The following is a 72,089-nucleotide window of genomic DNA, read 5'->3' on the forward strand; positions in this document are numbered from 1 at the left end:
TCCAGAGCTGACTTGAGTTTGGGATTACTCCCACTCCACTTTGAGTTAGTTCTAAGGAGAGTAATGCTCAAGCATTGCTGCTGCTTCTTCTTCTTCTTCTTCTTCTTCTTCTTCTTCTTCTTCTTCTTCTTCTTCTTCTTCTTCTTCTTCTTCTTCTTCTTCTTCTTCTTCTTCTTCTTCTTCTTCTTCTTCTTCTTCTTCTTCTTCTTCTTCTTCCTCTCCTCCTCCTCCTTCTCCTCCACCTCATCTTTCTCTATACGTAACTGTTATAAACTTCTTAATTCTATTTTGTAGTCCTAGAAACTTTGCTTTTCAAAATTTCATATCCCCAGCCTTCTTGTTCTTTAATGTAGAAGCCATTAGGCCCTGTGTAATATTGACTATGGCTCTATGATATTTGAATTGTTTCCTGCCTATCTGCTTTTAGTACTTTTTTACTTTGCATTGAAATTTTGAAATTTGGGTCTAATAGTCCTGAGGTATTTTATTTTAGAAGGTCTTTCAGGAAGTGATAAATGGGAATCCTCCCATTTTTTATTTTCCCCTCTAATTCAAGAATATCTGGGCACTTGTCTTTCATGATTTCTTGTAATATGATGTCCCAGTTTTTTATATTTTTTTAACTATGGATTTCAGGTTTTTTTTTATGATTCTTATATTAACTTTCTTCAGTCTATTTTCTTTGTCAGTTGGTTTCCCAGTGAGGTATTTTAGATTTTCTTCTAATTTTTTCTTTACAAATTTTGCCTTATTTTTCCTAAAGCCTTATTTATTCATTGGATTCTATATGTTCAATTCTAATTTTGTTTTCTTCTTTTTGTTTTTGTGTTTTTTTTTTCCCTTTTGGTCAATCCTACTTTTTAAACAGTTGTTTCCTTTGTTTGTTTTTTTTTCCCAACTGTTATAGGTATTCTAACTCCATTGTCCTCTTACTTCAGGTTTGATGATGAGACAAACTGAGAGATTCACATGTCAATGAAAAAAGTTTACTTCATTATTTTTTCAAAATTACATATTGTTATAATTTTTAATTATTATTTTCTGGCATTTTGTGATATATATTCTCTTCTTCAACCTCGTTTTTCCCCACCATTCCCAAGTTGGCAGGCAATGTGATATAGATTATATTTGTGCTCTTATGTAAGTTAGCAAAGTGGATTGAGAACCAGACTGAGATGTGAGGTCCTGTGTTTTACTCTGGCCTCAGATACTTCCTAGCTGTAAGACTTTGGCCAAGTCACTTAACCCCCATTCTATAGTCCTTTTCTCTCTTATGCCCTGGAAGCAATAAACAGTACTGATTCTAAAACAGAAAGTCAGGGATTTTTAAAATAAGGTTGTATATATAGGGGAAGAAAGTTAGAGAACTGTGGGAAAATGCTTAATCTATCACCTCTCAATCTTTTGCCTTGCACTGAGACTCAGTTTCTTCCTGACACCCTTTCTGGTGGCAGTTTTATTCTTACTCATACCTGATCTCACTAGTAATAATGATAGAGTTGAAATATTATTTTATCTCCACTGTCACTTCCGTATTTTTCATCTGACAGCATCTCTTAGCAATCTATTCTCCTTTTCAAACTTTAATCATTTAATTTCCCAATCCAATAGACTCTTTTCTCAATCTGTTTTCCTTGATCACTCTACGGCATCATGTATAGTTTCTCACACACTCCTATATATCTCCTCTTTAGATTTTTATGGCAATATTCTCTCTTAGTTCAATTCCTCTGATATCTTTACTAAATCATCATTGATGCAACATCTTTTTGATTATGAATGTATATTAAAGTTCCTTCCTGGGCATTTATCTCTCTTAAATCTCCATCTTGGTAAGATCCCATGAATTAAATTACCATATCACCTACTTGAAAACTTTTGACAAATAAATACATAGAGATTTAACCAAAGTAATAATCAAAATCATTTCAAAAGAACTTAAATTCACATTTATATATTAAAATTCTTAAGACCTCTTATAAAATCTCCCACTTTCTTCATTTACACCATAAAAATAAAATACTTTCCTTCTATTATGCTTTTATTGTATTGTAAATAGATATAATGTAGTGGGGAAGTATTATATATGAAATCAAAGGCAATGAGTTCAAAATTTGAAAATAAGTGACTTTGGAACAGTTTCTTAACTTATGTTGTTCATAGTGTCCTCATTACTAGAATTATCTGGCCATACTAAATAAGTCTAAGATACTTTACAGCTTTAATTTGTTTTTACCTGTAACTAGTAGCACTGCATATGTCAAGAACATAATGAATCTCTACTATTTTCAATTTCTCAGTTCAGTAGTGGTTGTAAATGGTAATATCATAAGTTTAGTTATAAAGACTAGAGGGAGATCATAAGAAAGTTGTATTATCAAATTTCTTTGAACGAGTGTTATATAAGAGATTTTTAAAATAACTTTGTACTGGAATATTTTTGTCAGGAATTGCATTATTGTCTTAGCTCACACCTTCAAAAATACATTTTATAATGATTTCTAGGAAGAATAGAGCAAGTCACCAGTTGCCAGTTTCCAACCAGACCACCATAGAGCAAGTGACAATAAATCCCCCAAATTATGGTTATTTTCCTTCATTTCTTAGAGGGGGAAGAAGCAACCAAAGTAATTTGTTAGGAACACTCAGTGTCATTATAAGGAATGATCCAATTGGGAATTTGGAGTATGACATGATTCACTTAGATTATGGTATAGTTTTTCAGGTATGCTGAACCAAGCAGAAAGACAGCAGGAGAGAATTTTTCATGAACAAATATGACTGGTTCTCCAGGAGTTTGCTGATTCTCCTTGGAGAATTGCATCATAAAAAGAATAAAAAAAATAAAATTGAAAAGAAAACAAACTATACATCAATACAGAAATCTACAAAACTTAGACATACAATTATGACTTGGAATTCTGATCAATGGCATTGTTCAAAGTATCCATTTCAGCAATGAAATAGAGAGTTCCTTCACATGAGAGAGCAAATATTATAAAATTGATTTTATTTTTGAAATTGTATTGATACCTTAAATTTTTTCTCTAATTTTTCTTTTAATTCTAAATATTATATTTTTTGAAATTTTGAGTACAAAAATCACCTCCCACAGAGCCTCTCCACCATCCATTGAGAAGGCAAGAAATGTGATGTGGATTGCGCATGTATAGTTATATAAAGCATATTTCCATATTAGCCATCTTACAAAAAATGTAATATACTTCATTCTGCTCTTAAAGTCCATCAGTTCTCTTTCTAGACATAAACATTTTTCTTGACATTTTTTCTGAAACAGTCCCCTTCATTATTCTTTAAAACAAAAGATTATTGTATCACAGTCATATATCACTAGTCTTTAAGTCATAATCCAGTTGATAGGCATCATCTCCAATTCCACATCTTTAACAGTATAAAAAGAACTGATATAACTGTTTATTCAAATATGTCCTTTTCATTTTTTATCTATTTGGACTACAGAACTAATATCAGTATTGCTAGGTCAAGAGGTAGGCAGTCATGTGTTTTTGTGCATAGTTCCAACTTGACCCCTAGAATAGTTAGAAAACTTCACAATTCCATCAACAATATATTAGTAGATTTATTTTTCCCATGTACTCTCAAAAAATTGTCATTTTCCTTTTCTGCCATCTTAGATAATTTGACAGTTGTGAGGTTATGCCTCAGAGTTGTATTAATTTGTATTTCTCTAGTTATTTGTAATTTAGTTCATTTATTTTATTTCTATGATCACTTTAATTTCTTCTGACAGCAACATATTAATCTCCTTTGATAATTTATCAATTAGGAAACGATTCTTTTAAAAATAAATTTGACTCATTTTCTTATATTTGATAAAGGAAACTTTTTTTTCCTGTTACACATTATTTTATTTGGTCACTTCCAAACATTATTCCTTGGGGAAAAAAGAACATTTTCTTTCCCTCCCTCCCTCCCATAATGCCTCCCATAGCCGATACACAATTGCACTGGGTATCACATGTGTCCTTGATTCGAACCCATTTCCATGTTGTTGGTATTTGCATTAGGGTGTTCATTTAGAGTCTCTCCTCATTCATGTAGGAGACACTCTAAATGAACCTGTACTACCTTGACTACCCCTGCAGTCAAGCAGTTGCTTTTCTTTGGTGTTTTTACTCCCACAATTTGTCCTCTGCTTGTGGATCATGTTTTCTTTTTTTCTTCTAGATCCCTGCAGAATGTTCAGGGACATTATATTGGCATTAATGGAGAAGTCCATTACATCCAATTGTACCACAGTGTATCATTCTCTGTGTACAATGTTTTCCTGTTTCAGCTCTTTTTGCTCTACATCACTTCCTGGAGGTTGTTCCAGTCTCAATGGAATTCCTCTATTTTGTTATTCCTTTTAGCACAATAGTTTTCCGTCACCATAATATATCACAGTTTGGTCAGCCATTCTCCAATTGAAGGGCATTCCTCATTTTCCAATTTTTGGCCACCAATAAGTGTAGAACTATGAATATTCTTGTACAAGGCTTGTACCCTATTATCTCTTTGGGGTACAAACCAAGCGGTGCTCTGGCGGGATCAAAGGGCACACAGTCTTCTATAGTCCTTTGGGCATAGTTCCAAATTGCCCTCCAGAATGGTTGGATCAATTCACAACTCCACCAGCAATGAATTAATGTCCCAATGTTGCCATAGCACCACCTGCATTCATTACTTTCCTTTCCTGTCATGTTAGCCAATCTGCTAGGTGTGAGGTGATATCTCAGAGGTTTTTGATTTGCACCTCTCTGATTATAAGAGATTTAGAGTACTTTGTCATGTGCTTATTAATAATTTTGATTTCTTTGGCTGAAAACTGCCTGTTCATGTCCCTTGCCCATTTATCAATTAGAGAATGGGTTGATTTTTGATACAATTGATTTAGCTCTTTGTAAATTTGAGTAATTAGACCTTTGTCAGAGGTTTTTGTTATAAAAATTATTTCCCAATTTGTTGCTTCACTTCTAATTTTGGTTTCATTGGTTTTGTTTGTACAAAAACTTTTTAATTTGATGTAATTAAAATTGTTTATTTTACACTTTGTTACTCTTTCTATGTCTTGCTTGGTTTTAAAGTCTTTCCCTTCTGAAAGATCTGACTTGTATACTACTCTGTGTTTACACAATTCACTTATAGTTTCCTTCTCTATGCTCAAGTCATTCACCCATTCTGAGTTTATTTTGGGGTAGGGTGAGAGGTGTTGATCCAAACCTAATCTCTCCCACACTGTCTTCCAGTTTTCCCAGCAGTTTTTGTCAAATAGTGGGTTTTTGTCCCAGAAGCTGGAGATTTTGGGTTTGTCATATACTGTCCTGCTGAGGTCACTTACTCCAAGACTATTCCACTGATCCTCCTTTCTGTCTCTTAGCCAGAACCAAATTGTTTTGAAGAATGCTGCTTTATAATATAGCTTGAGATCAGGGACTGCAAGGCCACCTTCTTTATATTTTTTTTCATTATTTCCCTGGATATCCTTGTTCCATTGTTCTTCCAAATGAACTTTGTTGTGTTTTTTTTTTTTCTAAATCAGTGAAAAAAAATTTTGGAAGATAAATGGGTATGACACTAAATAGATAAATAAGTTTGGGTAGGATGTGCATTTTTATTAATATTGGCTTGTCCTACCCATGAGCAATTAATGTTTTTCCAGTTGCTCAAGTCTAGTTTTAGTTGTGTAGAGAGTGTTTTGTAGTTGTGTTCGTATAGTTCCTGTGTTTGTTTCGGGAGATAGATTCCTAAGTATATTATTTTGTCTAAGGTGATTTTGAATGGGATTTCTCTTTCTAGTTCTTTCTGCTGAGCTGTGTTGGAAATATATAGAAATGCTAATGACTTATGTGGGTTTATTTTGTATCCTGCAACTTTGCTAAAATTGTTGATTATTTCGATTAGATTTTTGGTTGAATCTCTAGGATTCTTTAAGTAGACCATCATGTCATCCACAAAGAGTGATAACTTGGTCTCCTCTCCTATTTTAATGCCTTCAGTTTCTTTTTTCTTCTCTAATTGCTACTGCTTGTGTTTCTAGTACTATGTCAAATAGTAGAGGTGATAATGGGCATACTTGTTTCACTCCTGATCTTATTGGGAATGCATCTAGTTTATCCCCATTGCAGATGATATTAGCTGTTGGTTTTAGATATATACTGTTTATTATTTTTAGGAATGACCCTTCTATTCCTATGCTTTCTAGTGTTTTTAATAGGAATGGGTGTTATATTTTATCAAAGGCCTTTTCTGCATCTACTAAAATAATCATATGATTTTTGTTGGTTTGCTTGTTGATATGGTCAAATATGAGGATGGTTTTCTTAATATTGAATTAGCCCTGCATCCTTGGTATAAATCCTACTTGATCATGGTGGATGACCCTTCTGATCACTTGCTGGAGTCTTTTTGCTAGTATCCTATTTAAGATTTTTGCATCTATATTCATTAGGGAGATTGGTCTATAATTTTCATTCTCTGTTTTTGACCTGCCTGGTTTTGGAATCAGTACCATATTTGTGTCATAAAAGGAGTTTGGTAGAACTCCCTCTTTGCTTATTATGTCAAATAGTTTGTATAATATTTGGATTAACTATTCTTTGAATGTTTGATAGAATTCACTTGGGAATCCATCAGGCCCTGGCTATTTTTTCTTACAGAGTTCTTTGATGGCCTGCTGGATTTCATTTTCTGATATGGGATTATTTAAGAATTCTATTTCTTCTTCTGTGAGTCTCGGTAGTTTATATTTTTGTATATATTCATCCATATCAGCTAGATTGGTATATTTATTGCCATATAATTGGGCAAGGTAATTTTTAATGATTGCCTTAATTTCCTCTTCATTGGAGGTGAGGTCCCCCTTTTCATGTTTGAGACTATTAATTTGCTTTTCTTCTTTCCTGTTTTTAATTATATTGACCAGTTCTTTGTCTATTTTGTTTGTTTTTTCAAAGTACCAGCTTTTAGTCTTATTTATTCATTTAATAGTTCTATCACTTTTGATTTTATTAATTTCTCCCTTAATTTTTAGGATTTCTATTTTGGTTTTCTTTTGGGGGTTTTTCATTTGTTCACTTTCAAGTTTTTTTTTTTATTTGCAGTTCCAATTCATTGACCTCTGCACTCCCTAGTTTATTAATATATGCACTCAGGGATATGAATTTACCTCTGATTACTGCTTTGGCTGTATCTCAAAAAGTTTGAAAGGATGTCTCACCATTGTCATTTTCTTTGATGAAATTATTAATTTTTTCTATGATTTGTTCTCTAACTAACCGATTATGGAGCATCATATTATTTAATTTCCAATTGATTTTTGATTTTGCTCTCCATGTACCATTACTGATGATTATTTTTATTGCCTTGTGATCTGAAAAGGCTGCATTTATTTTTTCTGCTCTTCTGCATTTGTATGCCATGATTCTGTGACCTAGTGTATGGTCAAGCTTTGTGAATGTGCCATGTGGTGCTGAGAAGAAGGTGTATTCCTTTTTCTTCCTATTTATTTTTCTCCATATGTCTATTAACTTTAATTTTTCTAAGATTTCATTAACTTATTTTACTTTTTTCTTATTTATTTTTGGATTTGATTCATCTAAATTTGATAGTGGTTCATTCAAATATCCTTCTAATATAGCTTTACTGTCTTTTTCTTTCTTTAATTCTTCTAGTTTCTCCATTAGAAATTTGGGTGCTATACTATTTGGTGCATACATGATGATTAGTGATATTTCCTCATTATCTAAAGTCCCTTTTAACAAAATATATTTACCTTCCCAATCCCTTTTAATCAGGTCTATTTTTGGTTTGGCTTTGTCAGATATCATGATTGCAACTCCTGCCTTCTTTCTATCAGTTGAGGCCCAGAATGTCTTACTCCATCCTTTAATTCTGACCTTGTGAGTGTGTACCCTCCTCATGTGTGTTTCTTGAAGACAACATATGGTAGGGTTTTGGATTCTAATCCATTCTGCTAATCGTCTACATTTTATGTGTGAGTTCATCCCATTCAGTATCAAAGTTATGATTGTCACTTGTGGACTCCCTGACATTTTGATATCCTCACCTAATTCTGACCTTTCTTCTTTAGCTATAACCTTTTAAGCCAGTGATTTATTTTAAATCAGTCACCCTAGTCCCTGCCCTTGATAGGTTTCCCTTTCTAGTCCCTCCCTTTTTATTCCCTCCCCCTCCCCCCTCTCCTTCCCTCCTTTTTTTGTGTTCTCTACCCCTTAGGCCCCTTGGTTTTCCCTTCTCCCTTACCCTGTTGTATAAGAAAGGATTCAAGATCCCAATTGATCTGGATGCTCTTCCCTCTCAGAGTTGATTTCCCTGAGAGTAAGGTTTAAGTAAAAACTCTCTTCCTCTCCTTCTTATAGGAGTTTTCTTTCCCTCCCCTTCCTATGTGTATCTTTGTGTGAGAAAGATTATTCGAGTCCCCCATCATTTCATGGAGTATATCTTAATACCATCAACAATTCCCCCCTCCCTTTTTCTTTCTTCCCCCCTTTTTCCATAACATCTTGATGCCCCAAATGTACCCTATGCTTGATTCTTCTTACTACTCTAATGATGCATAAAGTTTTTGAGAGTTACACATTACATTTCCTCCACATATTAATATATATGAATTTATATAAATGTAGTTCTTATACAAGAGAGTTTGAATAAAAGAAAAAGATAACACTTTTCTCCTTTTCCCTTTCCTTCATATTTACCTTTTTAGGTATTCCATGCTCTTCGTTTTTCGATATCGAACTTTCCACAGAGCTCTGGTCTTTTCTTTGCAAAAACTTGGAAATCTTCTATTTTGTTGAATGTCCATACTTTCCCCTGGAAATATATAGTCAGTTTTGATGGATAGCTGATTCTTGGTTGAACACCCAGCTCTCTTGCCTTTCTGAAAATCATGATCCATGCCTTATGGTCATTCAGAGTGGAACTTGCAAGGTTTTGTGTGACCCTGATTGGCATTCCTTTATATCTAAATTGTCTTTTTCTCACTTCTTATAAGAATTTTTCTTTTGCTTGAAAGCTTTGGAAATAGGCAATTACATTCCTGGGAGTTGTCTTTTGGGGGTTTAGTGTACAGGGTGTTCTGTGAGCTCTTTCAATGCCTGTATTACCCCCTTGTTCTAGAATCTCTGAGCAGTTTTCTTTGATGATAATTTGTATTATGAGGTAGAGATTATTATTTATTTCTGGCTTTTCTGGTAGGTCAATTATTCTCAAATTGTCTCTCCTTCCTCTATTTTCCAGGTCTATTACATTTTCAGTGACATATTTTATGTTCTCTTCTAATTTCTTGGTCTTTTGCCTTTGCTTTATTAATTCTTGCTCTTTTGCAATATCATTGTCTTCCAGTTGCCTGATTCTCACCTTTAAAGCCTTATTTTCCTTTTCAGTTTGGTCACACTGTTTCTGTAGTTGCGTTTTTTTGTGTTTCAGATTGTTGATTTCCTTTTGCATTATTTCCCACTTTTTCTGCCAAAAGGCTTCCATCTTTTTGGTCATTTCTGATTTAAATTCTTCAAGAGTTTCTGGAGAGTTTCCATTTTATTTGGTGGATTTCGGAGCATTTGCTTGTGTTTCCTCTTCTATTTCCTCTGTATTTTGTATTTTTGCTCCATAAAATGAGTCCAAAGTCACCCCCTTCTTCTTGCTTCTCTTGGTGTTTGGAGGCTTTTGTACTTCTGTATTGTTTGCCATCTCTATCTGAGTGAGGAGGACTGGCTCTTCGTGTATCTGTGTGGGGTTTTCCTTAATGGACTTCCCTGACCAGCAGGGTCCCACAAGGGAAGGGGCTCACCTTTGTGAGGGGACTCGAGGAGAGGTAGGTACCGAGATCCAGGGTGGAAATGAAAGACATGGACAAGTCAGTGGTTGGATAGGGCAGGCAATCCCTATGATACTCCCTTTGATAGGAAAGTATGAGTACAAAGGAACACAAGGTGGAGGAGGAGATTAAGGTAGGAAATGCAGGCCAAGATGGTTACAGCCTAGGGGAAAGAGAAGGTCAAGAGGAGAGAGACATAGTCATTGAGGAGCCCAGTGGAGCTCCATGAAAGGGAGAAAGGCCAAGAGGAAGTTCATGGGTTTGCCTCTGAATTTATTCCTGTCCTACCTGGGCGGTACTCCCAAGGATGTAGTACCCACATCACAAAGTATAGGCACTTAAGATTGGGTGGCAAGGTAGAGGGAACACCTTTGGGCGTGTAGATTGCAAACCTTGGTGCTTTCCCGGGGAATTGAGTCCGAGCATGTTAATGAGTTTGTCTTAGCCAAGGGCCGCATGGCCAGTTCAAGGTTACATTCACAAACCTCATTGGTATAACCTTATGCTTGGAGACACAGTAGCCATACAGTCATTTATATTTCATAGATGTGAATATGCTTGGGATGCTACATATCTGTCTGATGGTCCTAGACTTTAGCCCAAGGCAGATTGTCCTTTCTCCAAAGCTCTTCTGTCTTCCTGGGGAAGCCCAGAGCCTGCCCTCCCCTGCCTGCCAGTGGTGCGGTTGTTACTGCTCTCAGTTCCCACCAGTTGCTTCTCTGCTGCCTTACTTCCACTCTCTGAGCCTGGCACAGCACTGTCTGCAAGGTACCTCAGGGCCTTTGGCGGCCCTGAGGTTTCTATTCTTTCAGAAGACCATGCACTCTAAGGGGGGAGGGGGAGGGGCCTCCCTGAGCTCTGAGGGCTCCTGATGGGATTAAGTTCAGCTGGGTTGGGCTGAATGAGCCTGAAGCAAAGGAAACCTCCTCTGCAGTCTTTGTTAGATGCCTTGAGTTTGGCCCAGGTTACTTTTAAGGTAAGCCCTTTGCCCTTCAGTGCAACTCCTTTGCCTGCCCTGAGGTTTCTGTTCTTTCAGAAGCTCTGAGGGCTCCTGATGGGATTAGGTTCAGCTGGATTGGACTTAATGTGCTCTGAAACAGGAATCTGCTCAGATGGAAATAGGAACCAACTCAGATGGAAGGACCCAGCCAGGGGGGCTACAGTCTCCCCCCTTCTCTCTTTGTTTCCCTGCCTTCTGTGTTGGGGGGCCCCGAGACTGACCCAGGTTGCTTTCAAGGTGTATCCTTCAGAATAGCCAGCCCTGAGGTCGTTTTGCCAGCCCTGGGATCCCTGAGGATCCCACTGCTGCTGTGGTTCAGCACTCTGGGTTGGGGAGAGGGGTCCTGGGATGTTCCTTCTCCCTTCCACTTAGATCCAAGTGATCTAGGATTCTGGTTTTCAGGAGGCGTACATTTTGATCTGAGTCCAGAAGGAGGGTTCCCTGGGTCTGTCCTGTTGTTCAGTTTGAATTTTGGTGCCCTAGGAGCATTCAGTTTGTGATCAGTAAGGAAGGGTTTTCAGAGGTCTGAACTTTTGCTGCCTCTAAGCTGCCGTCTCGACCAGAATGCTTCAAAGGAAACTTTTGAAGAGAAAATTGTCGCATTTTCTCCAACTTCACATTTTTATTATAATTTTGGTTTTATTGCTTTTGTTTGTATAAAAATTTTAATTTCATATCACAAAAATTATATATTTTACTTTCAATGCTCCAACTCTATCCCTTGTTTATTCAAAAACTCTTCCCACATCCACAGATTCGACAGGAAAGGTTTTTTCTATGCTTCCCCTATTTTAATTATGATATTACCCTTCATTTATGCCTCAATCATGTCCTCATTTTAACCATGTTTTAGTATATGTTGTAAGATGTTGTCCTTTGCCTAACTTCTATCATATTGTATTCCAATTTTTCTCGAAATTTTCCCAATCTTCAAAAAGTGAGTTCTTGCCCCTAAAGCCTATATCATTGGGTTTATCAACCAATAGAATATGATAGTCATTTAATTAAATTCTATGTATTCTGTATATAATCCATTCTACTGATTATCACATCTATTTTTTATTGAACATCAGATTACTTTGATGATTACTTCTATATAGTAGTTTTAAATTTTTATTGATCTTTTATTCTACTTATTCTCATTGAAATCTGCTTTGTAACAAAAAAAATTACCATAGCCAATTAACAGGTATTGAGCTTGTCAGAAGAAAATATTTATACCTTGCATCATGTCTGTACTTGTGTCTTCCCTCTGCACTAGGTTTGAATCAGTAATTAATTTGTGAACTAATAGAATAATATAGGCATCCCCAGTAATTTTGGTACTTGTCAGGAATGACTACAATGATAGTGGAAAGTGAGGCTGCAATAATACTTTAATAAGACACAGAGAGTATAACATAAACCCAAATAAACAGTTGAAAACTATTCTGCTTTCATCTGCATTCTTAATCCAACAGTTCTTTTTCTGAAGGTACATAACATTCTTTGTCATAAATCCCTCAGCATTGTCCTTCATCCTTGCATTGCTCAAAGTAGCCTGGCCTATCACAGTTGATAATTCCACAACATTGCTGTTACAGTTTACAATGTTCTCCTAGTTTAGCTTATTTTACTCAGCATCTGTCCATGAAGATTTTTCCAGTTCTTTCTGAAAGCATTCTGTTCATCATTCCTTACAACATAATGGTATTGAATCATCATCATATACCACAATTTGTTCAACAATTCCCAATTGTTGGACATCCCTTAAATTTCCAATTCTTTGCCACAACAAAAAGAAACACTTTAAATATCTTTGGGCAAATAGATATTTTCCCTTTAAAATAAACTCTCTATGCTACACAGACCTCTTAGTGGTATTTCTAGATCAAAGGGTATACATTGTTTTATAGCCCTTTGGGCACAGCTCCAAATTGCTCTCCAAAGTATTTGGATCAGTTGGAGAGCATTTTGGAATGATGCCCAAAGGGCTATAAATCATGCATATACTTTGACTATGCACTACCAGAGTAGGTTTGTATCCCAAAGAAATAAAAACAAAAAGGAAAAGGGCTTATGTGTACAAAAATGTTGAGAGAAGCCCTTTTATAGTGGTAAGGATTTTGAAATCGAATAGATACTCATCAATTGGGAAATAGTTGAATAAGTTATATTATGTGATTGGTATGAACTACTACTAAAGAATGAAAAGAATGCTCTTAGAAAAACCTGGAAAGATTTACATGAATTGAATTGAAGTGGGTAGAATCAGAATGCCATACAAAGTGAAAAGCAATAATGTAATAAGATCATTTATAAAAAATTAACCTGTGTTCAGTAATACAATGTTCCTTGACAGTTCTAAAGGATTTATAATGAAAAATGCTCTTCACCTCCAAAGAAAGATTTAATGTAGATCAAATCATTCATTTTTAGACTTCTTTTTGTTTGTTTGTTCATTTGTCATTGGTCTGCAATTTCCTTCAGTATTCTATTAAAATAATTCAGAATACAATAAATCATATGGGTTTCTTCATATTAAGTTTGCAATGTCCATTTTGGATAACTTAGAAAGCAGAAATTATGTTTGCATTAAAAACTACCATGTGGATGAGAGAGAATAACAATTTTAGGAGTTTAGTAGATTTAACAGATGACTTCTATATTCATTAAGCAATGAAGAGTTCATGAAGTAGGTAGCAGTTCAGCTGGACTTTAAAAGACAATGAAGACTTAGAAAGATATGGAAGTTAAGGGACAAAATCAGGAAAAAGGATAGGACAAAAGTATAGGATCCTAGAAACATAATTCCTTGCTGAGGCAGAGAGAATATAGTAAACTCCTTTGGATGTTGTAAATAGTTTCTAAAAGAGAAAAATGACACAAGGCTCTAATGTAGTACTAGATGAAGGCATTTTTTATTTTAACTGATGAGCAATGAAAAATACTATAAACTACTAATGTTAGTGCATGTCACTGAACCAAAATGGAAACTCCTTTGAAATGCCATTCTGATACTTGCATGTGGCCATTCAGTTCTAACAATTTCATTTTACTTGAAAGCTTTTTCATGCTTGCCAACTGGAAAGCATTTTAATGTTTTATATAGAATGACACTGCATTGACTGGACTACTGCCATCATAGTGCTGAGACTTTCTCTTTAGTTAAAGGTTAAATTATTATATGCAAGTCAGTGTGATTTGTGTTATCCTTGGCCTGTTAAATTATATTCACAGTTTGGGCAAAGCAATGGATGCCTGATATGAAATGTTGTCTCCATCTTAGAGAAATGTAGCAAAATTAATACATTGCTAGATATCAAGGTAATGGAAACTCAGTGACAAACATTTTTAAGGGTGATAATTTTATTTAATTATTTTTGAAAAAATGTTTCAGTTTGGTAGAAAGTATAACCATCATTTAAAATGTTTAAGTATTTCTGATTCATTTACACCATGAAGATCATTTGAGAATTATCAAGAAAATTGTGTTAATAACAATAGGTCTACATTTACTGAGTATCCACTATTTTCAGAGTACAAACATATATGTTGTTAAGTACAAGTAGTTTAAAGGTTTACCCTTATGTTGTAATGACCACATAACCTATTTGAGAAGAAAAGCATAAATTGCACTACACCATGTTTAAATAACAATTTAAAAAGGAGTAATGATAACAAAGTTACTCTCTAACAAAGTACTGATTTTCAGTGCTTTATCTCTGGGAAATTTCTCTCAGATCAAGTGAAGTTAATCTGTGATACAAGTAGAAAACTAATTCAGCACATGCTAAGATGCACTATCAACTAGAGACAGATGGACTATACTAATTAAGCATATATGTAGATATTCAATTTTAGCTAGCCTGGTTGACTGGATGACTATAGAAGGAAGATCTTTTTTGTTTTTAATATGTTATTGCTGTCAACAGTCTGTATAGTCAAACCACAACTCATCAAACTCAAATCTCAATGGTTAACTCTAATTATTAAAATATATTTGTAAATATTTAAAACTACTCTGAACTATTTAAAAAAAATTAAAGTAAAAACTGGAAAATGAACAACATTCAACATTGGCATTTCCTATAACAATAGTAATCAGAAGTTAAACTAATATATGTTATTGCCTCAAATGGACCAAGATAATCCATAAAGTTCTTTAGTCTTAAAATATTGCATTTATTCATCAGAGAGAGATGGTGGCTAAAAACAGTATGGAATCAAAATATAAACATTTATATAATTATATGAAGATGATGGACCATGATCAACAGTAATGGATCATGAAGCAGAGAGAAGCAGTTAAAAGTAAAATCATATCAAAGAAAACTTGGCAAGATATCCAACAAACATCTAAAAGGCACTGAAGAATGAAAATCAAAGAATGCTTATGAACAACAAAAAATGGGAAAAGTTTGCAAAAATAAGTATAACAGACTTTTTTAATAATGGTTAGTGAGATCATAAAAACTGAAACACATAATAGTCATAGAAAGATTGGGAAAGCAATCAATTTGGACCAAGGGTATATAAAGGGTAACATGCTTGAATGATACAAATGTTAGGAACTTGAGGAACTAATGTACATCATATATGAAGGTTAGGAAGATACCAAAAATTATGGAAAAAAACCCTCAGACCTTATTCTTACTGAAAATATCCATACCTTCAATGGTGTGTCTTCTCTTACACATGAACAAAATCTTTTGAAAGTAACCTACATGGAGAGGAGCTGGGTGGCTCAGTGAGAGTGAGACCCAGAGACAAGAGGTCCTAGATTCAAATGTGTCCTCACTTTCCAGCTGTGTGACCCTGAACAAGTCTCTTAAACCCCATTGCCTAACCCTTATGACTCTTCTGCCTTGCAATGGTAGGTAAGGCTTAAAAAAATACATGAATCAAGGTAATTTTAAATAACTGCATTTGTAAGGAAGAGGTTTTCACAAGCAATATTCTAAAAATTTCACTTACACAAGCTTTTTCAATTAAATGAAAAGTATTATGGATACATAATTCCAAAACAATTATTATGTATTGCTAATGAAAAAAAATTATCTGATCTGGTAAATTAAAATATCACCTTAGCAGCTCCTATGATCAATTTGTTTAATTATATGTGTAACCAAAATTGATATTTAATGAGAATTTTTGCCAGATTTTGATAATTTCATTTAAAATGCTATTAGGTGTTTTTGGGTGCTACTATTATTTTTTTTACTTTACTATTGGTATTTTTTTCCTTTAAATTTCCATACTTTTGTTATTTTAGACACCTTAAACATTTTTTTTTACATTTTGGTTGATACTTAACCCCTGAATTTGAATATCTTACTGATATTTTAGTAATTTATTCTGACCCAATGTCATAATTATAATGAAAAGTATTTGTTAAATAGAGAGGTGTACACATTCAGACAGATTTAGCTTTTTTCAAGAACCTTTATACCTCCATTCAATTTTTATTTATCTAATACTGTGCTTATACTTGTGAAATTTATTGATTTAATATTTGAGAGGTTGCTTTTTACAAAAACAATTGGAGTCAGAAGGAAACAGGCTAAATAGATTACTTGTCCCAAAGATGGCAATCTGTTTTCTTTGATTCTACAAGAATTTATTTAGTACCATATTAATTTCTTTTCTGTAAAAATAGATTATCTTGATTTTCCCTTTCATTAATAAGGTTTATATTTTTAAATGATTGTGGACTTTTAACTTTTTGTGTATATCATAGTTGCCAACAGATTAGTGTAACACATAAGTATCTTCTTTAAAATGTTTTTAAATGTATAAAATTATAAAATAAACCAATTACATTGAAATACAATTATAAAGAAATTCCGTTTCATTTCTATGAATAATCATAAAATCAGGACAGAAAATCAACTAGAATGATTCTGGAGAAGGAATAAGGCATTCCTGCCACTTTCAGAGAAAGCATGAGAGACATTTCATATCAGTCATTAAGGAAAATGAATGAAGTCTTATATGTGACAGTACTAAAGAAAGGCCTAAGTTTTCAGGGCTACACCTAAAACTTTGTTGGAGCAGTAACCAGCTGTTCCCCCAAACCCTTGATATAATAATGATTATGATAATTGGAAGAGTACATCCAGAAGTACACTAATTTGGTAAACTATTCCAGAGAATGTCATCCAAACCAAGGTTTAATGAATCTTCTCTTTGAAAATCAGTCATCCAATCTACTTAGTAATGACAGTGACAACAATAACAATAACAAAACAAACAAAAACAGATGAGAAATTATTTATTTCAGAGGTAGTCAATTTTGCTCTTGCATAGGTCAAATTTTTTAAAGGAAATCCCTCCTTGGGGAAAGTCCTACTAATCTGTTTATGTCACCATTTGGTACTACCTGAGGTGAGGTAAGATATATCAAACATTTAATACACATGAAAAACGTTCGAATACTTGAAGAAAGTTTTGGGGTTCATCTATATTTTCTTTTCTTCAAGATAAAAATCTCCATGTACTTCAAACTCCTCTCATATTTTCAAAATATTTTTTCTAGTTTCAAAATTTTAGCTAGCTTTTTCTACAATATTCCCATTGTTCCAAAGTATTTCTAATATCTATTTTAGTATGCAAAAATTAATATCAAATGCATTCTCACTATGACATGTTATTAGTGTTAATATTTCATTTATTTTGGACTATCAGTACCTCTGACATGGGCATATGAGTGCCTCATAAAGATAATGTATATATAAAGGTACCATAATAATATTTTTCTTCAAATGTGCCATTCTTTAATTTTCTTCTTTCTTACCATTCGTTTAGGTTTTTTTCAATTACTAATTTCATTAGAAGCTTAAATGTTGCATTGAGTCTTAATTTATTTTCCCTTTAGAGACCTACTGAAAATGTGTGGAAAATTGAAAGAGACTATTTTCTAGATAAACCATAATGTTCTGCCAAAGCATGGTTCTATAATTTGTACCTGTCATTCTAATGGTAAGACAAAGACCACATATACTCTTGTTCAATTTTTTTCCTGAGTGCACTCCAGTTTGGCATGATTTAATATGCATTAGACATCTCTGAAGTCACATACAATATGAGACTGCTTATGACATTAATAGTAGGATCTAGGATGCCTTCTTCTATACAGTAGAATGGGTATATATTGTGTGACCCTGGGCAAGTCACTTAACCCCCATTGCCTAGCCCTTACCTCTCTTCTGCCTTGGAGCCAATACACAGTATTGACTCCAAGACAGAAGGTAAGGGTTTTAAAAAAAAGAATGTGTATATATAAGTGAATTATTCTGTTGTTATTGAACATGAGATCAAAATAATCAGAAAGATTAACTTCCAGAGGAGTATAATTTTTAACATAAGTACAGTCAATTAAAAAGTCTGTTAAATATTACTACTAATTACAAATCAACATATTTAGAACTAAAGAAATATAGATGAAATTAATGAAATTAAGGAGTTTAAAATAGCAGGTAGTTAGAGAGCATTGTGGGACATTTTTGAAAATTATATTTTTGAGGAGAATTTGAAAAGTAGAATATGTTTATCCTGGTAAATTAAATAAAAGGTTTGAGGAGGTATTAAGAAAAAAGTTGAGTCTTTGAGAATAGAATAAAATAATTAATTATTGAAGTGTAGAGAATTAAAGGAAATATTGATAGTGACTAAACTGGGTAAGGAAAATGATGTATATGTGTGTATATACATATAAAACATTTACAATGTATTTATAATATATTATTTATAATTTTATATGAATATAATTGGAATACATTAGGTACACAGTAAACACTAGTACGTGACCATAATATGCTAGAGTTTGATTAAATCAATGATCAAGCTTTTAGAATTCCATCTTTAAAAGTTTCTTGATTTTCAAGTTTAGAATATTTTCCCATGGTCTATGATTCATGTTCTTTCCCTTCCCTCCTCCAACCCCTCTACCATAGTCAGAGGGCAATTCCACTGGGATTTACGTGTGTCATTGATCAAGACCTATTTCCATATTATTGATATTTGAACTCGGGTGATCATTTAGAGTCTACATCCCCAATCATATCCACATTCAGCCATGTGATCAAGCAGTTGTTTTTCATTTGTGTTTCTGCTCCCACAGTTCTTTCTTTGGATGTGGATAGCATTCTCTCTCATAGGTCCCTCAGAACTATACTGGGTAATTGCATTGCTGCTAGTAGAGAAGTCCATTACATTCAATTGTGCCACAGTATGTCTGTGTATAATGTTTTCCAGGTTCTTCTCCTTTTGCTCCACATTAATTCTTGGAGGTTGTTCCAGTAGAATTCAATTTTTAACAGAGATTGTTGAGAAAACTGGAAAATAGTTTTGCAAAAACTTGGCATAGCTCAATAACTCAGGCTATATACCATATTATGATAAATTTGGAATGGATAATGGAGTTAGATAAAAAGAGTGATATCATAAGTAAATTAAAGGAACCTTGGAAAACATACTTCTCAGACCTACTGATAAAGGGAAAGGTTATGAGCAAATAAATAGATGGAATTAAATATATTTAATGGATTAGTTTGATTACATAATTTAAGAACCTTTCATACAACAAAACTAATATAACCTACATTAGAAATATAACAGGAATTAGAGAAAAATTAATAATTTTCACTTTAAAGGCTTCAGTTCTCAAATATATGGGTTACTGAGCCAAAGTTATAAAAAAATAAGTCATCCTCCAAATGATAAAAGGTCAAATGATATAACTGTTTAACCTCACAAATTACTAAATATAATTTTATGAGCCTGAATTGGACTAAAGGAAGCTTGCCATGCAAAAAGGAATTTTGATTTACAAATATTCAAAACACCTACAAATATTTAACTGAAACTTCACATCCATGTTTGTATTTATGATCACATAAACTTTTGTTTATGTCCTTCCAACTGATTTTTCCCATACTTTAATTAGTGATTCTTTAATAGACTGTGCTCAGTATGAATGCTATAAAAAGATGTGCGCATATATGCAATAATTTATATTACCACACATATTTTTGAAAGTTAGATTGGATTATGTCAGACCCAATATAGGTCATCATAGCAAGAACAATTTAAATTAATGATTTTTGGAGTTGATATTTGATTCTGTACTACCCATGTATGAAATAATAATTTGGCTATTGTTGGGAATTTTTTATGAATAAATCCCAATTTTCATTGATCAGAATTTGAAGTGGCAATAGAAAATTTTCTCTCTTATATGTTAAATTCAAAGCAGTCTTAAGTGAACTAGCAAGTTCATAATAACTTAAGGTCATACAAATGGATCATAGAGCATCATCACAGAGAACCACAAACATTAGAAGAAGGAAGAACTATAAAAATAATCTTGTCTAATTCTTTCATTTTGCAGATAAGGAAGCTGAAGTTCATTGAGACCAAGTCACTCCTCCCTAATAACATGTATACTGAATATTGCCAATAGATTTGATGGTTTAGGATTTTCACTTTGGAACTTTAGAATCAGTTTTCATAATTACGATTCTAAACAAGTGAAACATAGAATAATTTGGTAAATTTTTGGAATTAGATTTACTTTTTCATTATTTTTTTTCTGCTTGTTGTTGTAGATATCATCACCTATCTATGAAGTTTATTTGTTGATTCTCATATGATTGACTAAAATGATAAAAGGGAAAAATGACAAATATTGGAATGGATTTGGAAAAATGGCAACACCAATATACTGTTGGTGTAACTGTGAACTGATCCAGTCATTGTAGAGAGCAATCTGGAATTTCTTCAGTTGTAAAACTGTGTACAACTTTTGTCTCAGCAATACTATTATTGTAATATTTATTTCTTAAGATGATTCATGAAAAAGTGAAATAATCTATATGTTAAATACTTATGGCAACTCTCTTTTTGGTAACAAAGAACTGGAAATCAAGGGGATGGTGAGTTGGTGAATGGCTAAGCACATTGTTGTATGCAATTGAAATGGAATACTACTGTGCCATAAAAAAAATTATTAAATTAAAGAAAAACATGGAAAGACAAACATGAAATTATAAAGAGTGAAAGAAGCAAAACCAAGAGAACATTATATCCATCAACAGAAATATTGTTTGAATAATGACTTGAGTATGTCTATCTCTTAAAAATATTCATATAAAGAAATAAATCATAGTCTTATACATACATATACCTTTTGTCAAATGATGCCTTCTTTACTGCAAGCAGAGAAAGGGGGGAGGGAGATATCTAGGATTTGAAATATTAAAAACTAAATAAATAAATAAATTTTATGAGATCACATAGCCAAAAATAAAAGCTAGTCCTGGTTCATATCCTTCTTGTAATGATCTCCTTACATTTATATGGGTCAGACATAGAACTATTACCTAAACCTACCAGAGTTAGCACTAGTAGTATATCCTTTGCAAATCTAGAGTTTGTTCCATACTTAATAAAAAATGAAGTATAACTCTCTCTCACAAGTATATAATGGGAAAAGGGCTGTAATTATAATCAGGGAACCTCCTTTAAAGTTATATTACAAAGAGATGGCAATTTCATTTAAAATAAAGTAGAGACGATATTAAATACTTGAAGTCTACCTCCCTATAAATATAAATATATATGTACAAATTAAAGGAACACAAATAAAAAAGCACTTTCCACACAAAAGCACTTTCCAAGGCAAATATAAACATATTGGAAAATATTAAATGTTTATGAGTAGACTGAGAAAGTGTAATGACAGTGATAATTCTTCCCAAATTAATTTACTATATTTGTGCCATAATAATTAAAATATAAAATAATTATTCTATAGAAAAAATATTTAAAAAAAGAAAAATGCATTGAGAAGAATAATGGTTCAAGGTTATTAAGGGAATAAATTAAATTTAAATGTGAAAGAAAGTAATCTAGAATTACAAATTTCAAATATTTTATAAAGCAGCAATCATTAAAACAAGCTGATCCTAAGATCAGTGGAATGAATTAGGTACACAATATAGGGCAGCAACCAACTACAGTAATTTAGTGTTTAATAAACACAAAATTTCAAATATTAAGAGCAAGCACTAATCTTTTGATAAATTTTGTTGGGAAAACTGTAAAGTGGTCTGTCAGACACTAGGCATAAACCAACATCTCACACCATATACCAAGATAAAGTCAAAATTGATGTTATTTTAACATAATATAATAAGTAAATTAGGGGAGCATAAGACAATGTATGTGTTAGATCTATGGACAAGGGAAGTGTTGATGACAAAACGAGAGACAGATAGCAAAATGGCAATGAAGTAAATGATTTTGATTACATGAAATAAAAAATATGTATTTTCACAAAAAACTCACTGGAGTCAAAATAGAAGGAATATTTCCAGGAATATATTCTAGTAAAGGCTTAATTTCTCAAATATATAGGGAACCAAGTCAATTTGTGGAAATGACAATTTCCAAATTTATAAATGGTTAAAGATACTGAAAGCAGGTTTCAAAAGAAGAAATCAAAACAATCAATAGGCATATGGAAAAATGTTCCAAATCACATTAAAAAGAGAAGTTAAAACAATGGTCAGCTACTACAACTTTGCACTTAAATTGTTTAACATGACAGAAAAGGAAGGGGATAAATGAAAAAAAAAATGGGACACTTCTACACTATTGGTGGAGTTGTGAATTGAGACAACAACTCTGGAAATAAATTTGGAACAAAACCCAAAGGATTTTAAAACCTTGCATACCCTTCCATCCAGTTGTACCAGGACTCGCTATATATTACAAAGAAATAAAAGAAAAGAGAAAAGGACCTACTAAAAATAATAAAAAGCACTTTTCATGTCAGCAAAGAATTAATCATCAAGAGAAAACCCATGACTTGGGGAATAACTGAATAGATTGTAATATACTATTTTAATGGAATACTATTATACTTTAAGAATGAGCAGAGTGGTTTCTGGATAAAAAGAAAAGTGTTATATGTACTTATGCAAAGTAAAGTGGGTTGAATAAGGATATCATTTTAAACTACAAGAGTAGTATTGTATTGATCATTAGCTATTATCTGATCAACCTGATCAGATAATGACCTGATCAACATCATGATCCAAAATAACTTCAAAGGACCTGGTATAAGCTTGTAGTAGATCAGTATTGTTCCCTAAGAACTAACAGAAATTGCAGGATACAAAATAAACCCACATAAGTCATCAGCATTTCTATATATTTCCAATACATATCAGCAACAAGAATTAGAAAGAGAAATTCCATTTAAAATCACCCTAGACAATAAAAAACACTTGGGAATCTATCTGCCAAGACAAATACAAGAACTATATTAGCACAACTACAAAAACTTTGCACACAATTAAAACTAGATCTAAATAATTGGAAAAACTTTAACTGCTGATGGGTAGGATGAGATAACATAATAAAAATGACAATCATATCTAAACGTATCTACTTATTTAATGCCATACCAACTGAACTGCTAAAAACTTTTTTGTTGAATTAAAAAAAAACGTAAAAAAGTTCTTTTGGAAGAACAAAAGATTAAGGATATCCAGGGATATAATGAAAATAAGTGTGAAGAAAGGTGGCCTTGCATTCCCAGATCTCAAACTATACCATAAAGCAGTGGTCTTCAAAACAATATAGTCCTGGCTAAGAGACAGAAAAAAGGATCAGTGGAATAGAGTTGGGGCAAGTAACCTCAAGAAGACATTCTATGATAAACCCAAAGATCCCAGCTTTGGGGGGGAAATCCACTATTTGACAAAAACTGCTAAGAAAATTGGAAGACAGTATGGGAGAGATTGTTGTTGGATCAACATTTCACACCCTACACCAGGATGAACTCAGAAAGGGTGAATGACTTGAATATAAAGAAGGAAACTAATTAAATTAGGTGAACACAGAATAGCATATGTGTCAGATCACTGGGAAAGAAAAGATTTTAAGACCAAGGAAGAGTTAGAAAAAAATTACAAAATATAAAATAATTTTGATTACATTAAACTAAAAAGTTTTTGTACAAACAAAACCAATGCAACCAAAATTAGGAGGGAAGCAACAAATTAGGGGAAAATCTTCATAACAAAAACCACTGAAAAAAGATCTAATTACTCAAATTTATAAAGAGCTAAATCAATTGTATAAAAAAATCAAGCCATTCCCCAATTGATAAATGGGCAAGGGACATGAATGGGCAATTTTCAGATAAAGAAATAAAAACAATTAATAAGCACATGAAAAAATATTCTAAATGTCTTCTAATCAGAGAAATGCTAATAAAAAAAACTCTGAGGTATCACCTCACACCTAGCAGATGGGCTAATATGACAGCAAAGGAAAATAATCAATGTTGGAGGGGATGTAGTGAAATTGAGGCATTAATACATTGCTGGTGGGGTTATGAATAGATTCAACCATTATGGAGGACAATTTGGAACTATGCCCAAAGGGCACTAAGAGACTGTCTGCCCTTTGTTCCAACCATTGAACTGCTGGGTTTGTACCCCAAAGAGATAAGGTAAAAAGACTATATACATGAATATTCATAGCTGAACTCTGTGGTGGCAAAAAAAATGAAAATTGGGGTAATATCCTTCCATTGGGGAATGGGTGAATAAATTGTGGTAAGTGTTAGTGATGGAATACTATTGTGCCCAAAGGAATATTGAACTGGAAGAATTCCATGTGAAATGGAAAGACCTCTAGGAATTGATTCAGAATGAGAGGAGCAGAACCAAGAGAAAATTATATACAGAGACTGATACATTGTGGTACAATCGAATGTAATGGGCTTCTCTTTTAGTAGCAATGCAATGATCCAGGACAATTCTGAGGGATTTATGAGAAAGAACACTATCCACATTTAGAGGAAGAACAGTGGGAGTAGAAATACAGGAGAAAAACAGTTACTTGGTTACATGGGTCAATGCAGATATGATGGGGGATGTAGACTCTAAATGATCACTGTAGTACTAACATCAAAATCATGGAAATAGTTTTTGATCAAGGACACATGTAAACCCCAATGGAATTGCACCTTAGCTACAGGAGGGTTTGGAGGGAGGGGAGGGAAGGAACACGATTCTTGTAACCAGGGGAAAATGTTCTAAATTGACTAATTTAATGAAATTTTAAAATTAAAAAAGAAATAAAGAAATAACAGGTGAGATAATCACACACACACACAAACAACTGAAAAGGTTCATATGAAGTGAAGCAAAGGAAAGAGAAGCAGAACCAGGAGAAGGCTGTCCACAGTAACAATAGTACAATACAATACAATACAATACAATACAATACAATACAATACAATACAATACAATACAATACAATACAATACAATGCAATGCAATACAATAGTAACAATGACCAACTGTGAATAACATAACTATTATCAACAAGGCAAGGATACAGGACAACTTTCAAAGCACTTCTGACAAAAAAAAAATATCCACTGGAAGGAACAAAGTTTAGATGCAGATTGAAGCATTACATTATTTTTTATTTCAACCATGACTTTTTCTCTAGTATAAGGGTTATGACTTATTTCCAAATATGAATATAGTTCTTTAATTAAAATATATGTATAACCTATTTTATATTATTTTCTTTCTTTGGCATAGAGGAGGGGTAAGAGGTAGAGAGAAATGGATTCCAAGATGTAAGAAAACAATAATTAAAAATTATATTGACATGAAATCTGTAAAATAATCATCATAACTAAAAAAATTACCAGGAAAGAACCCATGATGAAAAATGGTATCCATCTGCAGAGGAAGAATTACTTTGAGTGTGAATTAAAGCATATTTTATTACTTTATTTTTCTCATTTGTGTGTTTGCACATGAGTTTTCTTTTGCAACACAGATTATATAGAAATATGTTTTGCATGAGTTCACCTATATAATTGATACCATATTATGTGTTTATCAACAGGTAAAGGAAGAAAGGGAGAAAATTTAAAACTTAACTAAAAAGAATGTTAAAAATTTAATATAATTAGCAAATAATTAAATACACACATGTATTTTGTATGTTTTTTTAATCCAGTTCCATTTCGTATAATCTGTGTGACCTTAGGTATATCTTTTAACCACTTAGTTTTCCATATATAAAATTAATTATAACTTCCAGACTAAAATGACCATGATGTTTCTTTGAGATCTTTCTCTTTATACAACTCTATAATTTTAATGGATAATCAACTAATTTATGGGGAAACAGAAATTCTAAATCTATTGATAAAGATTTTAAAGAATGATATCCTAGAACTCTAAGAAAATAATGTCACTCTAAAATTCTTATTAAAATTCCCCTTATGACTTACCCTTAAATAAATAGTTAATGTGCTATTTAAAATAGTTTCCATTATTTATCAGATAGAATATTAGATATTCCCTGCCTTCAGTGAGTTTACAATGATTTATTTCTTTATTCCTACAAAGCCCCATATCTATATGCCAGTTTCTCAGTCAGTCCACTCAAAATCAGATATATTTCTTGTGTGTTTTTTCACTTCTAATTTATTGTGGTTGTAAAAGGGAATAGAGATAGAGGTCTCATTTCTGAGGGCTTCCCTTTCTGGTAAAAATATGCCTCCGCTCTATAGATTTTATAATCTCTGTATTCAACTTATATCATTTTTAGCTTCTAAAATTCTCCATAACTAGAATCCTCTTTGATAGTTTGTCAGCTAATGTTCCACCTTCTTTGTGTATTTATGGCACATAAGCACTAAGGCCGATACCACTGGAATCAAGCTTCTTTAAAAAACACCTATCATTTTCTATATCACTGAAAGACCCTCATATGATTCAAACCAGGCATATAAAGAAAAAGAGGAGCTACCAAAAGCTTAGCATAATCCAAGTACAAGTATAGAAGATCATTTCATTCTTGGATTAAGCATCTCCTTCCTGAAGACTTGATTAACTTAGGACACATGATTCAAGATAGAAACTGTTGCTATTACTCATTGGAAATCAATTAAGAGGAGGTCTAGGCACATATTGACTCAATGAAACATGATAGGCAGATCAGACAAGGAGAGTTCACTCAGCAGAATCAGTTCAATGTGTTCTCAATACAAAACTTTATTCTTATATTTATTTTTATTTTATTATGTAAATAACTGTTAATTAGTTATTAAGTTTCTTACAATACCTGCTTTTATTCCTAAATAAAAAAAAACTATTAAATTGTTCTGATTTAGGCCTAGCTCAAAAAAGCCAATGATAAAACATTGGTCTTAGTGATCAAAGAGGGCACAAGGAGAAAGACATATTATTATGTTTTTAATATTTCTATTTTTGATGATACCTGAGATTTCATCACTATGGAACTATAGTAGTGAACCTGTGGCATGTGTGCCAGAGGAGACACTCAGAATTCTCTCTGTGGGCACATGTGCTGTAGACCAAGCAGAGTTCACAAGAATCTGTTACTTAAAATGCCCCTCTTCCCCTCTCCATGGCTGTCTGAGGAAATTTCTCACATCACTTGTCCCTCTAAAAGAATAACCATGGACAACAGCAAGATAGTGTTCAATAAACCCAAAGATCTCATCTTTGAGGACAAAAAATCACTATTTGACAAAAAGTTCTGGGAGAATTGAAAAACAATCTGGGAGATATTAGGCTTAGATCAACATCTTTTCCCCTATAACAAGATTAATTCAGAACGGATAAATGAATTATATATAGAGAGAGGGAAATCATAAACAAATTAGGTTAACATAGAAAAGTATTGTAAGGGGGTGAAAAGAGGTTTGTTATAAAAGATTGAACTGGATTATTCAAGAGTAGGGGCACAAGGAATTTAATTTCCAAATAGATTTATTTAGCAATTTATTTACAAAATATAGAAAGAGTGATAGTAAGAAAATGAGAGAGGGGATAGGGTAAGATATCTAGCCTAAGCACAAGTATTTTGCTCTGACTCCTGGATCAAAAGAAGACAGGGGAATTTAGTCCTTAGCCTGAGAGACCTTGGCCATTGTAGCCAAGGACCTGGGGATATTTGGAGCCTCTCTCAAGAGGATAGGTCTCTCCGGAGGCTAGTCTCTTCAGAAAATCCAGGAAAGGAGTCAGGTCTTTTCACTCACCACATGTCAGTCCAAAGGGAGAGATTTAAGAACAGTCTTACCAAGAACAGGGTCTCTCAGGTTCAGTCATCAGATTCTTCACCAGCTTCCAATTCATACAGAACTCCAGAAGTCCTCACAGAAAGTTTTAAAGACCCTTTCTTTTGTGTCACTTCCTGTGCCTTCCTCCATTTTTATGTCTACCAATTACAGTTGAAGCTTTGCTTAGGACTGCCCAGGGAGGAGTCAGTTTAATTCTGATTCATCACCCACTATCACACACATGGGTTACAGACATACCCCACTCAATGATTAAGTGGGATGTTTACACTTTTGGTGATTAAATCTAAAAATGGGCAGGGGGGTTAATTTAAATTTCACAGTATACTGGGGGATCTATGGGAAAGGAAGGAATTTAAGACCAAGCAGGAGACAGAGAACACTACAAAATGTAAAATTAATAATTTAATTATATTAAATTAAAATGTTTCTGTACAAATAAAACTAATGCAACAAAAATTAGAAGGGGAACAACAAATTGGGGGAAAATTATTACAAAAACCTCTGGCAAAGGTCTCATTTCTCAAATTTATAAGGAGCTAAAGTCAATTGTAGAAAAAAGCATCAAGCCATTCCCCAAATCACAAATAGTCAAGTGACGTGAACAGGCAGTTTTCTAATAGAAAATCAAAACTATCAATAAGCACATGAAAAAGTTTTCTAAATCTCTCACAATTAGAGAAATGCAAATAAAACCAATGCTGAGGTACCACCTCACATCTAGCAGAATTGAAAATAATAAATGTTTGAGGGGTTATGGTAAAATGGAGGCACTAATGCACTGCTGTTGGAGTTGACAATTAATTCATAAATTCTGAAAGGCAATTTGTAATTATGTGCAAAAGGCTATAAAAGAATGTATACCCTTTTATCCAGCAATATCACTACTATGCTTTATCCCCAAAAGATAATTAAGAAAAATACTTGTACAAAAATATTCATAGCCATAATGGCAAAAAATTGGAAAATGAAGGTTGGTCTTTCTATTGGAGAATGACTGAACAAATTGTGATATAAAGGTGATGCAATACTATTGTGCCATAAGAAATGAAACTCTGCAGGATTTCTATATGAACTGGGTGAACCTCAATGAATTGATGTAGAGTGAGATGAGTAGAACCAGGAGAATTACATACAAAAATTAAAACAGTGTGGAATAGTCCAATACAATGGACTTTGCTACTAGTGAAGATACAATAAGCCAGGACACTCCTAAAGGACTTATAGGAAATAATACTACTACATTAAGAAAAAGAACTATGGAAATAGAAATACAAAAGAAAAACATATGACAGCAGCATTTATCACATATGTATATATGTGTATGTGATTTGAGGTTTAAGCTTTAAAAGCTCACTCTATAGCAAATATAAATAATGCAGAAATAAATATCAAGTGATAACATTTGTACAACCCATTGAAATTTCTTCTCAGCTCTGGGAGTGGGGAGAGAAGAGGGGAAGGAAAGAAAATGAATCATGCAAACATGGGAAAAGATTTTATGATAAAAATTAGAATGAAAATTAAAAAAATAAAAGATTTGCCATCACTCCTTTAGAGAGATCCAGTTTATCTCCATTAAATGAATTTTGTAGGATTGCATGGGCATTGAGAAATTTGGGGAAGAAGCCACACTGTCCCTGTGTGTTTCACTTAATAATAAGAAGGCAAAGTTATGAGATTATTGAAAATACATTAAATCTCATTAGATCTTCATTTATTTATGTTTAACTGCTAGGAGGTAGGAGAAAGATAGAAAAAAATCAAAAGGACCTGGGTAACATCAACACAATGATTTCATTTTATATATGAGTCAAAATGACTTCATACATTTTTTTTCTTTTTATTTATTTATCCAGTTACACATAGGAACAATTTTTGATATTGTTTTCTGACATTTCGGGAATTAGATTTTTTCCCTCTTTCCATTCCCCACTCCTTAAGGCAATAAATAGGCTGATATAGGTTATACCAGGGCTTTCATGCAATACATTTCTCCATATTGCTCATGCTGTGACAGAAGACATGCTCCCAAAATTTAAAAAAATGAAAAAGGAAATAGAAGGGAAGATGCCATGGTTTAATTTGATATCAGAATCCAACAATTCCTTCTTTGGCAAGGCATTTTTCATCATGAGTTCCTCATGTATATTGGGGAAACTATTTGCTGATAATAGTCTAGTCCTTCACAAATTATTATTGTATAATATTTGATACTATGCACATTGTTCTCCTGGTTCTATTAACTTCACCTTGTATCATTTTATATAAATATTTCCAGGTTTTTCTGAATTCATCTTCTTTGCCATTTCTTAAATGCCAATAGCATTCCATTACAGCCTTTTATTAAACCTTGTTTATCCATTCCTCAAGGGATAGATGACCCCTCAGTTTCCAATTATTTGCCACTACAAAAAGAACTACTAAAATCTTTTGGTACAGGTAGATCCTTTTTCCTTTATCTCTGTTCTCTTTAGGACACAGATCTATTCAATATTTTCCCCAAAAATGTGTTCTTTTCCTTCTAATCATGATTGCATTGGGGTCATTTTATTTCCTTTTTCGCTATTCTGGGTAGTAAGTATTTTTGTTTATGTTCCTTTACTTCACTTAAATTATCAGGTTTGTTCTATATAGATGGGAAAAATAGTTTCCAATAATTGTTTTAATTCCTTATGAATTATTTGTGGGTTTGCCTTTTTTTTGTTTTTGATACTGGTAATTTCATTTTCTTCTTTGTTTTTTAATCAAATTAACCAATGGTTTATCTACTTTATTTTTTTTCAAAAAACCAATTCATTTTTTGTATTATTTAATTTTTAGCCTCAATTTTATTAATCTTCCTTAATTTTACAATTTCCAATTTGGAGTTTAATTAGAGATATTTATTTGTTCTTTGTTTTTATTGCATATCAAATTCTTGATCTCTTCTTTCTCTTGACTATTGATGTAAGCACTTAGAGATATAAATTTACCCCTAAGTACAGCTTTGACTACATCCTATAAATTTTGATATGTTGTCTCATCATTATCATTTTCTATAAAGACATTGTTCATTATTTCTATGATTTAGTCTTTGACTTTTTAATTTTAAAGACAAAATTATTTAGTTTAAATTCATTTTATTTTTTTGCTTCTCTTTTTTATTTTTTATTTCACTGTAGTCAGAAAATTTATATTTCTGTTTCTCTACATTTGGTTGTAAAAGTTTAGTCCAAATTACCTGATTAGTTTTTCTGAAGGTGCCATGTACTGCTAAGAAAATTTTTCTTTTTATTCAGTTTTCTCCAGATGTATATCATATAACACTTTTCTATAGTTCTATTTATCTCCATAACTTCTTTCTTGTTTTTCTTAAAGAGGAAGTTTGATTTCCCTTATTAGTCATATTTTACTATTTATTTCTTCCTGTAACTTATGTAACTTTTCCTTTGGGAATCTAGTTGTCTGTCATTTGGTTCACTACATACTCCATTTGCTCAATGGCTTATGATGGATCAATTCCTCACTCTGACATTTTGCTATCTCAGATATTTTGCCACCATGTGGGAATGCTTAGGGTCCCTGCCCTTTCTGCCATCACCCCCTCTGTCAGGTGGTTTATGCTGGGCCAGTAGCCTACTCTGTTCTGCTATTTCAGAAGCACTGTTGATTTGTGGGAATGCTTATTTCCTGTCTTCTTTGCTTTTGCTACTCATGTCCACGACTCAACCAGTCTGCCTTCTCTACCTATGTTAAGTGGCTCAAGCTGGTCCTCTTCTGTAGCCTTTTGGTTTCTGGACATCATGTTGGGATAATACGAGTTTTCCTGGTCCCCACAAATGCTGTGCTTCCTAGGCTATTCTTTCTTCTTTCCCCAGTGATATATGTTCCTCCTGATTTCCTTTGTTTTGAGGTGATTTATTTTCTTACATGTGTTTGTGTATGTGTGTATGTGTGTCTTTCTGTGTGTATGAGTGTAAAATTCAGGGGAGCAGGATGCCCTTTACCCTGCCATATTAGCTCCTGGCATGCAACTAGACTACATATAGATTTAGTAATAGATTTCAGCATCAAATACTATGTTAAAGCAGTCCAAAATTTTATCTTTCTCCATTTCTCTTTACCCACAAAATAATCAAAACAATCTCATTTTGACATCACATAATAACAGCAAGAAAATTGGACTTAAATTAATAAGGAGTGATTTTTATTATTATTTTTGTTGTTTATTACATGGGTGACCATGAACAAGTCAGGATACTTGTCTTAGCTCCTCTTTACTCATTTGTACAATGAAAGAATGGGACCCTATGGCCTCTAGGATTTCTTCCAAATAGAATTCCTATGTCTATATCCCTGTTTATATTTCATAACTGTTACATAGAATTCAATAACATGAGTAGTGAGTTATTGTGGGATACCAAGATCATCCTGTTTGTATGTGACCTAAATATAAAATCCTTCAATAGTATCCCTTGTTGGAACTCAATTTGAAACATAAGAATCTAAGAAAAGAATATTGCAAATGAAAATGAATTAAGTGCCTATTATGTGCCATGGAATAACCTGTAGGAATACAAAGAAAAGCAAAATGATTTTTGCATTAAAACACACATTCTTATTGGTAAGATTACATGAAAATAACTTTATTTATGGAGTAAATATGCACAGTAAAAGGAAGGTAACTTCTGATAATTATACTCTGGCAGCTGCATTTATTCAAACTTTTCCACTTCAAAAGAGCTGAAACTTTATGGAAGCCAGTAAAATTAAGAAGTTTAGGTGGGGATAGCATTTGAGGCACAATGAGACAGCCAACCTAATATCAAGTGAATGGGTGATGAAGTGCATCTTATAAGAAACAACAAACCTGTGAAACCAGTAAACATGGTATGTAATATTTGTAGAACAATTAAACATAAGGTAATTCCTTTGTATTTAAACACAAGTCTCCTCTTCTCTTGTGCAATGCTGGGTTCAGTTTCCTGCCTATTTACTAACTTATTAACTAAGACTGTTACACTGATTTATATGCCTCATACAATTTCTATCTCACTAGGTACTTTAATCCAAACAGGAAGCAGAGATAAGCTACTTGCTTATTATTATATGGATAGATAGGCCAAAATTTTTGAGTTATTATAGATCCCCTTAAGGTGCTCTAGGCATTGCTGAATCCAGTACATAATAATTTACAAGTCAGTGCAAAGACCTCACCATATCTATGGAATCCTAGATATGAATGAAGAAGAATTTTAAAATTATTTTCTTTTTGACACCTGCTTTTACTTGCCATTTATTTTTTGTTCTTCTATTAGCCATAAATTCAATTCCTTCTCTCTTGGATTATTTGGCCAAAACAACTAACAGTGACTCTTCAGTGGCATTCTTTATACTTCAGTGAATGTTCCTTTAATGGACAATATGGATTCTCTCAAAATTAATTTTGTTTGCTGTATTGAACAGACAGTAATAAAAAATAATATTAGTTGTTAGCTTTTAAATATCATTTAAAGTGTACATATAGCAAAAAAACCTTTACAAATATTACCTTATTTTAATCTGATAATAATTATGAGATGTAGTTACTGTTATTATTCTAACTTCACAGATAAAGAAACTGAGGCAGACAAAAACTAAGTGACTTACCTGGTGTCACATAATGCACAAGCACCTGGGGCTTGATTTCACCTTTGGTCTTCTTGACTCCAGATCCAGCATTCTGTTTACTCCATCACTTATCTGATTCAACCATATCATTAGTTATAAAAAGCTATAATACCACAACTCCCATCTTACAGACTAATAGATTATAAAAGTTATGTACCATTTTTTCATCTCTGAATTTGGGTGAGAGGTGAAGTAAAAGAAATGATGTCAGCATTATATTTATGAGGTAAGTACATGGAATATAGAGCTAATGGAATAGCATTGAACTATGAGAAATGAAGGGAAAATGTTTCAGGGAAACCTGCGAAGATGTCACCAACTGATGTGCAATGATAATAGGGGCAACTTTGAAACCATTATGTTAGATTCTTTATGTTGTCATTGTTTTAATATTAATGTTAAGTTTTTAATGGAGATCTGAAGTTTCAAGTATACAATCTCTTTTTCTGTTCCTTTTCTCATTTAAAGATATTCATATTAATTAATATTTATTGTGGACAATATTCCAAAAAAGCAAAAAATGTAGGTTTTTCCCTGTGTATTTCTTAGAATTTCATAGCAATGTATCCTGTTTCTCTGCTAAAGAATTTGTCAAAATACTTGATTTAGATAGTAGAGATCAGTTAGGCAAAATTGATTTGTGGCACAGAGTTAGTAGCATAGCTTATATGGCTTCCAGGATAGTGGAGAATCTCTGAAATGTAAAAAGGCTATTGTCTAATGGTAGGCCAATTTACAACCCTAACTAAGAGCCCCAGAGAATTGAATGTTCATCTTGTCCTTGCAGACATTTCTTTAAAATAACACTAGAAAAAGAACAATATGCTCAGAGACCTTTGCTTTAATTCAGGTAGTACTCTATATTTTTAAGTATATATAAATCAATGAGCGCCCTAAATGATTATTAAAACTTCTGGATGCTGACCATGATATTTTTAATGAAATTGTGGAACAGTGGCATTTAGTATGCATATTCAGTATTCATCTATACTGCAGAGTATGCCTAAGCATTGCATGAGCTGTCAAGCATCTGTGAGATGCCACTCAGAATTTATTGAAAATCAAAGGTGAGAGTTAGAAAGTAATATATAAATGGAGATATATGGTCGAAGCCTAGGAAAAGATCTTTTACATCCTTCTTCTAGCAAACAACTTCAGGAAATTTTCTGGGCGAGAGAGTCTTTAACGATTTTTCAGAAATACATAGTGTGTAATGGGATTGGAGGTATAAATGAGAGGAGAATAATTTTTCTGATGCCTCCTTGATCAGTCAATTACATTTTCCATTTATACTCTAAACACCTCTAGAATTATCTTCCTGTCCACTCCTCTTATTCATCCTAACTCTCTTTTCTCTTTATGCCTCCATATCTAAATAAAGAAAAAAAAGTTGAGGAGGGTCAGGTGATATTGAATCATGATTTGTCAGGGTAGGGTTTGCTCAGTTTCTTGCAAAGTCCTCATCTCAAACTTGAATAACCACACTGAAAATTCCATCAGGAGATTAAGAATGACACATCAGAAGACACTGGAATACTTACAACCAGACAAAACAACAGGCATGAACAGATAAGAATTGTTCTTTGTTTCCCTTCAACAGAATAGGAAAGAATCTTACAACAACAAAATAAACTGACATTAAGAATATTCGTTGAATTTTACTTTATTTCCATGAGACTAGAATGAATGTGACCTTCCATTCCAGAAGCAGGTGTTCTGTATAAAGCATGTAATCCTTTAGATTGGCATTCAATAAAAATGTTCATGACAAAAAGAAAATGTATGTGTGAGTCTATAGCTTTTAGCAGTTTGTAAAACTTAACACATTTTAAAATACCCCTTTGAATGGAAGCTGAACATTCTCTGGGGTCTACTTTTCATGCTTTTGGCCATATGAAGGAAAAAATAATAATTCCTAATTCTATCAAGTGAGAAGTATTCAGGAGTAAAAACCAGAGTCAGTTTTGGAATCACCAAAATATGGTTCTAAACCCTTCCTCAAAGACACTATCTTTGTATGATATGGAAAATATCTTAATACCTAAGTGTCTCAAGCCACTAAGATTATAAATGAAAGATAATTTTCTATTCAGAATCAGCATGGGACATGTCCTATATGCCACAAATATTTTACAAAAATTATACCATGTATCTCAACTATCCCTTCATTCCTCTTTCCTCAAAAAAGAAATAGAGGAGGGAATTGACTGAATCCTCCTTTAATTCCTAAAATATCTATAACCAAAGTAGCTAAAATTATCTTCCTCTCCACTAAGTTTCCTTAAACAATCTGAGTTAAAATAAAGATTATTGTTACATTAGGATATTTTTTCTTCAATAAAATGGAGCTTAGTCTGTATCACAAAATACCTATGATTATTTCCTCCTAATTCCTTTGTGAAATAGCATCTGGCATGTTGGACTTAAACTTTAAGAAAATCTGAATCGTTACTCCTTCCTATGAATTATTGTTTGTATGAACTAAGGTAAGTCAAAATTATTTTTAAAACTCTGTTATTTTTCATATTTATTCCATATAAATAAGCATATTTGACAAGGAAAAACATGCACATTGGCATATGTACACCATTACTAATTTTGTTCTTAAAAGTTCTGTAATAGTTGCTCATCTATATTGTTTTCCTTTGAATTTCCTGAGTCCTTCCAATGAGATTATAAATTAAAATAATTAAGTGGGTGATTCAAAAATGTTTCCCACTTTATAAATGAAAACTTGACTACTCAAAGAGAATAAGTAACTTCCTCAGTGTTATGCACCTGTTTCAGGAAAAAAAGTTGGTCTCAAAACAAGGCTCTGTCATTTTATACTCAATCTTATTTTCTCTACATCACTGCTATCTTCCATCTCATATATAAACCTAATCTGAACTTTTACTTTTATCCAAAAATATACCCTTATTAAAATGAACAATCTGTACCACTAATTAAATATAGCTATAAATGTATTAATGATAATAAATATTTATATAGTACTTTAAAGTTTCAAAATGTTTTACAAATATTACATTTTATCTTCACAAGAACCCTATGAGGTAGATGCTGTCAATACCCCCATTTTGCAAATTTAAAAAATGAGTTTAATAGAAGTAAAATGACAAGTTTTGATTTGAACTCAGGTCTTCCCCAATCTAATTCCAGCTCTCTGTTATACTGCCAAATTGTCCCATAAAAAAATAAACATATGACATTAAAAAACACTTGTAATAGTTAAAATTCTCTGGAGATTATATATTAATTCATAATTATTTATTAGTGAGAGAGAGAGAGAGAAAGAGAGAGAGATATCACAGGGCCACAGTAAAAAAAATGACTCAAGCTTCACCATGTTTCCTGGGTTCCAATTCCCAGCCTAGGTTTGATTTCAAGCCACTAGAATCTCAGTGGTTTGTGACTCAAGTGCTAGCCCAGATGGTCACTGAGATAAGGCCAGTGACCACCAAACATTAAATGCTCCAGACAAGGAAGAGTCCCAAAGATAAACAGTTTCAGAGTTTCCTTTCTCCACCTGCTTATATAGTCCATTTTTGCCACCCTTACTGGGACTCTCTGATTGGACAGACAACTTCAGTCCAAGTCCCTAGTCTTGGAGTCCAGACACGTCACCCATGGGGACTTCAGGTAACCACATGGCATTTTAGTCACGTGACTGGCACCTTGCTTAATGAGGTGAGTCAGGTTGAATAAGGGAATACACTTTATATTTAATTCACACATGCTTAAGTGCCACGTGGTATTCAGCTAACTAAAGTTTTATATATCTCCATTTAACTAAACCTTGCATTGCAAATATACTTGGACTTTCTTCATGGATCCAGTATGGAAATACAGGAAAGTAATTTTAATCACCTAGTCTATTCCCCTGATTTAACAAATGAGGTAATTGATGCCCAGTATGTAATTTGTTCAGGGTCACACGGGTAGTAAGTGATAAATCAGAAAAGGAACTCCAGTCCTTTGTCTTCAAATGCAGCACTCTATACTACTCCATGTTTCTTCTGGTAGTCATAGCTCTTCTAGAGTTTTGCTTCAGTGAGCTATCACTCTTTGTGAATAGAGAATATCTGAAAAAATGGAGCCACTTGTCACCTAGCTTCTGGCTAGGTTGCTTTATTTGCATGTCCCTAACATGATACCACATATTATTTTAAAGGGGTTTTGTCTTCCATTCCCACCTAACTTCTGAATCTATTAAACACATAAATACAATTTTAAAAAGCAAAGCTAAGACAGTTTGGCATTTTTAATAATAGTTCCTTGCCTTGCAATGAGTCATTACTGTCTTTCCTTTGCCAAGGTGCTTAATATACCATTTTACTTGCAGATTACTGTGTCCCTTTGAACAAATGAAATAGTTCATCCCATGTACTTGCTCTTTCTGACCTCTATTTGTGTTTCAGAACTTCTCTAAATAAAAGATGACTCTTCCTTCCATCTCTGCCTCCACACATTTGTAAACAGTTTTATCTAAACAAGAGAAAAGCACTTCTTCGATTCAACAACTATGAACACAGCTATAACAGCATTTCCTGCTTGCTTTCATAGCCTTTGCCAGATTGAAAAATATTTTGCATATTGATTGCTTAAGTTTTCAGGAATGTCAATTAATATAAATATTCAGGTTCAGAAAGCCTTATTGATAAAGTTTTTTTCCTGATAAAATTGTCCTGTGAGAGACCTCAGAGGTAATCTCATCCAGTCCCCTCATTTTAGAGGTAAGGAAGCTGAAGTTAAAATGTTTTAAATTAATTGTACAAGGTCATACAAGTGTTAATTGTCATGGATGGGACTCAAACCCAGGTCCTCTGACTTCAGAGCAACTGCTTTTTGAAAGATGCGTCATATGTTCTTTGGTCCAGAGAAGGACTGTGCATCATTATTTTGAGAACTACTCTAATTAAATCTGGCTTTCATATCAACAGATAAAAGATCCTCTACTGAAGATTTGGAAAGTTACAATCATCATTAGTAGAAAAAAATAGCCATGCTCATGAAATCACAAATCTTGGTAACATTGCAGTATATAGGCTTTGAGCAAATGACCATTGAATATAAACAAAAAAATTATAAACATTAATACCTAGGCTTATGGAAGAAACAATTGTGCTGATATCTTACTACTTAGGATCTCAACTTGACTTCCCAGATACTAACTCTTGTCTGGTATGGTCTGTGGAGGGTAGGTCAGAGACATGACATGACTTTCCTTGGTAATTTTTTGATGAATCAAAAATGAGCCAAGATCATCTAGTGAATTATAGCCCATTTACAAGGGAAGCAAAGAATGACAGGGAAATTGACATAAAGAAAAGTTTAATGAACACCAAATCATGAAATATGCTTAGAATCATCTGGCAGAAAAGAGTGTATATGGAGAAAGGAAAGGTGAGGGGCAATAATGGAAGGAAAAGCAAGGAAAATGTGGCAGAGGGAAATCTAAGAAAAGCAGGAATCTACTTTGAGCCCATTCTAAATACTGTCAGATCTCCATAATTGAGGGAGGACTCAGTCAACTGAACATTCACTTTTTCTTTGGGAATGAGCAAAGAGAAAAGCACTCAATTCAAAAATATCTACATTCCACTAAGGTTACTTAATTACCAAATGTCTTCTATTTAAATGAACATGATTCCTGGAGTGTTCAGTGGGAGGAAGACAAAGAAACAATTCATCAGAATAGGTTGCCAAAGATGGGGAATGGTAAGGTAGGACCCAGTTTTACACTGGAGGAGATTTGAGCAACCAGAAAGTCACAGTTGACAACAGATGTCTAGGGAACATGGGAATAGAGACACCATGAGCTAAGCAAAGGTTTTGGCAGGAAAAGTGGGAAGCTTCATGAAACATGCATTCTGCCAAGATTTAATCTTCTCAATTTTTTCCAATTTTAAGAAAATCACCATTTTCATAATCACAGAAATATAAAGAGTCCAAAATCTGATATTTTAAGATTCTTTTAAGTGAATTGTGAAATAGATTAAGCAGACTTTTACTGAACATATGGAATGTCAAGAAAACATTCATAATATGATGACTAATCAATTCTGCAATTTTTAATAAAATGAGGTCAGATATTTAACTTTAACTGATGACAACTTTGTTTTGTGAAACCCCAAATTTACCTTTATCCCATGGAAACTTGTCTTCAAGAAACCCCAAGACTGACCCTTGTTTCAAACAGAGCAATAAACCATCAAGCACCCATTGAGCAGTTTGGATATGAATGGCAGACATAGTCAAATTTTAAGTGCTCTTTTGGTCTTTTTAGTTTCTCTTATCACATTTATGTCTCTCTCAGGTCTTCTACCCTTTGGTTTCATCCTCTTTGCCAAGTCTTTATGTAGTCAGTCAGTTCTTCTTTTACTTTATTACCTAAGGTTTAAATACAACCTCAAGTTCTTTAGTCCAACAGAAATTCCCATTGTTCATATATTTCTTGGAATCATTATTCCCAGAGACCCAGAGCTTGTCTCTGTGTCAAATGTGAAGTGGCCACTTGAGCATTGTTCTTGGGAGTGGTTGGACTAGATGACAAATCCACTAACAGTGCATTAGTGTATAATTTTTCCACTTCCCCTCCAGGTATTGTCATTCTGTCATATTAGCCAATCTGATAGTAAGAAATGGTATATCAGAGATATTTTAATTTGTGTTTCTAAAGCACTTTTTTCATGTGACTATAGATAGCTTTGATTTATTCTCCTGAAAACTGACTGTTCATATCCACATCAGCTGGGTTTTATTGTTTTAAACTTTGATCAGTTCGTTGTATATTTGAAAAATGATACCTTTATCAAAGAAAAGTTATTGCACTTTTTGGGCCAGTTTACAGTTTGCCTTCTAATTTGGCTGCATCATTTTTTTGCAAAAATATTTTTAACATCATGTGATCAAAATATTTGCTTTACTTCCCAAGATCCTATCTATCTCTTACTTGATCACAAACTCTTTGCTTATTTACGTCTTCTAGATGCTTTTTTTCATGATCTAATTTACTCATATCATCTTTTATATCTAAATAATTTATACATTTTGACCTGATCATGGTGTTTTGTATGAGAGGTTGGTCTGTTTCTGCCAAACTGCTTCTTGGTTTTCTCATACTTTTGGTCAAATGATGAGTTCTTGACTATAAAGCTTAAATTTCTGAATTTGTCAGCTACTACATTAATATTCCCATTTACTAATGCATACTGTGTACCTCATCTAGTCAATTTATCCACCACTCTATAACTTAGCTAGTGCCAGGTTGTTCTCAAAGTTTATATCAGGGGTTCTTAATCTTTCATGGATTCCTATGTCAGTCTAATGAATTTTTTGGTCTCTTCAGAATAATGTTTTTACATGCATAAAATGTAACAAAAGTGTTTATTTAGTAACCCAATACCCAATGATGCAATGTTTTGCCATCTCAGCCATCCCACATCAAATATACGTGGACCTTTGAGGATTTGTGTTCCCCAGATTAAAAACCTTGATTCATAGCTAAAAGGGCCTGAATTTAGATGGGGAATAAAAACATTATGTTTTTCTGACATAACACATGCTTTTTTGTGACTGTTTATCTCCCTCAGCTTTCTAAGGAAGTATAACAATATGCTTTGATATTTTGAGATATTTAAGGAAAACAGGTAGGTTTGATTTCTTTGACAAAACTGGTACTAAGCCACTATCTATGTTTCATACCATATTTAATTTGAAGAAAAACAATCTTGAAAATTTTCTTAATTCAAATTGAACCAATATGTTATGAATTAATTCATTTCATAAACATTCTTTAAAGGCTACTCTATAATATCATGTTCAAGAAGGTGATCCAGAAATAGACAAGAAACATTTTTCCTGTTTTCAATGTAGTTTTATATTTCATTGTAAACATGAAGTTACTTGGCTTTTTCCTGCATTTTCCAAAGTTTTACTGTCCCTATATAGGATCACTGTGTGGTTTGAGTTCTACTATTGAAAGAAATGCTCTGATTTGTAGTGACTTTTAGTAACCTACTTGGAGGCAAAGAGCTGAATTAAAATACCTGTAGACACCTGCCAGAAGGTACATTTATGACAAAATACAGTAGCATTCATTCAGCATTATTGTTTTCTAAGTTTCATTGCCAGTCAAATGTCTGTGCTTTTGACTATTTTTCCTCCAGGTCTGTAAGTCTTCATTTTTTAAAAATGAATCTAATTTTCTTGGCTTCTCTTGACATGGATGATTCACAAACACCCAATAGCCTTTTCCCCTTAGGTGTACTCCCCCACCAGTTATATATTTTCATATTACTTCCATTAAGGACTTTTTGCTCATTTGCAACTGTTGGATTTCATTCTTTCTACTTCTTCATGAATCCTGATCTAAGGAGGAAATCATAAGATGTCCACACCAATAGTATAGACAGACAGACAGATAGAAAGATAGATAGATAGGTAGATACATACATACATTACATACATACATACATACATAGATGATAGATAAATAGATAGGTAGATAGATAGATAGATAGATAGATAGATAGATAGATAGATAGATAGATGGATGGATGAGTGGATACACACATATATATATCTCAGTAACCTGTTTAATGTTTGGAGTGAATTTCCATGCATTAATTTCATAAACATTTGTCAAAGTACCAATAACAATATGTACAACCTCTTAAGATAATAAATTATGATGCCTCCCTTCAAGTAGTTTATGGTCTAAGAGGTGACAAGAAGGAATACAAATATAAAAGATTAATTGGTTCTACAGCAATGAACTAACATAACAGAGTACTGGGAAATATGGAAGAAGATAAAGATTTCCTTTGATTAGAGGTGGGATACCCTTCTCATATAGAGTAAATGGAAGACACTACAGTTATTATATCTTGGTTGCAAAAAGTGAGAACGATTTCTGCTGGTTAAAGTGTAATAGAGAATGGAAGGTTTTCAGCATGAGAAAATCATGAAAGCAAATATTCAGATATATAAAGATGAGAAATATGTTCATGGATGGGTGAGTGGTCTACTCTGAAAAGGACAAAGGATTCTCTAAGAGGAGTAGCTTTTTCTTAAAAAAATAATAATTATGGAGATCATTGATTGACATAAGAACATTGGTTTTATACATTATGGGAGAATCTATGATAAATTTGGAGTACATGAATGAATTGATAGCACTATACGAGGGATACACTGATGTCACAGAAGTGTTTAGAATGGAGTATAATAGAAATTATAATAAGGTTGATTTTATAACACACAAGTAAAAAGATAATGAGGCAACAAACTTCAATGGTAGTATTAGGAATTCCATTGAATTCCATTAAAACAAGTGAAGAAACTCATATTTAGGACTTACTATGTATCAGGTCCTTCACAGAGCACTGGGGACATAGATACGAAAAAGAAAAGAAGTTTTCTCTCCTTACAGAGTTTATAATCTAATAGGGGAAGACAACACATGAAAGAAAATTCAAAAGGGCTAAAGAAGGGCACTAGGTGGCATCTTGATACATGGATCAAGCAAAACTGCAATCTGAAGGTAGGTGGTGAACTGAAAAGTGCAGGTCCATGGCGTTTTATAAGGAAAACTTGAAGAGGAATTCAGAAGTCTACTTTCCAGTTCTCCAATTCAATTCTTATTCCAGGAATCAAGTGGAAGGAAAAGATGAAAAAGATACATGGGAGTCAGAATTAATGAGACTTTATGATTGACTAGATATGGAAAAGAATAAAAAAGGATGAGCTGAGGAGATGCCACGTTTTCAAGTGGCTGAAAGAATGATCCTGTTATCAACAGTAAGAATTCATGAGAATAGAAGCTTTTTGTTTTTTGAAAAATGAAGTTATTGAGTTTATATGTCTTAAGTCCCAGGTTCATTATTTTGGACCCTTATTGCTCTCCTTGAACAATGCAGCAACCACTTAATTGATGTCCCTCCCTTAAGTCTTTCTCCACTCTACACCATTCTCCACAAAGCTGCCAAAGGGATTTTCTTAAAGTACCAGTAAAACCATGTTCGTATCCTTCTCAAATTTAAGTAGCTTCCTATGAACTAATAATATTCTATTTAATATCCAAAGCTCTCTATAACCTGGATTCAGTTTACCAGTCCTGTCTTATTATATTCTCTATCATGCATTTTAGGTTCCAATTATACTGTTTTTTTTTTTTCTGTTATTCACAAATCACAGTCCATCTCCTATTTCTATGACTTTGAACTATTTATTTCTTCATTTTGGTTATGTACTCAATATCCAACTTTTAGACTCTAGATTTTTTCTAGACTTAGCTCAGGTTTTGCCTTTTATATGAGCTTTTCCTAGCTGATAGTACTTGTATCTATTATATATATATATATACATATATATACATATATATGTATACATATATATGTATGTGTGTATTTATATGTATGTGTTTTCTTTCCATATTAGAATGTAAGCTTCTTAACACCAGGTTTTCAATTGTATTTCTGTATCTCCAGTATCTAATATTATTTGGAACAAAGTTGCCATTCAATAAGTATTTGCCAGTTAATTGACTGAAGTGAGACTTATTAAGGATGAAAATATTTTTGTCTGAATGTTCACATTTAGAATTAAACCACATCAATATAAAGGCACAATATTTATGAGTACCCATATGTAAGAAAAATAAAGTTGTTTGTAATTAGTCAATAAATATATAAAAACTTCTTTTGTTAGAAGATCCTATAAATACATGTATTCCAGAAAACAATGTCTAATTAAAGTATTCCAGTTCTTTTTATCTTATCTTATTTTGTCTATGACATTGCATAAATTGTCATAGAGCATCTATCCATAAATCTAGAGATCTTTGTCTAGGTCTTTAAAATAAGATGGATATCAGTGTATAATAGAGGCTGTCCAGTTATTTTCTTTTTAAAAAATAATTTAGTCAATTTAGAACATTATAACTTGGTTACAAGAATCACATTACTTCTAACCCTCCCCTACCCCTACCATTCCCACAGTTGACACACAATTTCATTGGGTATTACATGTGTCCTTGAACAGAACCTATTTCCATGTTGTAGGTGTTTGCATTAGGATGTTCATTTGGAGCCCACATCACCAGCCATATACCCTCTACCCATGTATTCAAGCAATTGTATTTCTTCTGAGTTTCTACTCCCACAGTTTTTCCACTGAATGTGGATAATGTTTTTCTCCTAGATTCCTCCAAGTTGTTCAGGATCACTACATTGCCAGAAATGGAGAAGGACATTATATTTAATTCTGCACAGTGTATCAGTATCTGTGTACAATGTTCTCCTGGTTCTTCTCCTTTTGCTCTGCATCAATTCCTGGAGGTCATTCCAGTTCAAATGGAATTCCTCCAGTTTATTATTTCTTTGAGCACAATAGTATTTCATCACCAACATATACCACAATTTGTTGAGCAATTTCCCATACACAGGGCATCCCTTTTTTTCCCAATTTTTTGCCGCCAAAAAAAAACTCAACAAGAATATTTTTGTACATATCATTTTCCTTATTATATCTTTGAGGTACAAACCCAGCAGTGCTATGGTTGGAACAAAGGGCAGACAGTCTTTTAGCACCCTTTAAGCATAGTTCTAAATTGCTCTCCAGAATAGTTGGATCAATTCACAACTCGACCAGCAATGCATTAATGTCCTGACTTTGCCATATCCCCTCCAGCATTCATTACTTTCTGTTGCTTTCATCTTAGCCAATATGCTAGATGTGAGGTGATACCTCAAAGGTGTTTTGATTTGCATTTCTCTGATTATAACAGATTTAGAACACTTTTTCATGTGCTTATTAATAGTTTGGATTTCTTTAACTGAAAATTGCCTATTCATGTCCCTTGCCCATTTAGTAGTTGGGGAATGGCTTGATTTTTTGCACAATTGGTTTAGTTCTTTTATATGTTTGATTAATTAGACCTTAGTCAGAGGTTTATATTATGAAGATTGTTTCCCAAATTGTTGCTTCCCTTCTAATTTTAGTTGTATTAGTTTTGTTTGTACAAAAACATTTAAATTTAATGTAATCAAAATGGTTGATTTTACATTTTGTGATTTTTTTTCTTTCTCTTGCTTGGATTAAAAATCTTTCCTATCCCCCAAATCTGACATGTATATTATTCTGTGTTCACCTAATTTCCTTATAGTTTCCTTCTTTATATTCAAGTCATTCAGCCATTCTGAATTTATCTTGGTGTAGGGTGTGAGGTATTGATTCAAACCTAATAGCTCCCATACTGTCTTCCAACTTTCCCAGCAATATTTATCAAAAAGTGTGTTTTGGTCCCAAAAGCTGGGGCCTCTGGGTTTCTCATAGACTGTCTTGCTGAGGTCACTTACCTCAAGTCTATTCCACTCATCCTCCTTTCTGTCTCTTAGCCAGTACCAAATTATTTTGAAGACCACTTCTTTCTAGTATAGTTTGAGATCTGGGACAGCAAGGCCTCCTTCCTCCATACTTTTTTCATGATTTCCCTAGATTTCCTTGATCTTTTGTTCTTCCAAATGAACTTTGTTGTGGTTTTCCTAATAAAATAAAAAAAAGTTTTTTGGTATTTCAATGGGCAAGTCACTAAATAAGTAAATTAATTTGGGTAGGATGGTCATTTTTATTATGTTAGCTCATCCCACCCATGAGCAATCAATGTTTTCCAATTGTTTACATCTAGTTTTAATTGTGTGGAGAGTGTTCTGTAGTTGTTTTCATACACTTCCTGTGTTTGTCTTGGCAAATAGATTCCTAGGTATTTTTTATTGTCTATGGTGATTTGAAATGAAATTTATCTTTCTAATTCTTGCTACTGAGATGTGTTGGAGATGTATAGAAATGCTGATGACTTATGTGGTTTTATTGTGTATCCTGCAAGTTTGCTAAAGGTGTTGATTATTTCGATTACCTTTGTCATTGATTCTTTGGGGTTCTTTAAGTAGATCATCATATCATCTGAAAAGAGTGATAGCATGGTCTCCTAATTGCCTATTTTAATACCTTCAATTTCTTTTTCTTCTCTAATTGCTACTTGTAGTGTTTATAGTACAATGTTAAATAACAGAAGTGATAATGGGAATCATTGTTTCACTACTGATCTTATTGGAAAGGCTTCTACTTTGTCCTCATGGCAGATGATGCTTGTTCATGGTTTTATATATATACTGTTTATTATTTTTTAATAAGGCCCTTCTATTCCTATATTTTCTAGTGTTTTCAAAAGGGAAGAGTGTTGTATTTTGTCAAAGGCTTTTTCTGCATCTTTTTATATAATCATGTGATTTTTGTCAGTTTGTTTGTTAATATGGTCAATTATGTGGATGGTTTTCCTAGTATTGAACCTTTCTTGCATTCTTGGTATGAATCCTACCTGGTCATAGTGTAATACCCTCCTTATCACTTCCTGGAGTCTTTTTGCTATTATCCTATTTAAGTTTTTGAATCTATATTCATTAAGGAGATTGGTCTATAGTTTTCTTTCTCTGTTTTTTTTTTTCCTGGCTTTGAAATCAGTACCATATTTGTGTTGTAAAAGGAATTTGGTTGAACTCCTTCTTTGCTTGTTCTGTCAAACAGTTTGTATAATACCGGGGCTAGTTGTTCTTTGAATGTTTGATAGAATTCATTTGTGAATCCATCTGGACCTGGGGATTTTATCTAAGGGAATGCTTTGATGGATTGTTCAATTCCTTTTTCTAATATGGGGTGGTTTAGGTAACTTATTTCTTCCTCTATTAGTCTAGGCAATTTATATTTTTGTAAGTATTCATCCATATCACCTAGATTGCCACATTTATTTCCATATAATTGGGCATACTAATTTTTAATGATTGCCTTAATTTCCTCTTCATTAGAGGTGAGGTCTCCAGTTTCATTTTGGATACTGTCAATTTGGTTTTCTTCTTTCCTTTTTTTAATTAGCTTGACTAGTACTTTGTCTATTTTATTTGTTCATTATCAAACCACTTTCTAGTCTTATTTATTAAATCAATAGTTTTTTGACTTTCAATTTTATTAGTTTCTCCTTTGATTTTTAGGATTTCTAATTTTGTCTTCATCTGAGATTTTTTAATTTGTTCCCTTTCTAGTTTTTTTTAATTTGCATGCCCAATTCGTTGACCTCTGCCCTATCTAATTTGTTAATATATGAACTCAAGGATATGAATTAACACCTGAGTACTGCTTTGCCTGCATCCCATAGATTTTGAAAGGATGTCTCATCATTGTCATTTTCTTCAATGAAATTATTAATTGTTTCTATGATTTGTTCTTTGACAGATATTGGAGGATCACATTGTTTAATTTACAATTAATTTTTCATTTGTCTCTCCAAGTACCCTTACTAATTATTATTTTCATTGCATTGTGATCTGAAAAATTTGCATTTATTATTTCTGCTCTTTTGCTGTTGTTTACAGTGTTTTTAATGCCCTAATGCACGGTCATTCTTTGTGAATGTACCATGTGCTGCTGAAAAAAAAAGGTGTATTTTTTTTGTACCTATCGATTTTTCTCCAAATATCTACTAACTCTAATTTTTCTAAGATTTAATTCCCTTGTCTTACCTCTTTTTATTTATTTTTTAAATTTGATTGACCTAGTTCTGATAGAGGAAGGTTCAGGTCTCCTACTATTATAGTTTTTCTATCTATTTCATCCTTGAGCTCCTTTAGTTTCTCCTTTTGAAATTTGGATGCTATGCCATTTTGTGCATACATGTTGTGTACTAATATTTCCTCATTGTGTATACTGCCTTTTATCAGGTTGTAATTACCTTCCCTACCTCTTTTAACTAGATCTATTTTTACTTTGGCTTTGTCAGATATCATGATTGTGACTCCTGCCTTCTTTTTATCAGTTGATGCCCAAAAGATTTGGCTCCATCCTCTTACTTTGACCATATGCATATTCTTCCTTCCTCATGTGTGTTTCTTGTACACAGCATATTGAAGGATTTTTCATTCTAATCCACTCTGCTATTTGCTTGCCTTTTATAGATGAGTTCATTCCATTCACATTCAGAGTTATGACTACTAGTTGTGTATTTTCCAACATTTTGATTTTTACTCCTGGTCCTGCCTTTTCTTCTTTCACTATTTCCTTATAAACCAATGTTTGTTTTGAATCAGTCCCCCTTGTTTCCACCCTTATTTTCCTTACATTTCTACCCCCTTCCCTTCTTATTTCCCCCCTTATTTTCCCTCTAGTCTTTCTAAAACTACCCCCACCCTTTCCTTTCTTTGTACTGCTTTCCTTCCCACCAGTCCATTTTTTACCCTTCTACTTCCCTATAGGATGCAAATCAATTCTCTGCCCCAGTGGATTGCATTGTTCTTCCCTCTTTAGGCCAATTTCAAAGCATGTAAGAGTTGACTATTCCCTATCTTCAACCTCTTTACCCTTCTGGTGTATGGCTGTTTTCCCTCTCCCTCCATGAGCTTCTTTGTGATATATAAATTTACCCCCATTTTTTTTCTTTTCCCATTTCTTTTATTATTAAGCTCTTTTTTTACCTCTAGTTTGTTAAGTATAATTTTAGTGTTGTGACCTAAACTATATTAATTATTGGTCACCATGGATATCCCAAATTAAAAAAATACCCAAGTCAGCTGGAAATTTATGGTGATTTAATTAATATAATGGAAAGAAATTAAGAAGAAGGGAGAAGGAAAGCATGTAGGATTTTTCCTGCCTTTTTTGTGCCAGGGGGAAGATTAGAGGTTCTAGGAAGATGAAGTTTTGGAGAGGAAAGGAAGAAGGAATCTGTCTGAACTCCAAAATGGCTCAGCCAAGATGCCTGAACCTGAATTAGCTCAAGGGCAAACTCACAACCAAAACCCAGAAAAATAGCTGCCACCATGCCAAGATGTCAGAAAGCGTAGCGAGCTGTCAGCCAGAGCCACCTCTCCAGGGAAAAAAAAGAGACAGCAAAGAGGAAGTCCCACGAAAAGAAACCCAGATGATTATGCCTCCCTTTCCTGCATCTCCTCCCACCAATCATAGGCTATGCTTGATGTAGGACAGCCAAGGGGTCTGTTAGCTGTTTCTGATTTGTGAATTTTTTCTATCAAAGGCCATCTTCCTAAATACTCAAGCTTCAAGCATGGTTACAGATATCCCCGATTTTGTTAGACAATGTAAGGTGGAATAATGCAAAGTTCCTAAGACATCCCTGATTTTGTTAGGCTAAGCATTCTCCATTGTTACAAATCAGGAGATAGTTAAATCTAATCTTCACAAGTGGTATATATTTATATATAGATAGATACATATATACATATGCATATATTTATGCATACATATATCTATCTACCTGTGTCCATATGTATATTTATGTCTTGGCATTTCACCCTATACAGTTTGTCAATGTTGCCTCTAAGTGTAATTCTTCTAGCTACCCAAGTTATATTATGTGAATCTTAAAAACTACTCAGACTGTACCTTAGAAGATTTGATTAAGTAGTTCCCCATTTTTAACAATGGAGGTACTGGATCAGGAATGTATTGATAACTTTTAAATTTACTCCACCCTACTCAGACAGTGCCTTAGGAGAAGATAAATTTGAAAACTACTGATTGAACAACCTTATAGTTAAGCTAAAACCTTAAGCTAGGTGGTCTATTTTTATATCTAATACAAAAAGGTGCTCAGTACCTATAAAGGTTAAATTAGTACCTAAAAGATCAAGTAACTTACAAAAGTGTAAACCTCAAAATTTCTTAGACTTATAAATGTTGAAAATTTCACCATTGGGAAATTTCATACTTGAAAAATTTCCTATTGATAGTGGGTCTTGACTATTGGAATGTGGACCCCATTGGCAAGCTTAACAAAAGAGGTGTGAAGTACTCAGTAGATTTAATCTAACAAGAGAAGGTGAGAACAAAAGAGATGAGAACTAAGAATGGGTAGTCCTGGGGAAAAGTGTCTACTGTGATTGGTAGATGTGAAAATTTAGGGGAGGTGACATAAGAGGAAATTTCTTTAAAAGGAAGGGAAAAAAGTAATTTAGGGAGTTGGAGTTCATAGTTGGAGTTTGGAGTTGAAGTGAGGATATTTTGAATTGAGTTCTCAATTGAACCTTGCTTGAAGACGATCTTGTGGTGAGTGATAAAGACTGACTCACTCTCCCTTAGGCTTCCCTTTTCTTCTGCTTGGCTATTCTCTCTCTCTCTCTCTCTCTCTCTCTCTCTCTCTCTCTCTCTCTCTCTCTCTCTCTCTCTCTCTCTCTCTTCTCTCTCTCTCTCTCTCTCTCTCTCTCTCTCTGTCTGTCTCTGTCCCTTTCTCTCTCTCTCTGTCTCTGTCTCTCTCTCTCCTTCCTTTAATTCCTTCATTCATATTAATTAAAAATCACCATAAATCTCAGCTGACTTGTGTATTTTTCATATTTGGGAATTTCCTAAAGGTGACCACTTATTTAGATTTTAAGTCAAAACACTAAAATTATCATTACAGTTTGGCCAAAAACTCTACAGAGTTTGGCATTTACAGTTTTTAAATTTAACAAATAACAATTTTTAAGAGTTAACAATGAACTCTTTTCTTATAGGGATATATTTCATTTTACCTCATTTGGTCTCTTAATTTTTTTTGTTTTGTTTTTGTTATGTTTTTCTTTTTCCACTCTTTTTAAATTACCTTTTGATGATTCTCTTCAGTTTTATGCTTGACCATCAGATTTTCTATTCAAGTCTGCTCTTTTCTTTACAAATGTTTGGAATTCTATTTTATTAAATTACCATACTTTATTCTGTAAGAGTATCATCAGTTTGGTGGGTAGTTGATTCTTGGTTATAGACTCATTGCCCTTGCATTCTGGAATATCATATTCCAAGCCTTTCAGTCCTTCAGTGTAGATGCGGCCAGATCCTTTGTTATCCTCACTGTGGTTCCATGGTATCTGAATAACTTCTTCTTAGTAGCTTGTAATATTTTTTCCTTGGTCTGATAGTTCTTGAATTTGACTATAACATCCCTGGGTGTTGTCAATTGGGGATTAAGTATAGGAGGTGATCTGTGGATTCTTTCAATTCCCACTTTTCCCTCTTGTTCTAGAATATCAGGTTAGTTTTCTTGGATAATTTCCTATAGGATGGTGTCCAAGTTTTTTTCTTTTGTCAGTCTTTTGGCAAATCAATGATTTTTAAGTTGTCTCTCCTGGAACAATTTTCTAAATCTTCTGTTTTGTGAATAAGATGCTTCATATTTTCCTCAATTTTTTCATTCTTTTGATTTTGTTTTATATTGTCCTGCTGTCTTTTGAAGTCACTTGCTTCTAATTGTTGTATTCTGAATCTTAGCCTGGTACAGCTTTGCCCACAAGGTACTCCCTCCCAAGCAGCACCTTTGCCCATCCAGAGGTTCCAGCTGATGCTGGAGCCTCAGCACTCTAGGTGGCAGAGTGATCCAGGACCCTCCTTCTTCCTTCCCCTTAAACCAGTGTTCTCAAATTCTAGCTTTTGGGGGTATCCCTTTTAAGTTGCTTCCAGCAGAAGGATTCCTTAGCTCTGTCCTGTTGTTAAATTTGATTTTCAGTCCCCTAGCAGCATTTAGTTTGCAATTGGTAAGGAACGTTTTCAGAGGTCTGAAAGTTTGCTGCCTCTTCACCTCCATCTTAACTCTGCCTTCCTGTCCAGTTCTTTTCTCTCAGTCTTTCTGTATAAAATCTCCACTTCTTATTACACTTATGATTCTTGAATAATATATTTTATGCCATTTTTCATATTTCACTTTCAGAAATCTATCATGGTAAATATATACCTGTATATATAAATATATATATATATATATATATATATATATATATATATATATAATTATGTATTGACCATATTCCTTTTCAGTTCCTCTTTGAATCACCTACTTTTTCAGTATCCTGTTTTTAAATTATATTAAAGAATCAAATTTTTCTAGAAAAGTTATATAAACAAGAATAAGTTTCTTTATTGACTTGCCACAAGGGGAGGCATGACATTATAATTAAAAAATAGATTGTAGTTAGGAAGAGTATTATATATAAACTCATACTAGTTATCTGACAATAGACAAGTCTCTCCAATTCTCTTTGGAGTTCCTGAGGATATATTTTTCTTGCATTGCAGAAGGGGTTTTCCTCATTAGGAGTACCCAAATGAGATAAAATCACAATTCTGGACCAACTCACCTCTGAAAAAATGACTTATAATCAGGACAATCTAGATAATCCTAAAATAATATTGAATCAATAAGAGACATATATGCTATTTCCACTGGAAATTTTTCTTATCTTTCCTTTATTTGGGCTCTACTTACTTAAGAAATTTTCCCTTGGAAGATGATCAATGAAATTAAGTTCAGAAATATATCCATTAAACAAAATGATAAAAGCCAACTTTTTAGTTATTTTGAGGTCTTTCAAAGATATAGGCCATCACCTTATTAATTGACTGTATTTTGATTACATAAATTCAAATGGATTTGACAAAATAGAAGTTACTACAATGATAATATATTTATAGAACTGATAAAAATCTTGGTTAAATTACCCTGAAGTAGAGTAAGTAAATCACTCCCTGTTTGTAACAGTGCTCACCTAATGATGTAATTAGCTAATTTCAGGTACCATTTAATATTGTGAAAGGGATAATTAATCAGGTGGCACCTGGTAGTCAAGAAGCATTAATTTATCTCAAACATGTGAATAGTCACTGAATTAGGACATTTCCCAGCCAACTGGGAAGAATCCAAGCTAGGATTATCTTGCTTACTCAGTCACACTTTGACTCTCATATCTGAAATTATCCCCTGTGCTCTTACTCATCCAGTGTACTGTATTTCATTAAATTCTTATTATGTACAAAGTTCTTTACAAGATTCTTTTCAGTAAAAAAAAGGAAGTAGATGCTACTCTTTTTGGGTTCTAGATGTTTATCACCTAATTGAAAGACAAAGCAAACAGAGAAAGAAAAAATGTAGAACAAAAAATGAGAGAACTTTGAAGGATGCTACTAATAGCAGCTTTTCATACACTCATATTTTATTTTTCCTCTAAAATATGTTTAAATATATTTCAATAAAAAACCACAATTGAAATAAAATAGTGATTCCACTAATATAAGGAGTTGGTAATGATAAACTTCATCTACCCATGTCTATTAGTGGTTCCTTTTGAATATATATTTTTGTAGAGAACCTTCAGGGTCACATACAACAAGTATGTGTTAAGGATATCTGAATTTAGTTCATTTTGATTCCTAGGCCAGCTCTCTAATCACTTTACCATGAAAAATAGTAGATTTTGAAAATTTTAAAACATTTAAAATTAGTTTAAGAGTTGAGAAAACTAGGGAAAAAAACTTCCCTGATGGGACTATTTGTGATTTTGATGATTTTGTGATCACCTCATATACATCCATTAATAATTCAAATCCTAACCTGTGAATACACTCTTTTTAAAAAAGTATTTAAAATATGTTTCCACAGTTGCATGATTCATAATGCCCCATCCCCTTCTTTCTGCTTCCCCTCCCAAAGCTACTAAGCAGTTCCACTGGGTTATACATGTATCATTGTTCAAAACACATTTCTGTTATTCATATTTGCTGTAGAGTTATCCTTTAACATCAAAACCCTAATCACATCCCTACTGTACTACATGATTGAGCATATACTTTTCTAATGCATTTCTTGTTCATAAGTTGTTTCTCTGGATGTTCTTTCTCACAAGTTCCTCTGGACTGTCCTGGGTCATTGCTGGTAGAAAAGCCCATTACATTCAATTGCACCACCGTGTATCCATCTCTGTATATAATGTTCTCCTGGTTCTGCTCCTTTCATTCTGCATCAGTTCCTGGAGGTTGTTCCAGTTCACATGTAATTCTTCCACTTTATTATTGCTTTGAGCACAATAGTATTCCATCACCAACATATACCACAATTTGTTCAGTCATTCCCAAATCACAGGGCATTCCTTCATATTCCAATATTTGCCATCACAAACAGCACGGATATAAATATTTTTGTAAAGGTCTTTTTCCTTATTATATCTTTAGGGTATAAACCTGGCAGTGGTATGGCTGTATCAAAGGGTAGATTTAAAACCCTTTGGGCATAGTTCCAAATTTCCCTCCAGAATGGTTGGACCAATCTGTGAACCCACTCTTATTTTGGTGGGTGTTTATCTTTGTCCATCTATAAAATCATCTATAAGTGATACCAGTCAATTTACTAGAATAATGATGTTGTTTTTTAATATCTCAGGTATATAATTTTCTATATCTATTATCTTATTCTTATTTTACATACATAATAATATCAATTATTGTGATATCATTTTGGAATATTTAAGAACCCTTTTAAAAAATATATATATATATTTATGCTTACTTATACACAATATTTATATGCATATATATGTCTGTACATGTATGTATCTTATGCATGCATATATACATGTCTATGATATATGTGTATTTAATATGTGTGGTTTAGTGCATACATATATAATATTTATAATTTAATGCCTATATAATGCACATGAATAATATATGGATATGATATACATATTTATGACATGTGTATATTGCATATAGTACATATATAAATATATATCTATATGTATGTATTCACTTCTTAATAGAAGCCCAGTTGATAATATGCTGCAACATGTAAATATCTACTATATATCATTCCACTGATAATAGTTCTGTTTCTTCTGAATTTATTCTCTTCCTTGTAACTCCATTAGGATAATATTGATATTTGCATAAAGAATTTGCATCAAGGATTATCATTAGGATAATTCAAAATTTGACTCATTTTCCCAAATTAAAATCTGGTTAATTCTTCTTGTGCTCTTGTTGAACCTAATTATCTATCTGTAATGATTGATGAAAAGTATAGGAATATATGCATAAGAAATGTACTAGATCAATAGACATTCTTTCTTGAAATATAATCTGAGTGGATTAAAACAACATATATAAACTAAATGGATGGTGTTGAATAGGGATTCTTAAGCATTTTTGTGACATGAATTTTCTTTGGCACTTTGGTGAAACCTATGGACACCTTCTAGAGGTAAGTTATTTCCCCAGTTATTAAACAATAGGACCTGGAGTCAAAAAGTCCACAGTTCAAATCTGGCCTCAAATATTTACTAGCTTTACGAACATAGACAAGTTATTTAACCTCTGTCTTCTTCAGTCTCCTCATATGTTAAATGAGGATAAGAATAATACCTACTTCCCAAGATTGTCATGTCTATTAGCTGTGATAATACTTGTAAATGTTAAAGTTCTATTATATATGAGATAGTATTATTGCTAGTGTTATTCTCAGAACAATGTTTTTAACTACAGAAAATAAAATAGAATGAATTTCAAATAGAAACTTATTTGAAATAGAATTATCAAAATATGAAATAATCAAATTCATGAACTTGAGTTTAAAAATGAATTGAATAGAAAGATGACAACTTCAATTAATTATGGAAGAAAGAGGAGATGGAGGAAGAGGAAGAGGAAGATGACAGCTATTACTGTAGGTCACTCGGGAGTAAGTCCATTATTTAGAATTTATTTTTCAATGTTGGTGTTTTCTGTATTCATTCATCTTCCATTTTAGAATATTAATAATATATATAGTAACTAAATTCTGAAAATAGGCATAGACCATGTGATGCCTCCAGATTCATCTCTATGATTCCATTTAAAGTTATGTATCTCTATTTTAAATAATTATTTTAATTAAAACCTTTTATTCCTAATAATTTCTCAAGTCAATAACTGTATATATTTCACTGGATCTATTTTAAATGATATGAACTCTTCCTATTTAATTTCTGTATTTTATTCAACTATTTAGAATATTTAAAAATGCTACTTGTTAAGAGTATACACACACACACTTCTTCTGAGTAGGAAAAAGTCTAATTTCTATAAGAAAGAGGTTACTCCTAATTAGAACTTCTAAGAGGCAAAAAATATTCAAGGTTGTATCCTCAGTAAACACTGTTCTCCCCTCTGTGCATGATTCACTATACCTATACAGCTAGAAATAAAAGCTATCAGCTACCCAATAAAACTTGACGGGTTTTAGAACACTTTCTATGACTGTTCATTTAAGATATGCATTATTTTGAGATTATTACTTCTTGTACTAAAAGCTGACTAAATCTACTTCTTTTAAAAGAAAGCTCTAACAGACTTGTCAGGAATGTAACAGATGTCAGGGATCGCCCATACTACTGCTTATTATTGCTAGTATCACTCCTTTTAATATTCAGGATTAAAGTTAATTACTATACTCTCCAACAAAGGATACCAAAGCAATATTGCTAATGTGGAAAATACCACAGCATATTCAAAGAGGATTTTATAATAGTGATAATTGGTTATCTCAACTCTTCATTTTTAAGAAAGATAAGTGCCTCTATCAGATATTCTGTGAAACAAGTTTATTTGATCTTAGAAAAGAGGGACAATGAAAATAATATCAACAAATAAATAAAATCCATCTATTATATCTAATTAAATTATAGTAGATGAAAGGCACAAAAAATGTAAAATTGATGTGACTACACTCATATTTAAGACAAATGTTTCTAGATAGATATGCATGTGAGTTTTTATCCTGGTTTTCACCTTTCGTTGTTGCTTCATATGTAGCTAGAAGGATACCTCAATATTTAACTCTTGCATATTACCTCTCTGCATGTCATTACTAGTGAGAAATGATGAGTTGATTCACAAATAATAATAATCCTGAAATATTCAAACTAAATACCTCAAGCTACTTGGAAGCCCTTTTAACTTGCTGTGCTATCAAGTCATAGTCACTAGAAAGAAAAGAACATGAGGCAAACAGATGGAAAGGAAGTTAACAGCTATATGGAACTTATACAGAATTCTTTTTTTTTAAGAAATGCAAATTATTTTTCCATTTGAATAAATTTATTTAGTCAATTTAGAACACTATTCCTTGGTTACAATAATCACATTATTTGGCACCCTCCCCTCCACCCAATCTTCCTGCAGTAAATGCACAATTTCATTGGGTATTACTTCTGTCCTTGATCAGAAACTATTTCCATGTTGTTTACTCTAGGATATTCATTAATAGTCTACATCCCCAACCATATCCCTTCGACCCATGTATTCAAGCAGTTGTTTTCTTCAGTGTTTTTACTCCCACAGGGTTTCCTCTGGATGTGGAGAGTGGTTTTTCTGGTAGGTTCCTCCAAGTTTTTCAGGATCACGGCATTGCCACTAATGGCGAAATCCATTAGGTTCCATTGTAACACAGTGTATCACTCTCTGTGTACAATGTTTTCCTGATTCTGCTCCTCTCATTCTGCATCAGTTCCTGGAGGTTGTCCAGACCTGATGGAATCTCTCCAGTTTATTATTCCTTTGAGCACAATAGTATTCCATCATCAACATATACCACAATTTGTTCAGCCATTCCCAATTGAAGGGCATCCCCTCATTTTCCAGTTTTTTGCCACCACAAAGAGTGCAGCTATGAATATATATGAACATGTCTTTTTCCTTATTATCTCTTTGGGGTACAAACCCAGCAGTGCTATGGCTGGATCAAAGGGCAGAAAGTCTCTTATCGCTCTGTGGGCATAGTTGTAAATTGCCCTCCAGAATGGTTGGATCAATTCACAACTCCACCAGCAATGAATTAATGTCCAGACTTTGCCACATCCCCTCCAGAATTCATTTCTTTCCTTTGCTATCATGTTAGCCAATCTGCTAGGTGTGAGGTGATACCTCATAGTTGTTTTGATTTGCATTTCTCTGATTATAAGAGATTAAGAACACTTTTTCATGTACTTATTAATAGTTTTGATTTCTTTAACTGAAAATTACCTATTCATGTCCCTTGCCCATTTTTTAATTGGAGAATGGCTTGATTTTTTGTACAACTGATTTAGTTCTTTATAAATTTGAGTAATTAGAACTTTGTCAGAGGTTTTTGTAATGAATATTGTTTCCCCATTTGTTTCTTCCCTTCTAATTTTGGATATAATAATTTTGTACAAAAACTTTTTTAATTTGATATAATCATAATTATTTATTTTACATTATGTTTTTTTCTATTTCTTGCTTGGTTTTATATTTATTATTTTTATTTTTGTTAAACCCTTATCTTTGTCTTGGAGTCAATACTATGTATAGGCTCCAAGGCAGAAGACTGATAAGAGCTAGGCAATGGGGGTCAAGTGACTTGCCCAGGGTTCCACAGTTGGGAAGTGTCTGAGGTCAGACTTGAACCCAGGATTTCCATCTCTAGTTCTGATTCTCAATCCACTGAGACACCAAGCTGCCCCCTCTTACTTGGTTTTAAAGTATTTCCTTTCCCAAAGATCTGACAAGTATACTATTCTGTGTTCTCCTAATTGGCTTAGAGTTTCCTTCTTTATATTCAAGTAATTCACCCATTTTGAGTTTATCTTGGTGTAGGGTATAAGATGTTGATCCAAACCTAATCTCTCCCATACTGTCTTCCAATTTTCCCAGCATTTTTTATCAAAAAGATGGTTTTGGTCACCAAAACTGGAATCTTTGGGTTTATCATACATTGTCTTGCTGAGGTCCTTTATCCCAAGTCTATTCCACTGATCCTCTTTTCTGTCTCTTAGCCACAACAAAATTGTTTTGATAACCACTACTTTATAGTATAGTTTGTGATCTGGGACTTCAAGGCTGCCTTCCTTTGTTTTTTTTTTCCATAATTTCCCTGGATATCCTTGATCTTTTGTTCTTCCAAATGAACTTTGTTGTGGTTTTATTCTAATTCAGTAAAAAAGTTTTTTTGGTAGTTCAATGGGTATGGCACTAAATATGTAAATTATTTGGGTAGGATTGTCATTTTTATTATGTTAGCTCATCCCACCCATGAGCAATCAATGTTTTCCCAGATGTTTACATCTAGTTTTAATTGTGTGTAGAGTGTTTTGTAGTTGTGTTCATATAGTTGCTGTGTTTGTCTTGGCAGATAGATTCCTAAGTATTTTATTTTGTCTAGGGTGATTTTAAATGGAATTTCTCTTTCTAATTCCTGCTGCTGAGATGTGTTGGAGATATATAGAAATGCTGATGACTTATGTGGTTTTATTTTGTATCCTGCAACTTTGCTAAAATTGTTGATTATTTTGACTAGCTTTTTGGCTGGTTCTCTAGGATTCCTTAAGTAGACCATCATATCATCCACAAAGAGTAATAGCTTGGTCTCTTCATTGCCAATTCTAATACCTTCAATTTCTTTTTCTTCTCTAAGTGCTACTGCTAGTGTTTCTAGTACAATGTTAAATAATAGAGGTGATAATGGGAATCCTTGTTTCACTCCTGATCTTATTGCGAAGGCTTCTAGTTTATCCCCATTGCAGATGATGTTTGCTGATGGTTTTAAATAGATACCATTTTTTTTATTTTTATGCAAGGCCCTTCTATTCCTATAGTTTCAAGTATTTTCATTAGGATTGGGTGTTGTATTTTATCAAAGGCTTTTTCTGCATCTATTGAGATAATCATGTGATTTTTGTCGGTTTGCTTGTTAATATGGTCAATTATGTGGATGGTTTTCCTAATATTGAACCATCCTTGCATTCCTGGTATTAATCCTACATAGTCATAGTGAATGACCCTTGTGATGACTTGCTGGAGTAGTTTTTGCTATTATCCTATTTAAGATTTTTGCATCTATATTCATTAAGGAGATTGGTCTGTAGTTTTCTTTCTCTGTTTTTGACCTGCCTGGCTTTGGATCAGTACCATGTTTGTTTCATAAAATGAATTTGGTTGAAGTCCTTCTTTGCTTATTCTGTCAAGTAGTTTGAATAATATTGGGATTGGTTGTTCTTTGAATATTTGATAGAATTCATTTGTGAATCCATCTGGACCTGGGGATTTTTTCTTAGGGAGTTCTTTGATGGCTTGTTCAATTTCTTTTTCTGATATGGAGTTGTTTAAGTAATTTATTTCTTCCTCTGTTAGTCTAGGCAATTTATATTTTTGTAATTATTCGTCCATATCACCTACATTGCCATATTTTTTTGCCTTATAATTGTTCATAGTAGTTTTTAATTGAAGTGAGGTCTCCCATTTCAACTTGGATACTGTCAATTTGGGTTTTTTCTTTCCTTTTATTAATTAGACTGACTAGTACTTATTTGTTTTTTCAAATACCAGGTTCTAGTCTTATTTATTAAATCAATTGTTCTTTGACTTTCAGTTTTATTAATTTTTCCTTTAATTTTTTGGATCTCTAATTTAGTCTTTATCTGAAGATTTTTAATTTGTTCTATACTCCCTTTTACCAGGATGTAATTAACTACCTATCTCTTTTGACTAGATCTATTTTTACTTTGGCTTTGTAAGATATCATGATTGTGACTCCTGATTTCTTTTTATCCTTTGATGCCCAATAGATTTGGCTACATCCTCTTACTTTCACCCTATGTGTATCTATCTTCCTCATGTGTGTTTCTTGTAGGCAGCATATGGTAGGGTTTTGGATTCTAATCACCTCTGCTATTTGCTTGCATTTAATTGGTGAATACATTCCATTCACATTCAGAGTTATGAATACTAGCTTTGTATTTCCCAGCATTTTATATGGTAAATTGTCTCATCTCAGTTCAGGTACAAAAATTTTCAAACTATATTTAATTTTTGTGAGAAAGCTTCATATATGTCACTGATTAGTAGATTCAACTTAATGTTAGTAACCAAATGATATATAAACATTTGGTAATATTATTCATAGTGGCAACCATGAAGTTATCAAAATTTATCATTCAATTTTTCCCAGAAAAAATAAATCTGCAAAAGTTAAACAAAGCACCTGAAAAGGCCAAGTATGAGTTGTGAATAGTTATGATTTCTCAGTGTTTTCATTCATATTTCACAGTATGGATTCTTAACATGTGGTCAAAAAACTTTTTAAATAGTAATTGTATTCATTATAATTGGTTTCCTTTGTTATCCAATATAAATTATTGTAGGCAAATTAAAAGAATAATTCTAAGAAGAAATCTATGTACATATGTTTGCCAGAAAAGTCAATGATGTATCCGCCATCATCTGAAACATGATTTTCACTAGCCAGAAAACAACACTAAAACAATCAACATTTGAGACTGATGGATAAGCATTAAAAAGTCTGCAAAATGGCCTAGGTTTTTAGAAATCCAAATCTTGTCTCCTTTAGGCTACCTTTAGTCCTAGTTTAAATTTCTTTGCAGCTAATCCAAGAATTCATTAGTTTGATGTGAAAGTGATGACACAAGGAAAATTATACACTAAACTTAAAGATGAAAAGGCCTAGCACAGAAAAACTACTATATCCAGCAATCAGTCGCTTTATTCAATAGACCAATAGAATCAAATAGGAATGGATCAGTGTAAACCACCTAGTGATATAAGAAAATATAAATTAACATCATCTTTATTATATTGTGTTTTATAATTTTTATTAACCATTTTCCAATTACATTTCAAAATAATTTAGATTGAGCAAATTATTTAGTAAAGATAAAGCACTCAGGAAGAACACTAAGCATAGTGAAAGGACAACACAAGTTGTCTCTCTTGACATAGTCCTTAAGTATGGACTTCTCATGTTATGTTATGAATATTCATATCTATTCTACCTATAGATGGTATTTATAAAAGTTGGAAAATATGCCCTATATAAGTGGGAAGAGATGTTCTATTTTAAATTGCATTGTGACCCTTCATTAAATTGAAATTTTGCATGATATTGCTTGGATCTCACCATCCCTTGTTAGTTCTGTGCTTTGGTCATTGTCCCCTTAGAAATGTTTAAGGGTTAAGTGTTTTATTTGTGGTTTGCTCATTTTAACAGTCTTTTTTCCCCTGTGGATTGAAAATTCTGAAAGCTGATGATTATTCCTCTTCTGTTAATGACTTGCAGGGATAAGCTATTTTTCCCTGGAGCTAGGTCTTCATATCAGCAGCACAGGATTGAAAGGGCCTGTTGCTATGGACATCCATGCCTCACAGCAGGCTTGTGCCAGAGCCTGGGACTTCAAGGGATCGATGTTAGGTGGTCTTTTGTTGGTATAGATGAATTTCACAGATCCTAAAGTTCCTCTATGCTCAGTTGTAGAACATGAAGGAGTAGATTAGGCCATCATCTCCTCTGTGAGCAATTTTACTTGCAGTTCTCTATTATCCCAGAAAATCAACTCTCTCTGTGTCCCTTTCAAGTTGTGATCAGGAGAAACACCCTCTTCATTCAGATTGCTGTTGGTTTTTTACTCCTGTAGTTTTCAGGCCCTTTTTAAAGATTGGTTTGGAAGGATTGTTCAGCTTTCAGTGCTACTAAGCTGCCACCTTGGCTCACATAAGATATTATTTTAAATTAGTATAGACCAACAAGAACTCTGTACTTGAAGTAAAAATTCTGGGAACTCCATATAAAAATGGAATCTACACCACAAAAATGAGAAAAGTATAAAGATTCAACAAAATATTATCTATGAGTCTTGTTCGAGGATACAGTCCACAATAGTATAGTGTTATTTATATTTTACATTACCTGAAAGGTAAATCGTAGGGGGAAAATAAATATTTATATATTAATCGGAAGTTTAAGATCCGACTTTCAGACTAGTCACTTGTTAGATGTGCTATTTTGAGCAAAATATGCACTATTTTTCAGCCTTGTCTTTATCTATATTACAGCGACAACAATATGAGAGAAAGTGAGAGACTGAGTGCTGGAGGCCATCATACCCTCACTGGCTGACAAGTTCACAATCTGGGGAAATTGGGTCTGTAAGGCAGCCCCCAGAGAATGAGGCCTCCACTGATCCCCCTCCGTGACTTCTCCCTCTTTAAATTCCCTCAATAATGGATGATTATTATTCTCTCTCCAACACAAAACAAATAATATAAGAGCAAAGACTTAGAGAAGGAACATATATCCCACCTTAATCACCATAGATTATTCCCCTAAAAGATTACATTCACAGAATTAAAACCTAAAGATCACTAGACATTGCCCCCCTCCTTTCTGTCTACACAGAAGTTATATTCACTCCTATTACAAGCTAGGCAAGCCAAGAACATCAATTACTTTCAAGACACACTCCACTGAATTCTGTTTATGGACAGAAACCAGGCAACATTGCCAAGTGCTTTAAAGTAACACAAGAAAAATAAAGCTTGTAAGTTGAGGAAAACCCCAAATCTGGCCTGTCATTAAATTATCCTCTGACCTACCTAACAAGAAATTGTTTTGTTACACATCTCCTAAGTAATTGTGATTGATTGTAAAAGGTGACCAAAATAACAATGATTCTTCTAGATCAGGGAGAACCAACCTCTTGAACACCTTGTCTATGTCATTCATCTATAGCAACAATGTTTCCTTGACTATCTCCTTAGGCTACATGTCTTGTTGTTAAGTTCCATGGAAACATATATGTAAAAATTTGATTGTGTGCCAAAAATGTATGTACTTGAAACTCTATATAATAAATGAACCTCCGCACTATGGCAGAACACTATGTGGCACCTATGCACTTGGGCAGGAGTACACAATGTTTCTCATTACCATTAATTGACTGGATCATCATATCTAGACAGAGCAAACCCTCACCCTCAGGGAGAACACTGGATGGCTCCCAAAGATTGAGAATTTGCCAAAGGGAACATTTCAGTTACAAGTAAAGAGTTCATAATGTAGTGTCAATGATGTCTAAAAGTTTAATATACAGGATTTATAAAAGTTTGATCATCAGAGAAGGAAAGAGATGGAATGACAATTTAGGGGGGGAAATGAAAATTAAGTTCAGTAGTGTGCTAGTAAATATTTAACAACTGGTTCTCAAAAAAGTTTTCATAATATACTTTTACATTTCTTCTACATTATTGACTTTTTTCTGTAAAGAAAATCAACAAAACTGTAAATCAAGCCCTGATTTGTAGCCTTTGATAATTCCTGAAGTATAAATGAACACCTTGAAAATTTAACTATTGGCTTTCCTGGGAAGAGCACACATTTGATAAAAGAAAAGAATTTTACTGTTTTTTTTCCTTATAATTATTTTAGAGGCAGGAAATTTCTGGAAGCAGAAAACAGTGTAACATGGAAAGCCTAGGAACATTTCCATCCACCTTAGAGGAAAAAAAGGCCTCCTCCAGAGACTGTTGACACTTGGTTCAAGGGACAAGTACTGCTACTAACTGAACATAGTCAGGAGCAGTACACACATGAGCACTTGTGCCTTTTCAGTGGCTCAATGAGTATTTTAAAGTACTTATTGTATCCCATGCACTGTGCAAAGAACTGAGAATAAAAAAAAATAGAAGGAAAGACGTAGTCCCAGCTGCTCTCAAGGAACACACATCAAGGGAAGATAAGATATATATATATATATATATATATATATATATAGATATATATATATATATATATATATATATAAACCTCAAATAAAATATTTACAGTGTATACATGTGATAATCTCAGAACAGTCACTAACAGTTTGGTGGAAAGAAGAGAAAGATTGTACCAGAAAATTATTTTTGAGAACTAAGAAATGCTTTTTTGCCTCCTATAGGAGAGATTTTAGCAAATTATTGAAACAAGTCAGGGAAGCCAGAAGGTAAAGATGAGTTGACGGAATGGAGAACAGCTAAGGAAAAAGCAAAGTTTGGAAATGGAGTGTCCCATTTGAAGAAAAGAAAGGTGACTGTCACTGTCAAGTTTATGGAGTAGAATAAGGTATAAGAAGACAGAAAATAAAAAGCAAAAATGTTCTAAAGGACTTTAAAAGTCAAATAAAAGGAATTTTAAAATGAAATTTATTTTAAAAATATTTGAACCTTAACCTCCATTGATTAGGACTTTGATATGAATTGACCTATTTTTTTACCTTTCTTATGTTGTAAATGTTTGCAAATGCAAACAAAATAAAATTTCTATATAAAACGAAAACATGCTACACAATGAATTCACAAATCTCCTCTATATTTAACTTATTTTTCTTCATATCTAAATAATATATTCTCTACACTACTCTTCCAACCCCTCTCCAAACCCCAGTTATGTACAATATTATGAAGGCCAACATGTTCATATAAATTAAGTCTTTCCTATTTTATTTTTCTGTTCACTTTCTAGAGTTATCTTTTTTAAAAAGCATAAACCATTCTTTCCTCCTTAGAGTCAATACTATGTATTAGTTCTAAGGCAGAGGATTGGTAAGGGCTAGGCAATGGGGGTTAAATGACTTGTTCAGGGTCACATAGCCAGGAAGTATCTGAGGCCAGATTTGATTGTAGGACATCCTGTCTCTAGGCTTGGCTCTTAGTCCCCTGAGCTACCCAGCTGTCCCCTAGAGGTAACTTCTCAGGTTTATTATTCTAGTATTAGTTCTGTGGCTCTGTATAATGTTCTCCTACTTCTACTCATTCAATATAGTTCTTTGCATTTTTTTTCTTTTAAATCAGTTTGTTCATCATTTCTTGTGGCACAAAAGTATTCTATCATAAACATATATCACATTTGTTTAGCTACTCCTCTAATGATGGATATCTCCATGTTTCCAATTCTTTACCACAACAAAGAGAGCTGCAAAAAATATTTTAGAACATATAGGTTCTTTTCCTCTTTTCCTAATTCTCTTTGGAAACAGATTCATCAATTGTATAAATCGGTCTAAGAGTACACTCTGTTTTATAACTTTCCAGGTATAATTCCAAATTGATGTCTAAAATGGGTGGATCAGTGCATTAGTTTCCACATTTTTCTGTAACCCTTCCAACATTTGTCACTTTGCCCTTTTGCCATTTTAGCCAATCTGGTGGGTGTGAAGTGATATCTCAGAATTGTTTGTTTACATTTCTCTTATCAGTTGTGATTTAAACCACTTTATGTGCCTATATGTGACTTTGATTTCTATATCCAAAATTTTTCTATTCATTTTTCTGATTCTGTAAAAAAGTTTTTTGATAATCCAATGGGAATGGCACTAAATAAGTAAATTAATTTGGGTAGGATTGTCATTTTTATTATGTTATCTCATCTTACCCATGAGTAATTATTGTTTTTCCAATTGTCTAGATCTAGTTTTAATTGTGAGGAAAGTGTTTTGTAGTTGTACTCATATAGTTCATGTGTTTGTCTTGGCAGATAGATTCCCAAGTATTTTATATTGGCTAGGGTGATTTTAAATGGAATTTCTCTTTCTAATTCTTGTTGCTGATATGTGCTGGAAATATATAAAAATGCTGATGACTTATGTGGGTTTATTTTGTATCCTGCAACTTTGCTAAAGTTATTGATTATTTCTACTCACTTTTTAGTTGATTCTCTGGGATTCTTTAAGTAGACCATCATATCATTTGCAAAGAGTTATAGCTTCGTCTCTTCATTACCTATTTCAATAACTTCAATTTCTTTTTCTTCTCTAATTTCTACTGCTAGTGTTTCTAGTACAATGTTAAATAACAGAGGGGATAATGGGCATCTTTGTTTAACTCCTGATCTTATTAGGAAAGCTTCTAATATATCCCCATGGCAGATGATGTTTGCTCATGGTTTTATATATATACTGTTTATTATTTTTTAGAAAAGGCACTTCTATTCCTATGCTTTCTAGTGTTTTCAAAAGGGATGAGTGTTGTATTTTGTTAAAGGCTTTTTCTGCATCTTTTGAAATAATCATGTGATTTTTGTCAGTTTGCTTGTTAATATGGTCAATTATGTGGATAGTCTTCTTAATATTGAACCATCCTTGCATTTCTAGTACAAATCCTACCTGGTCATAATGAATAATACTCATGATCACTTACTGGAGTCTTTTTGCTAGTATTGTATTGAAGATTTTTGTATCTATGTTTATTAGGGAGATTAGTCTGTAGATTTCTTTCTGTTTTTGACTTGTCTGGCTTTGGAATCAGTACCATATTTGTGTCATGAAAGGAATTTGATTGAACTCATTCTTTGCTTATTCTGTCAAATAGTTTGTATAATATTGAGATTAGTTGTTCTTTAAATGTTTTATAGAATTCATTTGTGGATCCATCTGGACCTGGGGATGTTTTCTTAGGGAGTTCTTTGATGGCTTGTTCAATCTCTTTTTCTGATTTGGAATTATTTAATAATTCTATTTCTTCTTCTGTTAACCTAGAAATTCATATTTTTATAAATAGTAATCCACATTACCTAGATTGCAATATTTTTGCCATATAATTGGGCTTAAGAGTATTTAATGATTACCTCAATTTCTTCCTCATTAAAGGTGAGGTCTCCCTTTTCATCTGGGATACTGTTAATTTGTTTTTTTCCTTTAACTTTTAAAATTTGATTGACCAGTACTTTGTCTAATTTATTTGTTTTTTTTCAAAGTACCAGCTTCTAGTCTCATTTATTAAATCAATACTTCTTGAACTTTCAATTTTATTAATTTCTCCTTTGATTTTTAGGATCTCTAATTTAGTTTTTATCTAAAATGTTCTAATTTGTTCACTCTCTAGTTTTTTAATTTGCATATCCAACTCATTCACCTCTGCCCTCCAGAATTTATTAATATATGAACTCAAGGATATAAATTTCCCCCTGAGTATTGCTTTGGCTTTATTCCATAGATTTTGAAAGGATATCACACCATTTTCATTTTCTTCAATAAAATTATTAATTGTTTCTATGATTTGTTCTTTAACTTTTTGAAGAAAAGTGTCATTTAATTTCAAATTAATTTTTGTTTTGCCTCTCCATGTGGCCTTACTAATTATTATTTTCATTGCATTGTGAACTGAGGAGGATGCATTTATTATTTCTACTCTTTTGTACTTGTTCGCAATGTTTTTTTGCCCTAATATATGGTCAATCTTTGTTAATATACTATGTGCTGCTGAGAACGTGTTTTCCTTTTTGTCCCTATATATTTTTCTCCACATATCTACTAACTCTAATTTTTCTATGATTTCATTCACTTAAGTCCTTCTTATTTATTTTTTGGTTTGATTTATCTCGTCCTGATAGAGGAAAGTTCAGGTGTCCCACTATTATAGTTTTTCAATCTATTTCATCCTTGAGCTCCACTATTTTCTCCTTTAGAAATTTGGATGTTATGCCATTTGGTGCATACACATTGAGTACTGATATTTCCTCATTGTGTATATTGCCTTTTATCAGTATGTAATTACCTTCCCTACCTCATTTGAATAGATCTATTTATACTTTGGCTTTTTCATATAAAATGGTTCCAACACCTGCCTTCTTTTTATCCATTGATGACCAGTAGTTTTGGATCCATCCTCTTATTTTTACCTTATGTGTGTCTACCTTGCTCATATGATAAGGTTTTTGTTTCTAATTCACTCTGCTATTCTTTTGTGTTTTATGGGTGAGTTCATTCCATTCACATTCAGAGTTATGATTACTAGCTGTTATTTCCCAGCAGTTTGATTTCCACTCCTTGTGCTACCCTTCCTTCTTTCACTATTTCCTTCTACACAAGTGTTTTGTTTTTAAATCTGTCCCCCTAATTCCCACCCTTATTTTACTTCCATTTATATGCCCCTCCCTTCTTATTCCCCTCTTATTTTCTTTACAGTGTTTTGAAACTATCCCCCTACTATTTACTCCCTTTTTTGTTCATTCCCCACCAGTCTCTTTGTAACCATTCTACTTCCTTATAAGGCACAAATCAATTCTCTGACCCAATATATTTGATTGTTCTTCCCTCTTTGAATCAATTTCAATGCATGTAAGAATTGAGTATTTCCTATCTCCATCCTCTTTACTCTTCCAGTGTATTGATGTTCTCTTCCCTCCCTCCATGAGATTCTTTGTGATATATAAATTTACACCATTTTGTTTCTTTTTCCACTTCTCTTATAATTAACCTCTTTTTTAAATCTAGTTATTTTTTATATTTATATATTTATTCATACATATAGCTATATACATATTTATGTCTTGACATTTCATTCTCTACAGTTTGTCACTGTTCCCTCAAAGTATAATTCTTCTATCTACACAGGTAATAATAACAGTTTTTAAGAGTTACCCATATCCTCTTTTCTTGTAGAGGTCCATATAATTTTAACTTATTGTTTCCCTTAAAATAAAGGGTTTTATTGTTTGTTTTGTTTTGTTATGTTTTTCCCCCTTTCTTAATTGCCTTTTGATGATTCTCTTCAGTTCTGTTTGAGCATCAAATTTTCTGTTCAGTTCTGGTCTTTTTTTAATGAAATCTTGGATTTTTTTTCTATTTTATTAAATGACCATACTTTCCCCTGCATGTATGTAGTCAGTTTTACAGGGTAGTTGATTCTTGCTTGTATAACCTAGTTCCCTTACTTTCCAGAATATAATATTCCATGCCTTTTGGTCCTTCAGTGTAGATGCAGCCAGATCCTGTGTTATCCTCACTGAAGTTCCATGGTATCTGAATGACTTTTTCTTAGCAGCTTGTAATATTTTTTTTTCTTGGGCTGGTAGTTCTTGAATTTGGCTATAACATTCCTGGGTGTTGTCAGTTGGGTATTAAGTACAGGAAGTGATCTGTGGATTCTTTCAGTCTCCACTTTTCAATCTTGTTGTAGAAGGTCAAGACAGTTTTCTTGAATAATTTCTTGTAGGATGATTTCCAGGCTTTTTCTTTTGACATAGCCTTCTGGTAGACCAATGATTCTTAAATTGTCTCTCCTGGACCTATATTCTAAATCTTCTGTTTTGGAAATGCGGTGTTTCATATTTTCCATAATTTTTTTCATTCTTTTGATTTTGTTTTATAGTTTTCTGCTGCCTTGTGAAGTTGCTTGATTATAATTGTTGTATTCTGATTTTTAAAGATTGAATTTAGTCCCTGGTTTTTTGGTCATCCTCCTTCTGGTCTGATTTTCTTTCGAGGTCATCTTTCATCTTCTTTTCCTCATCTTTCATCTCTTTTGCCTCATCTTTCCTTTTCTTTGCCTCACTTTCATCTCCTTTGCCTCTTTTTCAATATGATTAATTTTGGCTTTCAAGACACTATTTTCTTGTTTTAGTTCAAGTGCCTCTGTTTCCAGATGACTTATCTTGCTTTTTTATTTTTTTATTTAAAAATGTTTTATTTTCCCAGTTACACATAATAATTTTAACATATATTTTATAAATTTATAAATTGGTCATCCATCATCTCCCCTCCCTCTCCACTCCTGGAGTTGGTAAGCAATTTGATCTGGATCATGCATGTATGACCATACTTATTTTCATATTGGCCATTATTGTGAGAGAATACTCTTATAAAGGCATCCCCCAATTAAAAATCCAAGTAAACTAAGGTGGAAATGAATATACTTTGATCTGCATTTCAACTTCAATAGTTTTTTTTTTCCTCTGATGGTGGATAGCATTCCTTGTCATGTCCTTTAGAACTGTTCTGAATCACTGTATTACTGAGAATAGCTAAGTTTTTCACAGTTGATTATTGTATAATATTGTTGTTTCTGTGAGTCAAGTTCTCTTGGTTCTGGTTACTTCACTTTGCATCAGTTGATGTAGTTCTTTCTATTTCTTTTCTGAAATCCTCATCATCATTTTTATAGCACAGTAGTATTCCATCATAATTTTATATCACAATTAGTTCAGCCAGTCTCCAACTGATGAACTTACCCTCAATTTCAATGAAGCAAAGGGTTTTGAAAAAATAGGGCCTTCAAAGCAAGATCCTTCATTTCTTCCTCTGATATTAGCTCTCCCACTTATCCTTCTTCCTGTTCTTGTGGGCATCTGAGCATTGTATATGCAGTGAGAGGACCTTTATTGAAGTTTGGGAAAGTCTCTGAACTTGTCTAGACTTCAGTTTCCTCATTTTTTAAAGGAAGAGGCCAGATTTGATAATTTAACTAAGATCCCTTCCAGTTCCAGATCTGTGACAAAATACTTACTTGTAATTTTAGCATCAACTACAGGAACATATGATTTGATCCCTGCTAGTATCCCAGCAGTTCAATACAGACCCTGGAAACTTCTGGAATAGATACCTCAAACTAAAAAGTTTATAGTAAGGTGCAGATAATGGTGAGATAGCAAAGCAACAAGAAGCTAGAAAGGTAATTCTTGCTTTTTGTAGTGAAGAGGATTGAATATTGAACATAAAATACACCACTATTTTTTATTAAATGTAGGATTTCTTGTTATTTGGTAGATCATTTGCATTAAAGCTTTTATATATTAAATGAGACTGAAATCTTTTCACTATTGAACAATTAACTAGGGGCATTAGAGGGTCCTAGGTAGTCAATGCGATTAGGAATGCCTTTTAATAAGAAAGCTCTGACGATTTGTCCTTAAAATAAAGCTGGCAGAAAATTGTTAATAGTACCCAAATTTAAATGATGATGAACTAGAAGAGGCAGTATCTTGGTCAATCTTTTGGTCACTTAATTTTGATGTTAGCCATGTGTGTCCATATAAGAGGGAAGAT

Source organism: Monodelphis domestica, chromosome 6 (genome assembly GCF_027887165.1).
Source record: "Monodelphis domestica isolate mMonDom1 chromosome 6, mMonDom1.pri, whole genome shotgun sequence".
Classification (NCBI taxonomy): Eukaryota; Metazoa; Chordata; class Mammalia; order Didelphimorphia; family Didelphidae; genus Monodelphis; species Monodelphis domestica.